This window comes from Argiope bruennichi, chromosome 10 (genome assembly GCF_947563725.1).
Source record: "Argiope bruennichi chromosome 10, qqArgBrue1.1, whole genome shotgun sequence".
NCBI classification, from domain to species: Eukaryota; Metazoa; Arthropoda; class Arachnida; order Araneae; family Araneidae; genus Argiope; species Argiope bruennichi.
In genome coordinates, this window is record NC_079160.1 from 73049282 (window position 1) to 73121370 (window position 72089).

General features: G+C 28.5%; 2 protein-coding genes across 2 annotated transcripts; one reads left to right on the forward strand and one right to left on the reverse strand.

Annotated features, from left to right (window-relative positions):
* Positions 1-6229: 6229 nt before the first annotated feature.
* Positions 6230-20270, reverse strand: LOC129987928 (dual specificity mitogen-activated protein kinase kinase 6-like). The gene is made up of 9 exons (XM_056095932.1): positions 19922-20270; positions 14820-14891; positions 14256-14421; positions 13132-13251; positions 11706-11822; positions 10169-10348; positions 9916-9993; positions 8538-8677; positions 6230-7581 (listed from the first exon to the last, which is right to left on the reverse strand). The coding sequence occupies exons 2-9, from the start codon at positions 14882-14884 to the stop codon at positions 7425-7427; spliced, it is 1023 nt and encodes a 340-aa protein (XP_055951907.1). The 5' UTR covers positions 14885-14891; positions 19922-20270; the 3' UTR covers positions 6230-7424.
* Positions 20271-20591: 321 nt separating this feature from the next.
* Positions 20592-38951, forward strand: LOC129987927 (splicing factor U2AF 50 kDa subunit-like). The gene is made up of 13 exons (XM_056095931.1): positions 20592-20740; positions 22898-22935; positions 23016-23148; positions 24429-24532; positions 28666-28799; positions 30793-30909; positions 31727-31865; positions 32132-32211; positions 34045-34167; positions 35557-35646; positions 35727-35850; positions 36547-36650; positions 38528-38951. Exons 2-13 carry the CDS (start codon positions 22920-22922, stop codon positions 38672-38674), a joined length of 1311 nt encoding a protein of 436 aa, XP_055951906.1. The 5' UTR covers positions 20592-20740; positions 22898-22919; the 3' UTR covers positions 38675-38951.
* Positions 38952-72089: the final 33138 nt, after the last annotated feature.

The following is a 72089-nucleotide window of genomic DNA, read 5'->3' on the forward strand; positions in this document are numbered from 1 at the left end:
TTCCACCACATTTGGTTAGATAGTTGGGAATCAACTGTATATGAATGCATGTTAAATAACTATCTCACTTGCAACTACACTCGAGAAAATATTAAAAACATTTTTTACACGTACTTTATCTGAATTATAATTAAAAGTTTTCTGATAATAAACCAGGAGTGACCACCAAAAAATTTTCTCGCATAATCTCTAATAAAGGTGTCATTTCAGAGAACGCCTTGTATGGCATTGGCGTATAGTGGTTATGAAATGCTAACCTTTGACGTGATTTCAGCATATTTACGGAATCTATCGTGTGATCCTTGGTGGGTGGGGATTACTCCTTCGCACGCGCTTAATAGTATCAGAAAATCGAATTTTGTTTTAGAAGAGTTTTCCCGACCGATTGAAACAAAAATTCGACATAAAATTACATTTGTAATCACAAAATAATACTAAATTTGATATATATAAATCACTACGTTTTTGAGTTATCGCTTTTATATGTTTTTGAAAGTACAGATGGTCTACCCCTCGTTGGATTCGGTTCAAAATTTGATGGGTGTCTATACTATAGATGTTAAATATATGTACCGAATTTTATCCATCTAGCTCTCTTGATTTTGTAGTTATCGTGTTAATTTATATTCAAACAGCCAGACAGACTTTCACCGAGAAAATTTTGCTCAAAATTTAATAGAAAATTACAAATTTGGAGTCAAGACCGTATACCAAATTTCATCCATATAGCTGAAAGCGTTTGTGAGTTATCTTTGTCACAGACAGACAGGCGGACATTTTTCAAAAGTATGTTTTGCGAAGTCAGGGAAGTTTTAAATTTCGAATTCGAATTTTTTCACAATTATTATATCTCCTCTATACTTCATATATACAAGAAAGTAATTATATATATATTTCAGTAATCAAACAGGCAAACATCAAATTAATAATATTTTCGATCCTTAAGATGACATAAAAATTGTATTCTTTATATAACGATATTCTTCGTAGATCATTCAAATTATAGCAATAAATCATTATTGGAAACTATTCTTTTGGATATATTCTGTATACATAACGAGAAAACAAAAAGTTCTCAGTCAAACAGATATTGTATTTCTGTATAGTTTCTGTCATAAAGTAAACAGGCAGGCTAGTACAAGTAAGCTTTATGCATGGTCGTCTATTTTGAAATTTTCCATATGAATTGTTAAACTAAGAAAAAAAGTTAGTGTATGAGACAAAGAACAACAAAATGAAACAGACATACAATGGAATACTAACATTTTTTTTATTTATTATCTTATATTAATTCCATAGGCAGCAACTGTCTTTCTTTTGTACTTTGAAGCAATAACAATAAAAGAGTGAATAACAATCACAAAGTTGTGCGGTTACTAATTCCATTATTTACATAACAATATTAAAGAGGCACTACACAACTGAATTAATGCAACATACCTTCAAAAATTGAAGCTAATTCGTCCATGTGAAAATTTACAAACCTATAAAATCTATATTAACAATGCATATAATTATTATTCATTGCACAACTGACATTACCAAAATAAGTCATACTTTGAGCATACTATATTGCCTGAACACTACTTTTTTACAGATAGTATTAAAAATAGACTAACCTCAATTGCACCACAAAAATATACATAAAATATACTTAAAAAATGCCTAACATACAACGGGCATTCGAAATTTAATTCAATGCATGCAAAATTAAATTCATTTTTTAACCCTACACTGCACTGTGATGCATTTATAAACTACCTGCATTTTTTTATTTAAACCAAATGAAACCCTGTTTAAGATGAGAATTAGATTATAATTCAACAACAAATGATTTAACATAAAAAGTGCATAATTTAAAATGATTGGCTAGTAACTGATTTCGATAATACATAGATAAATCATTTACAGCATAATGAATAAAGCATATGATTTTGAAAAATAATCAAAATTTAAAATTATTTTTCCTCTATTCTTAACAATAAACTAGGTTTGAAAATAAAAGACTGTGCAGTGTAGGGTTACTTCAACAGTTCCTTCATTCAATTATCTTAAGATAACAAACATACAAAAACAGTTTAAAATTATGGGACAAATCGTAGTTTGTCTAAAAATAAAGCTCTACATAAATCACATATAATATACACAAAAACTTATAATTCATTTATCAAATATTTAAACTAAGCTGTAAAATTCTTATCTTCATATCTTATGAGTAGAATGTCCAATAATATGAAACTCAACACAGAATTTACGATGTTATTTTTTATTAATTTATTAGATTAGAATTGACATGTACCACACAACTGTTATCTAAAACAGAACAAAAAAAAAAAAAAAAAAAAAACATTCTTTATAGAAACACTCCTAATTTTTGTAGTTTCAAAATCGAATTCTTTAAATTATAAATGCATTTGCAGTTCATAAAAAGTTTAGCCTGGACATTTTATACCTTTCTTAAATGTTCAAGCAAAATAACTTATTAGCTAAAACTGAAAAATACAAAATTTATATTTTCAAAATGGTAAAAATATTATGCAGTCCCTTCATTAACAAGATTTACAATGCAGAATCATTCATAAAATACTCAACTAGAATAATTAATTTTAAATTAAATAGAAAATAAAGATGGAAAAAGATTATTGCAGATTACATGATGAGCATGAAGAAAATTGCTTCTAATAGCCAAGCTGTTTTAAAATACATGTCCTACTTAAATTTTATTTTTAAAAAACATATACATAGCATGATGTGATTATGTCATTATTTTATATTTTATAGGTGAGTTTTATGAACTGAACTCACATCTGTTATTATAAAAGCAACAAAGCTATATATAGCGAGTTCTTGAATTCAAAGGATCTTAACTTTTGTTGACATTGCTAATGCTGGGGAAAAAATTTACACAACAAATAGAACTACTTAATAAATCTGAAATACATTTTTCAATAAAAGATAAATTTCAACAATAACCGGTTTTAATGATACGGTAATTATATGTAATTTAGGAAGAAATATGAAGATTTAATGAAATGTAATGATGATTTTAAAAAAACATAAATAAGTGCTAAAATAAAATAAATGTTTCTTCTAACATAGTTCCCAAGAATGAATTCAAAAAAAAATTGATAAAATGTTTTAACACAAACATAATCTTCAGGCAGTAAATAGAAAGACAAAAATAAAAAGCCATTAATTTAATATTAATTTAAACAATAAAAACAGGATAGCAAATTTAATAAAAATAAATCAAATATATAATTTTGAAAGTTGGTTAACACAAAAAAGAAAAAAAAATACTATCATCATTTGATGAAATTCAAGGCATCCTTTTTTCGACAAAATGAGCAATTTCCTATCTTGCAACAATAATAAAAATAAAAGAATAGGAAAGTGAAAACTATTTCAATACTAACTACAGCACAGATCAATGTCATTTTAAGGAAAAGAATATAAATCTATATAGTATTAGAGTCAATAAATTAATATATTCACTATCTTACAGTAATAGCATGTGAAATTTCCTAGACAAGATATTATCATCTCTTATTTTTTGCATCAAAGATACACTTTAAATTATATTTTGATTATTTTGGACAGTTCCTGTAAAGTTTAAGCATAACAGGAAATAACACATCACTTTCTAAACTTTGAAAATATATCAGTATGCAGCACTTGGTCCTCAATCAGATTTACTATATATTTGATTCACATAAAAAGAATGAATTTAGTTATTAACTTCTGAATACAATCATCTCATCAAAAGTTTCAATTGATTTATGATATTCTGAATGATATCAAAATGTATTGTTTGGCAGAATATCATGCATTATACAAGTTCAGTTGGTAATGACTTACGTTATTACGTCAAGATGATGAATATCCAGACTTGTAAATAGACAAGATAGTAATTTTTCCATCAAATTAAATTTTGATGATTTCCTGTTTTTCATTTTTTAGTCTGTCTAATCAGTAAAAATAATAGCAAAATGAGAAATATTGCTTAGTTAATCTAAGAGATTAATACAATAACAAACCCAATTCCTGAAACAAAGGAATAAAGACAATTTAAGAAAATCTTTTTCAATTTTGAAATGTAGATGACACCTAAGATAATCTAGCCTAACCATTACTGAATCTACTGAATTCAGTTATTGCGACTGTGTATGTAAAATATCTTTTTGAAACCAGAAATTATTCTCAAATTGTAACACAAAAAAATTGCTCATCAAAATCTTCAGTTTATCTGGATTTTCAACAGTAAAGTTACAATTGCATCAAAGAAAATCTTCAATCCAATTTTAAGAAGCTCTCTCACACATAAGACTATTATTACACAATGCTAACAAAACCCTGTTTTCTATAAGCTATAAATATCTGTATTAGAACTGCATTTTCAAAAGGCAACCAAAACTGGAACTTTTTAGTTCTGGCAATATATACATAATTCTTTAATGTAATTATTTGTAGCATTTCTGTGCATAGATGTGTTCTGGATTTCATTTATTATAGTTGAGCATTTTTTCCTTGAAAATAAATTGGAAAACCCAGTACTCCTTCAATGCGTAATTAGACAATTAAAATTGCTAATAAGGGAAGAGATAGATTTAAATTACATTGATTTTGAATTATTATCTAAATGCATTAAAGTACAGTAGAAGTAAAAATATACAAATCTCTAATTAACAAATGGATTTGTAATAACTTATGGCAATTATATATAAAAATTTTAAGTTCCCCAATACATAAAATTAAAAAAATATACCATTTAAAATTAATTGAAAGATATATTGGTCATATTAATTATAGTTTGAAAACAAAAAGTTAGGCAACATTTCAACTTATCCTAGTTAACTTAACTTTTATTTGATTAAAAATATTAAAGAAAAATAAATAGAAAGATATTGGTCCCGGATATTATTTAAAAAAATTACTAAATAATAAAAAAAATGTGAATTTGACCAATCATCTGATAATGCAAAAGCAAATTTTTAAAACCCACAAGCAAAACAGGTTATATTTCAACAATCTATCTTAAAATTCCTATGGTGTATTTTTTTAAATTATAAACCATCTATGATATTATAACAACAAAATGTCTAAACATGCAAATGATAGGTAAATTAAAAGGGAATGTTATTCAAAAGGATATTTGCGGTTTAAAAATGTCTGAATAAAAGGATAAAAACTTAATTATAAATTAGGTAATTTTTCTATACAGAGATGAAAAGGAAAAATATATATATATTCTTTGGATACACAGACTGTTGAAAAATGAGTAAGCAAACCAAGATCAAGTAAAATTATATCAAACTGTTTCAAAACTCTAAATAAAATTTCATACTTAAAAATTTCACATTAACATTAATTAAAAAATAAATGTTATATGAAAAACTGTTCACAGTAATACAAGAAAAAATTAAAATTTATAATTTTTTTGTAAATAATGTGTTTTAATTTCATATTTTATAATTACATACAATTTCAAATCTATACTGTTTGCAGAATAAAATGTAAAAACTATTAATAATTTATAAATACACTGGCATGTTTATTTATTATTTAACATAGGAAACAATAAATAATTATTTAACATAGGAAACAAGTTAGGATCTTATCCTCCAAAATATTGACATCTGAATATATATCTTTCTAACCACATAATCACTATTTTATTTAATTGTCACTAAAGAAGTAAATTTTTTCTGACATTAAATCATCTGTGTTATGTTCCTTAGCTAAACAATGAAATGAAAAATCCTCATCCAATTATCTATTAGAAACCTCAATTATTTTCAAACGAAGTTTAAACAATCCAAGATTAAGAAATGAATAGGTAATGGAAAAATGATTTACAACGCATAGAATTTTCTCATGCTTTAAAATATGAAATCTAAAATCAATTTAATTTAGTTTCCAAAATGATCAAAATTCAGGAAAGATTTTTATTTCATTTAAATATTTTAAAACACACAAAAAAGTAAGTTAGTTTTTATTTTCTAAATCTCAATTTAAATTTCAATTTGATATGAATGCTGTTTCTGAATATATTTGAAAATATATCAGTTACAACACTTCAATAAAAATTAGCATTATTTCTTAAGATACATTAATAAAAGTATTTTCTAAATTAAATACATTATAGAGCAAAGAAAAGGATACTATTGGATATATATATATATATATATATATATATATATATATATATATATATATATAATGACCGGACTATTACAATTAGCTGCTCTGATACAAGTTTTTTTTTTTAAATCTTATAATGATAAATAGAAATTCAAATTAATATGGTAAAAGATAAAAATCGGAAAGAAGGCACTTATGTCAAAATTCTATAGAATGGACAGTTTAAATTCAAGCTTATAGCTGTTTACATAACAAGAAACATAACTGGTAATACTATATACATCATGAGCAACAAAAACTTATTTTATAACAACACATACATAATTGTTAATTTCATTAATCACAATCAACATTTAACTGTATTAAAAATATATCTAAATGTTTTAAAAAGCAGAACAATTTACCTATTTTTAAAGTACAAGAATATGTAGTCGAAAATTCGAAACAATGCACAAAAAATTTAAGTAGTGTGATATGATTACAAGTGGAAACAATTTTACATCATTTCTTCAAGAATTTAATACACAAAATGCAATTATATACTAAAAAGTACACACAAAAAGAAGGGAGGGGGGCGGTTGATATGATTCAAAACTTTTAATGAGAAATTTTGATATTATTTGATATGAGTAGAAAGTATTATTAATTAAACTAAACTTTCAACTAAAAGTTACAATACCAGCACTAAAAATGTAGTAATTTCAATATATTATCTAATTAAGTCAATAATGGAAAAAAATTTAATATGTACTCTTATAATAATTCTAACTAAATTGCACTTTAAGAGTTCAGTCAATGGATATAAAAATAATTATCCTTTTCAATATCTTTTCATGCATTGCTTCTCAAAACAAAAAACACTTCAAATCTAATAAGTTTAAACCATAATAAATGAAAAAAGAAGCATACAAAAAATAAAATAAAATGATAAGCATTTCTTTTTAATAAAATGAATATCAGAATAAAATGAAGAAAGCATCCTACCTGCATTAATTACCAATTTAAATACATCAAAATTATGTTTTTCTTTAACAAAATAAATACTTTTAAAATACTACATTTACCATTAAATAAAATGAAATTGTAATGAATTTTTAAGATGTCATTTTTTAAGTAATTTAAAATGGCATTCGTTCAATTGTACAAAGTCAATATGCTATTCTTGCATGATATTTTTTAAATTTAAATCATGGAAATTTAAAAGTCAAGTAGATATGCTTTAAGCATAATAAAATAGCCTTAACACATACACACAGCTAGACGGACAAAATTTTCTGATGTACCTATGACTTCGGTGCACCTTCAGGTACTTTATCATACATGTCTAACACAAATGAAACATATCTTGAGATGTCAAAATCACGAGTGGAGTCTGATGATATAAATGGATGTTCAAGAAGTTGAGGATAATTTGGCCTTTTTGTAAAATCCTTCTGTAAACTGGAGGGAAAACAAGTAATAAAAAAAAAAAAAAAAAAAAAAAAGTCAATTCCTACTTAGGTCAACAAAGAAAAATTTTATTTTAGTTACTTTTTATTAAATAATTACCCTTTAATATTTTATATAATTTTTTTCCAGCGATCTACACACTTCACCACTGACGGTATTTATTCCTAAATTTATATCCTGCTAAAAATCTTATATAAGAGAAAATTTTTGAACTAAATAAGTTATATCAGAATTCCATAAAAAGATCATATCCAGTGATATGTCCTTCATTGATGAAAGTTTCTTTATTATTATTATTAGTTTTAAAATAATGATTTAATAATTTTTGTTGTTAAAAAATAATTTATTAGACAATATGACACTACCGTGCTGACATCTATTGGTCTATTTTTTCTCCCATATAAAACTAAATTTAATTAATGAATTAATATTTGGAAAACTGAATTAACATCAAGAGTCATCCACTACAAGTTTAAAAAAGTGTATTTGAACTTGAGTGGATGAATAAAAAGTATTTTATTAAAGATTGAAAATTTGAACAAGATATATAAATAAATATATATAGGGAGAGTGTGAAATAGTAGGAATTGAAAAAAGATAACTACTATTAAAATGAGAAAAGTGTTGAACAAATATACTGATAACTATTTTTATCAAACTATTTTTTAATACAATTAAATTGCATTATAAAAAATATATAAGAAAATTTTGATGAGCAATCATTTATTTATAAATGATTTCATTAATATCAAAAAATATATTCATCTTTATCCCATTAATTTCAATAATTAACTAGCTGCAGTAAATAAAATATTTTTGTAAAATCAATGATTTAGTTTTTTTTAAAAAATACAGTATTTTATCAAAATAAAATTTTTATAAATTTCAAAATGAAATCAATCTGATAGTGAACAATAAAAAAGCGAGAAGGTCAATCTTAGTCTTACCATTGAGATATGAAGTCTTCAAAATTATCCGAGAATTTTCCACTTGGTAAACGAGGTGGATCATCTTGAACAACTTGTTTCAATTGTTCAAATGGTGTGGTCCATGTTTTATAAGGAAATACACCCATTGATAATTCATACTAAAAAATATTATAATAAATGATTAAAAAAATTTTGGTATATACACAATTATATGTACAATATATTTGAAAATGCAAATGTTGATTAAAATCAATGAATAATCACATAAAAATCAAAGGAAATTTAATGTCAAGTCCAAAACATAGAAGGATTGAAAAAAAAAAAAACTGTAGATCTGATTAGTTTATCTTCATTCATTTTTAAAATTTACTTTTAATTATAAATCAGTAATAATGTGCACATCAAAAATTAGTTTCTTAGGTTGAAATTGTATTACGTTGTATTGCATTTACACATAAATGCAATAATTAAAATGTAAAATATGCATTTAAAAAATTCTAAATAAAAATTCTTTAGGATTAGAAAAAAAGGAAAAAAAAAAAAAAAAAAGATTGAGAAATAAAATTGCTATCTTAGAAAAGCCCATTTTTAAAATTTTAAACTGGTGTTAAAAATGGGTTTTGTGCAATTGCACGCTTCAAATTTACTGATTAAAAATTAATTTTCGATTAATCTAACTACGATTTTGCAAATCCTTTTCTTAGTAAGCATCTACCATCTAAGAAGTAACTATGTGTCAAATCTGATTTTGGTCAACGGTCTGCTTGCAGAGCAATTTAAATTGGTTTTACATTCAGTATAATGAATGCAATTTACAAATAGTATGTCAGCATATAAAAATCATCAGGTTAAAATTTATTTTATAATCTAAGAACAAATAGTAAAGAAGGATATATTAAAAACATCTTTACATTGACATTTTTTTCCTACGTAGTTCCATGAAAAGATAATTTTAAACAAAAAGTAAGAGCGAAGGAAATAATATAAATTATTATATTTTTTATACTATTTTTTCCTGCTTAATTAACATATTACTTTAAAAAATCTGTTATTATAGCAAGCACATATACTTTAATATTGTTTCATTATTTTTTGTTTTAACCAGTAAATATTATAAAAAGTTCAAAATTGGACTTCCCAATGTCATCAACAGTCTACCAACTATTCTTTGGTTTCATCAAGTTAGTGTATATATATATATATTAAATAATTCATGAACATAATAGCAGGCTGTATTTAAATAATGAATACATAAAAGGATATCAAAGACCACTGTTACAAAATAAATGCTATTTACAAAATATAAATTAAAGAAAACGTGATGTGAAATTTAATATGAAAAAATACACTTTTTTTAAAAAAATATAATTAAATATGCACAAAATATCGTTCCTACCATTGTAATACCTAAGCTCCATACATCTGAACGTATATCATATCCTCTTTGGTTAGGAGAAGGATTGATTCGCTCTGGCTAAAATGGAAAACAAAAATGCAAACTAAATTGCAAAAAATAATATCCACTCATAAATCGGTATTAAAAAAAACTAAAACTTTTGACATTGCATATTACAAAACAAATGTAATTTTAAGATCCACACAAAATAACAGGTTTTTAACAAAATAAATAAAAACTATCAATAACTTACAGCCATATAAGGCTTACAGCCAGCATCCACAGTCTTTGCTATTGAGTCTACAAGATATCCAGAAATGCCAAAGTCGCATATTTTTACAGCACCACCACGACTTATCAGAATATTGGATGGCTTTACATCACGGTGAATCACTTTTAACTTGCTATGTAAATAATGTAAAGCACTGACAACCTAAAATCATAACAAAATATCTTTTATCTTTTAGTATTTATTTTAAAACCTTAAACAAAAAAATTAATAAATAAATATTTCTAACTATATACATTCTTTTTTAACAGTTTTTGCTCGCATAATATGTTTGTATTATTGTTTGTTTGAATTTATGTATGCTTATTTCAATTAAAAAAAACCTTAAAAGATTTAATTGATACTGAACTCGTTGCAAAAGTGCAGACATCAAATTAATTCTTTTAAAATAAGTTGAAGATAAGGTAGAAAAGAAAAAGTGGCACACCCTTTATTAATACAGAACTTATTAAACTATGATTAAGTCCAATATTTATGTTTTCATTTAATAAAATGGAAAAGTTTAAAATATTTAATATTCAAAATGGATATTTTTCAACCATTTTATCTTTTTAAAAATCACTTTAATCATCTCAAATAATACTATTCGTTTCATCCCTTTCAGAAGTAGATATAAATAAAGATAACCATGCAAACTGCAAAAAAGACCAGATAAAAGAAGAGGTATGCAAAAAAAATTTTCTATCACAAAGGAATTTCAAAAATTTGCTTTTCCCTTTAACCCTTATTGTGGCAAGATTGCTTTTTTGAAGAAAAGCAAAAAAAAAAAAAAATGTATATAATATTTTTTATATTTTTTCTTATTATAGTATTTTATTATAGTATTTATTATAATATTTTTTATTATAGTATTTTTATATTATTATGGTAGTATATTTTTATAAAGTTGTATGTATGGTATACTATACAAAATGAACATAAGTATTTAATCATTGCATGAATTGTGCAATTATGTCAGCAATATAACTGAGCAGCCCAAAAAGAAACCAAACAGAAATAAAATATACATAATTTCAATGAATGTTTAATTAGAATATAAAACACATGTTACAAATTAAGCCTGAAATTCTCATCCACATAATTTCACTATAAAAGTCCAAACATAAATAATTTTTTATTCTTTCTTAAGCATTTATTAAACTCATTTTTCTAGGAAACAATGGAAAATATGAAAATCTAAAAGAGTAAGTGTTAAAAAATTATAATCTTTGATTTAAATGATTATAATTTTTGATAACATTTCTACACAGCAAGAAAAATTTGATTGACTGAAATAAATAGCATATAAGCCAATCAATTCTACTTTAATTCCAGGCCAATCTTTCATAAACAGGTAAGATTACAATTTATATTCATGATAGAATTGTAAATTATATTAAATATTTGTTAGTTAATATATTTGAAAGAGGAGGTGAAATAAAATGCAAGGGAATTAATATTTTTTAAGAAAATTCCATAGTAAAGATCAGTAAACATAAATATAACAATAAAAAAATCTTACAGCAAAAGCTATTTTTGCTAGAACTTCTTCAGGAATAGTTTGTTCAGCACTATAAACCTTTGGATAAAATTTATCCAAAGATGTGTCCATTACTTCCATGCATATCCAAACATCTCCCTGAAAAAATTAAAAAAAAAAAAAAAGCTATATATATTTATTAAAATATAAATGAAGTACAAATTTTTAAGATGAACAATAAATACATTTTTCACAGTAATTTGAATTTAGAACAAAATTTTCTTCCAATTATCAAGCAAAAGTAATTAAGGAAAAAACTATAACATATTGACTAGTTAAATTTGGCTCTGAAGGTATCAATTTTTTACCTGCTTAACTCTATTGCATACTTTGAATAATCATATTAAAATTCACTGCACATTTCAGATAAAATCAAAAATTGATTAAATGTTTTTCTTCCCTATCAAACTGTGCTTCAAAAATCTATGCACATACATTTTTGTCTCATCGATAAAATTTAATTATTTTATAAAAAGAAATTATGTAAATATTCCAGCAAATGAATAATAAAAATTTGTAAAACAAGAAAATCATTATATCTGTATCATATCATTAAAAAAATTTCTAATTTCAAAATTTTGCTAATTTCAAATGTATAGAAGTAAATCTATACATTTGAAATTAGCAAAACCAAAGCGCCAATCTTCCTGTCCTAACAACTGTACCAATTTTCATTTTATACGAAAGCCCCAATTTCCTAATAAATCAACAATGTCCCCTACCAAATTTTCTTTTTAAAGAAACTTAATGCAAAAAATTAAATTAAAATTTACTAATTGAATTTACTTACTGAATTAAATTAAAATTTTAATTAATTAAAAATTACTTTAATGCAAATTAATTTTAAAGAAAAATTCCCATTATTTCACCTTTATAGAATCCCTTAACCCCAAAAATTGATCTACTAAACCTGTTGAATCTAGCAACATCGCAATACAAAATTGAAGGTATATCAATAACGAGAAATAGGGGGGGGGGGAAATCTGCTCTAAATTCTAAAAAATCATATTTAATCCCATTCTAACAATTATCACTAAACCACTTACAATTTCATATCCCCCCAGCAAATAAATTCAACTGTCAGTGACAGAAAGTTGGCAATGAATTCATCAGAGCCATGCTATATGAATACAAACAGGCAACTAATTTTATACACAATAAAATGACACAGTGCTTGGGTTGTGGGTAACAAAGACAATGTTAGAATTGGTGCACAGCTTTCCTTTCTTTAATTACTCAAAATGTGTTTAAATATAAGTTTAAAAACTTTAGACTGTAAGACTATAATAAAATTTTAACAAGCTTTTCATAACTTCATTTATATTTATTTAAAATCCATATCAAATAAATAAATATCAAAATAATTCAACACGGCTAATCTATTAAAATTTTTATTTAAAATTATTACTTCTCTAAATAAAGCTCCATAAAATTGAACTGTGTACAAACAATCACTGCTGCGCATAGATATATCCAAATCCATCAATAATCGTTTCTGCTCTTCATTGTTCACAGTGGCTGTAATTCTCTAAACAAACAAAATAACATTTATAAGGTTTAGAATTGACAATTTTTAAATACTACTGTGAAATCTGTTTCAATATAATTACAGATGCTTTGATGCTTTTATGTGTCAAAAACATTTCAAGAGCAATATTAAAAAGACCCATTAAAATTTCAATCAAGCAAAAACCAAATTATAGTTATCAGATTTTGTATATAGAAAACTCTCAATAATAAAGCAGACACCAGAAAAAAAGTGCCACATAAAAAAAATGCTGAATAAATGGAAATTTATTTTTTAAATGTATATTAATAATAAAACTCAAGTTTATTGTGCAAAATATCAGATTTATTGTACTACATATTGTAAATATTAAAAATTATATTTCGCAATCTAAATAGTATCTTATTGTTTAAGCCACATCCAGATCACCGATATCTATATGGAATGGCCAATTCTTCCTTTAATCCTTTACACTAAAGTGTTCCACTGCATGGAACACTTAATTTCACTCACTTCTCAAATTGTTAAATACAATTACAAATGAAAAAAATAAGGTTTAAGATCTACTTTTAACATTTATTTTTTAATAATAGATGACAGTTTAAATCAAACAGATGCATAATTTTCAGCTATAATGTACTACATAAAAGCCTATTTTTTTTTCAATAATATCACAATTTTTTTCTTCACAAAATGCAAACATTTTTTTTTTTTTTTTTTAAAGTTTAAACTTTAAAGAGAAGCTCATTGCAAAGGATTATAACAAGAGCCAGATTTATTCAATGGTATATTATTGAGATTCTATTTACATATGAAATATATACAGATTTTATTACATAAAAAAACTTTTTTTCTAAAAATTAATATTTAATTTACAGAAACATATGTACACAAAATATGGTACATCAAAAAGCCTTGAAAAATTGTTTTAGCATGCATATGTGTGCATATATAAAATAGAATTTCACCATATGCAAATTCAATATTTAAGCATTAAATTATAGAGTTTCAAAGAGGCAACATACTTTTACAGCCATCTCTGTTCCACTTTGCCGATGCAACATTTTTTCAACAATGCCATAAGCACCTCGACCTAATTCGCAAATAGCTTCAAGATCATCTGCTTCAACTTCAAATACTCTATCACCAATAGTAATAGTGGTTCTAGTATCTAAATTTCTTGGAGGCAACCTGAAAAATTATTCACTTACAATGAAAAACTATTTAAATATTGAAAAAAGATATTACAATTCTATTAAAATAGAATTTTTAAGATATATACATTTCATGTCTTACAAGACATATTAGATTTGGTTCGTGTTATAAAACATTTGCCATTATCTTAAAATAGAACATTGCCACTTAGAATACTGAAATGTACAAAATTTAAAAATTCTATTGCAATAGGATGTTAATGAAAATTTCCATATTTACAAACACAAAATAAGACAAATTAATTATAGTGCAATATCATTTTAAATGAAAAGAAAGAGAGAGAGATTGTTCTTTTGCAAAAATGCTTATTACATTTGCATACCACATTAATGAAACTTGAACAAACACTTTCAATGCACTTTTCCCATACTTACACAGGTTCAGGAGGTTTTATTTCTTCAACAAATTTTAATTTTGGGGGCCTTTTTTTGCCTGCCATATTTGACCTACATTAAAAAAATAAAAAAGTGGAATATAAATTTGATGTATGGCATAATTTTTAAATATTTTTTTCATTCTAATTATCACATCTATAAATTTGACCTCAAATGCAGATAATATACATAAATTAATGCACATATAATAATATAAAACAATGTGCAACACATATATGTATATCAAAAATCTATTTCAATTGCCACTCAAAATGTTTTCTTTTGAATCTAAAAAATTTTACAATTTAAAACATCAAATTCAGTTTTAAAAAAAAGAAAATATCAAAGCTTGTAATTCTCCAGACCTGGAGAATTGTCAATCTCAGACAGACAAGTGCATTTACTGAAAAGAAAAATACAAAAATGGAAAATAAATTGCAAAGAAATACTATAGTAAATAAACTGCATTTATGTCTCCAGGCATATTAGAATATACTTATATGATAACCCAAAATGTTCAATTCCTCATATGCCTTCTACCCAAAGAACATCAATATACTAAACTGTGCTTTTCTAAATTAGAATAATTTTTCTTTAATTATATAACAAGATAGACTGAAATGACCAATGTAAATATAGATGCAAATTTAAATAATAAAGAATTAATTTATTATTTTGTCTTATAAATAAACAGAAATACAGATAAAACTTCCAAATCTTCATGCCAAAGAATTTAATATCAAACAAATTGAAAAGTGCAATTACTTTTGAGAAAATCTTTTGGAAGTGACAATATTTTTCAAAAGGAGAAAATTTATTATTCTTTTTCTTATATCAACAGATATTATTTTGCTAGGATGACAAAAATCGCCGACAGTTTAAAAATGTTGGTAATAATTTGTGTAGTATGAACTAAGAAATTGAATGTTCAGCAAATAGAATTGTACATATGACCCCCCCCCCAAAAAAAAAGTAGCATACTAAATCAAAAATTTAACTCAAAAGTACAAATTGAAGCTAAAGGTATTGTACTTCTCTTTCTGATATTAGATCTCAAATAGAATTGTAGATAATATATGCAAAACCTTAATAATAGTTAATTGAATTACATAAATTTCTTGTAAATTTGCAATATCTGATATATCATTTCAACAGACATCAGTTTTGAATGAATCAAAAATAGAAATTTTTTCTTGTTTTAGCATTTTAATCTGAGGTAGTTTTATACATTTTTTTAAATAAATGTTATATTATAGAAACAGAGAAAAAAATTAATAATGGGTGAATAACCAAAAGAAGTTCTTAGTATCAAAATTATTCACAAAATTGAACTAAATGCTGTTAAATCATTCTTGAAATGCACCAAATAGCAAGAAGATAAGTATGAGGATGGGCTTTTTTGCATTTGCTTTAGATAACTGCTAAAAGATTAAAAAAAAAAAAAAAAAAAAAAAAAACAGCATAAGTATTAGATTGTTTTAGAAGGGGAATTTTTGACAAAATCTTATGTTTAATTAAAACGGCTTAAAGAATACTGGAAGCACTGTGTTTTTAAAATTATTATGATAGATTTAGGTATTATCAATATGCTAAAGAGCTTTTCTGATTAATTAAAAATTAATTTAATAATTTAATTAAAAATTTTAATAAATCATTGTAGAAAAGACAGGAAAACTTAGATTTCCTTTTTTTTTTTTTTTCCTTCTTTTTTTTTTCTCTTTCCCTTTAAGCTGTGAATCTCTGTTTTATTTCAATAACTGCAATATTAGAATATTTTTATTTAAAACAATAAATTTTTATCTTCTCATATATAATACTTTAAAACATTTGTAACAGAATTTACTTAGATATTATTATTTTTTTTAAATATGTTCTTATGTTATGGAGGGAACTGTTGTGGAGGACATAATGGTTATTAATTCAGTAAATACAGAATATTCTAAAAATATAACATTTACTTAAATGTTATTTTTCAAAACAAAATATTTAATTACATATAATTTTAATGCACTCTGAAAAGTATTTTTTTTACACAAAACAATGGTTCTGACGTGAGATTAATGACTTGCTTATAACAAATCAGCTAATATCTTTACTGGAACAAAAAAAAATTGTACCCAACTCACTATCACATCAATCTCATATAATCTCCTTCGATAGAACTTAACTTGCATATTATCCAACAAATAAACCAATTTTATTTTGTATCCATTTAATCATGACAGCAACAAAATTTCCCACTGAAATTTTTTCATTATCTTTAATATTTTGTTACAATTTGAAGTTTGTGCTGTTTTTGAAATATTGGACCATACTTGGTTAATTTGACATAAGTTGCCTTTTTCTTTCAGTAATAAGGTAAAGGGGAATTTGCTAAAATTTTCAGTTTATCTTTATTGAATGGTTTTACAAAGCACAAAATATAAAGCACAGATTTGTCCATCTTTTCCGGACTACCTTTTAACTCCTTACGATGGTTATTATGAGCTTTTGAATAAAATTTTTTGACAATGAATTCTGGCTACTTCATAAAATGGAGCTGTGTCCTTTATAACTGCTTGATTTTATAAAGTCATGTTTACATAAAGTTTTAATTCTACTCCAACTCTTTCATGTTACATATCATCTGAAATTACGCCACAAAATTATGACTTTATTATTATATTCTCTATTACAAACAACAACAAAAATTATTTCCTTTATTATATACAATAACAGTAAAAAAATAGTTACTGTGTGTTTGCCAGGAGCATACTTCCCGCCAAAAGTCGTTGTTTACAATGGTTATTATAGAAATAGGTTTCGGTAGGGAGGATCTATTTTAAATAGATAAAATCCAACCAAAATCTGGGGATTATTTGTTTATTTTGCATCAATCTGAAGCAATAAAAAAAGCTGTTTATCATTCATCTTCACACTTTAGTCACAGTTGAAAGAGTCTTTAAATTCACTTAGCTTACTTCATTTACATTTTATTAATCTTTTCTTTGGTTAATATTAAATGAATTTCTTCCTTAATTATTTTCTTGCTTCGTTAATTCTGACATCTTTTAACCCTTATGTTCATTTTGTATAGTATACCATACATACAACTTTATAAAAATAAACTACCACAATAAAATAATTTTTAACTTAGTTTTATTAAATGATTTTTATTACACGATTTTTTTATTTATTTTTTGATGTTTTTTTATAGCGTAAAGAAGCTACCTATAAACTTTTTTTTTTGCTTTTCTTTAAAAAGCAATCTTGCCACATTAAGGGTTAAAATGCCCTTTCAATTTAAAAATCCAACCTTATCCAGAATTTGAATGTTTTGTACAATTTTATATTCATCAGCTCCATAATTTTTCAGAAACAAATATTTTTATCCAAACAATAGAAAACAATTTTTTTTAAACTACAGAAAGTTCATCATGTTTTTTTTAAACTGAAGGAATTTCCTTTGAAATAGCAGGAAGTACATCTGTTAGCATTTAATGCCCACAACATTGAAACTTGTTGCAACATTTTAAGAGAATTTCTGTGTTGCAGGCTCAGAAATCCAGAGAAAATAATATTTGAAACATTGTGTAATCAACAAAGTCAAAACCATTCCTATGGATGATTTTTAAAAACTGCAAACACATATGTAAGGGCCTGATATACCAAAAGTAACTCCCACATGCAAATTATACATATTCAAAGGTTTAAATCGTGACCTATATGGGGACATGAGCTAGAATAATTATATCATCAATACAACAACATATTTTATAGAATTATATTTATCATAAGTCAATAGAACAGGTTTTTGTACATTGGTTTGTAAGCATATAGTTCAAGAGGTGTTTCATTTGTTGTGCATAACTCATATAAATATGTAGTCTTATAGAATTTAAAGTATTGGGTCAGGGGAGGTTCTTATCATCTAACTATAATTCGAAATTACAATGTACATCATAAAATAGCCACCACATTATTCTAAATAAATGATTGGAGATTGTAAAAAATATTATTCTCTGGTTCTTAAGAAAGAAACAGCTAAAAATGATAAACATTGTTTCAGAATATAAAAATAACTAAGCTTAACAGTATGATCATTTATCACACTTAAACAACACTAAAATAGAAAGAACTAATTGTAACAAAAATTATGTAGAAAAATTTAATGCTTCATAGACAGAAACAAGAACAAAAACTGAAATGTTAACCAGGAAAAACTTAAAAAATATTAAATAAAAAAAGTTTAGTTAAAAAATACTATATTAATAAGTATAAGACTGAAAAAATCAGCATACCAATATATATATATATATTGTTCATGTTTCAACCTATATATATATATATATATATGTTTATAGGTTGCATAGTTTACTCTACCTACACTACCTAAAAAAAAATCAACTATATATTCATTTTCTTTCAGGCTTCAAATTTATATTTTCTCACGTTATATATATATGTGTGTGTATATTCTACTATTTAAAAGTAAAGAACTTCACAAAATTTAATATTCAAAATGAAATGTATAAAATAATCATGCATCGAAATGTTGATGCAGCTATTTTATGAATTTATTCAAGAAGTGCATTTTTGTAAACAGTCAAATAATAAATGTCAATAAATTTAAAACTAATTTACTAATTTTAAGTAAAGAAAGACATTTTTTATAACCAAAGCTAAATCTGCAAAACTAAAAAGATATTTATTTTAGAAATGTTTTTAAATTATTGTGTAAATATATTCTTAAATCAAAACAAGGAAATTATTCGAAATATTTATCACAATAGAATAAGTCCATTTTCAAGATGCAAACTGAGACGAAGGGTGATAATTACTTTAAAAGAAGTATAATTAAATTAAACTAATCATTATATCTGAAATAATTAACAAAGTTCGTCCTATATAGTTTTAAAATCATTTCTTAAAGTAAGGAAGCAAACTTGCATATTGCAATTCTACATAAATAAATATAAATAAACAAAACGGCTGGTGTATATATATATATAAGAAATGTAAAATCAGGTGACAGATTTATTGACTATGAAAGTTTGAAAAATGAAAATTAACTTTCCAAGACAACTTTATACATATATTTTTATCACACAATTAGTACTAACCTTACTAACTGGAAGATTTATGTTAATATTTGCAGAGGAACATTTATTTTAAGTTACAAAACAAAATTCACACTCAATTCGGTCAACAGCAAATGTATTTGCTTCTAAACAGCAGTTTACAACCCTTAACGGTATCCGTGAAGTGTCGAAAAGGAGAAAAAAGTCACTTGACCATCTGTTTCAAGAAAATATCAAATTTTTAACAAATAATTCCTATATAAAATTTTATAACTCAACTGATATGTCTAATTAAGAACTTTTTCAAACAACATATGAAAATGTTCATATTTATTTCTCCAAAAATATGAAATGAAAGAAACAGCGAAATGAGAGTTGTTTAAGTTTTGGATCTAAAGAAAGAAAGCATCCCTCTTCGTATTGGTTGGATTATAATTAATAGCGCAGTATAGTTTTATTAATATTTATTATAAATAGGATAGGTTAAGAAAAATCTGATATCTTCTTTAAAACTTTTTTCAAAGAGAGTAATGTAAAACAGCAAATTAAAATAATATTGATTTCTTTTTTCAAATTCATATCGAATATACTTTTATGTTATTTTTGAAATTATAGTACCTTTTCAAAGATGTAAAGAATAAAAATATTTTAGAAGCTTATTAGAATTTTAGAAAGCTAATTTTAATTCCAAAAAATTCTTTTATTTGATTTTGATCTTAGCTCCTCCTGTCGTCCCGTACGCGAATCACTGTTCTTAGCTACGCTATTTTTCACTACTCCATTCGCATTAAAGCCATTTGGTGGGGCCATTTATAAATTGGTATCGGAAGCGTTATTAAACGATAACTGAAATTTAATTTAGTAAGTATTTTTTTCTATCTCATATTGTTTCGTAATATATATAAAGTCTTTTTTTTTAAATGTGTCTTATGGTTTAGATGCATAACAGGCTTTGCCTTTCTTATCATCTAATTCAAAAGTGCGTGTTATATGCAACAAAATAAAATTTCATTGATCAGACTTTTAATAATGAACTTTAAAAACAGTTTTTTTTCTTCTAATGATTAGAAAAACATCCTCAACTGCTAATAACCTCTTTTCTGTGCTAAATAATAGCAATTTGCTAATTTCATATATATACAAGTTTTATAGAATTTTTAATCTTTTAAATTTTCTGTCTTGCCCAAAAGATGTTTATCACCTACTTTTTATCCTACAATTGTTATTTGCCAAGTTCTATCTATGAGATTGAACTTGGTATCTTGAACTATTTAGTAGAACTAGCCTATGAACTACTTTGTGTTTGTTCTTAGCTTATTTCCATATTGCTTATATCCTGTACACAACCAGTATGCATTATTTCAACTTTGAAATATGAAGCCACCTGCATTATTTCTAAGACAAATTATAAATGAACCTAATACTTCATAAAACTGAATGATTTGAAATACAAAGGGATTTTAATATCTTATTCATTGTATATTGGAAACTTTATTGATTTGTAAAGATATAAATTTTTATGTGATGTGTCTGATGTTGTTAAGCATAAAGTACATTTTATGTCAAAAGTAATTTGCATATTATTTTATATTTACTTAGAGAATAGTTTCTTGGAATTTAAAATATTCTGTTGCATGTTATTTTTATGAAAGTCCATTAAAGTAGGAAAAGTCTGGATTCAAATCCATAACACCTTGTAGTCATGGAGATATTATTCATTTAAGATTAGTGTACCATTTACATCTTCAAGAATGCCAATTAAATTGGTTGTCCAGGTAAACAATTGCTGTTGGTCGCTTTCTTAAAAAAATGAAAAGTTATAAAATTTATTGGTTATGATTATTTTGTTAAAGACTTCCTTTTTAATTCAGTACAAGTCGTGGTTGCTGAATCTTTAAATTCTGTATGTTTAAGCTGAAGAATTTCCTTGAAACTGCTATGTTATGGATAATAGAATAAGAATTAACAATGCCTTCGGCATCCAATGATGATATTGAGCAGACCTCCTACAGCTTCACTAGATGTAGGAATTTGGTAGCTTTGCAATCATATTAAATTAAGGATGTAGAATGTAATAGGAACAATATAAGGAAAAAAATAATTTATAGTGTCTTTGCTATTAGAAATAGATGCTTTTCTTAAGAAAACATTTCAAAAGACAATATACTTACTCGGTTCAACTAATCTTTCAATTTAAGCAGGAGACTATTTAAACATTATATAAAAGATGGTAGGACTTTTCAATAATTGGATAATGTCATGCAATGTATACTCTTTAACATATAGACATCGAATTGTCTAATGCACTATCTGTGATGGTATTTGTAATCATAATATTTTTTATTATCCCAATCATCAGACATCATTCTTAAACAAACATTGATGTATTAAATTATCATGGGAAATCTGTTAGAAAACAGCAATTTGTAAAGAATTATATTAGGAATAAAAAGGTAATATTAAAATGCAAAAATATGAAATAAAGAAGAATTTCAAAAAGCTCAAGCAGACATTTTAAATATATTTTCTGTCCTTACCAAATTTTTGAACTGATAATTTTATTCGAGATATATTAATTCTGTGAAAATTGCCGAAGAATAAATGTTATTCGTTCATTTTAAAAATAAAACTAAAATATTTTATTAGCAATAATAATACTGTCAAATATATGCATTTTTAATTCTTTGATCCATGCTAATTTATCAGTTCTTTTAAATTTTCATGGACAACAAAATAGTTATAGTATGTGTGCAACTCGACAAGTAAAAAGAGAAATTGGTATTATTGCTAGGAAAGCTATTCCACTTGTTAGTCTGGGTTGCCATATTGCCTACAAACTTGGGCATACTAAATACGATTCAGCCAATTCCTGATTTAAATTGCATTTGTTTCCATAACAGTTGCTTTTAAATTATGAAAATAAATGTTAAATTTCTTATTCTTTTGAAAGTCATTATAAAGATTTAAATATTTTATTTTTGTTTATAAAATTTTCAAATTTACTTTATTTTTTAATAGGTAGAAAAAACTATCTATATCTATGGGGGAAGACAAAGGTAAATATTCAGTTATTATTTTTATTGTTGGTTTTAATTTATTTTTTATATTTTCAAGTTAATTAATCTCATTTCTCCAGATAAGGACTGGGAACGAGATAGAAGACGAGAAAGGAGGAGAACTCGTTCAAGATCTCCTGGAAGATCTGCTCGAGCTAAACGATCCAGGTCTAGGTCTCGCGATAGAAAGCGTTCTCATTCTAGAGATCGAAGGTAGATTTTTCTTTTAGTATAACGGCATTTATAAAAGTTATTCTGTTATTAAGCATGAATAAATAAATTTTGAGTGATAATTCTTCCTTGATAGCTTTAGAAAAAAAAAAATTAATATTTTTTTAATTTCTATATTGAATTCTTTAAATACACTTATATTGATAAGAATATGGAATTGTGAAAATAACATTTTTCATATTTATTTAAAGTAATCAGTTTCATTTGAAATGCTTTTTTTGTAATTTAAAAAGCATTTTTTTTTTCTTTTAAATCCTGTATGGTTTTTTATTTTGTTTAATCTTTGGTGTTTATAATCTTGTTTTGCTATTCCATAAAATTTTTGGTAATAGAAATTATGATAAAATCAATATTAGAATAAATGATGAGTTTGGTTTTAATTCTGAAAATAGCCCAAGTGTACTCATTTCAAATTGAGCATGCTTATGCTGTAGGCATCGGGCCCAGCCATCAAGAGGGTGCGGCAGATGCTATGTACCGGGATCCCACGATTCAGAGGGGCCCATTGTGATTAAGAATTAAAATGGTGTTCTGTACAATAATAGTGATTACACAAACTTGAAACATACGAATTTGTTTCCTTGTGGCTGGCTAAGCGTCGAGCATGAGGCTGAATTCAAATGGGCTTCTAAATCATCAGATATCTACTTTTTTTTTTTTTACATTTAATGTAATTCTTTATGTGTGCATCAGTTTATGTTTGTATTAAGTGGTTCTAACAAAAAGTAAAACTAAGATAAATTAAACGATCAACTCCTAGCAATGCACATTGCATTTCTTCTTTACTGGCCACGGCCGGAATGAAAAGAATTAAGGCAGAAGTTTAAATGGAGTAGTCGACGGATTTGGAAATATACAAAGTTTTCAGTATATATTATAGTCTAGTGCAAGTGTGCAAAATATTATTAAATATTAATGCTTCTCAAAAGAATTACGGCCTCCAAGTGGCATTTCACTCTCGGGCCCCTTTATAGAGAAGGCTGGCTCTGGCAGGCATAGTTCATTTTTTCCATTCAATAGAAATCTAATAGAATCCTTAAAATTTGATTTGTTATGTGATATATTACATTTTAGCATAGTGAAATTTAGAAGGAGAATTTGTTTTTGCAATTTATGTCTTCTTTTACATGTAATTACAAAAGAAAGAAAATATTGTGAATTTTTTTAATATATAAAATTTTTTAGTCTTGATTTTTTGTGAATTTAGCTGTAATTTATTGTTGTACTGGCATTTTTATATTTCTTTCTTAAATTATTTCTAGGCGTAATGAGCGTGCTCCTCGAAGGAGGAAGAAGTCTCTGTATTGGGATGTACCTGCTCCTGGATTCGAGCATATTTCTACTCAACAGTACAAAGACATGCAAAGTAAGTCAATATTTTTGAATATTGTTGAAAATATATACTAAATTTATTATTTAATTTATTTGGCATTGAGTTTTTTTAATTCAGATTTTTTTAATATTGCATCACTCAATACATGGATGCAGCTCAAGTATTCCATGTCGCAATGATGCTAAATAAACCTCCTGTTACTTAATATAGAACTATGATTCTTCTTTTTCATGGTTAATTTTTTGGAATTGGTACATATACTTTGTGAAATTCGATTGTTATCATTTTACTGCAATTTTTTCTTTTTTTAAAGACATGCATCACTCAATACATGGATACAGTTCTAGTACTTCATGTCGCAATGGTGCTAAATAAACTTCTTTTTCATTTTTGTGGAACTATGATTCTTTTTTCATAGTTAATTTTTTTGGAATTGATACAAATATTTTGAGATTTGATAGTTATAATATTAAGTTCTTAGTCTTTTTATATCTCTAACTTTTTTTTAAAAAAAAATTGATCTCCTGATTTCCTACAAATTTTTTTCTGCTAAGCATAAATTATTATTAATATATCATTCTCACTGTCTTATTAATAAATATTTTAAGAATTTTTAAAATGTGATGTTAAGCTATTTGTTTTTATTTTGTGTTAACAAGGTATAAACGTAAATTCATTTTAAGTATTAAAAATTTAACTTGTCTTCATACTTAGCATATAGAAAGTGCAGTAGTTCAGGTAATGCATGTAAGCATCTGTTGCATGGTGGTGACAGAACTGAAAAAGAATTTTATTGATCTGGAAGATTTGTAAAAAAATATCTAGTTATCGGGGGAAATTGCTGATAGAAGTATTTTGTGCCTATTATACACACTATCAGTGATTTCATTCTGTCATTTTTACACTTTCAAAACCTAATTTCGCCAAAATGATCATAGTAACAGCAACCTGGGACAGTTTACTTTAGGATATGGTGACTCTATTTCATTATGATAAGCTGATAAATATTACTTACAGTGTCCTAATTAAAAAGATGAGTTATTCATTTTTCAAAAAACAGTGCGAGTGAAGAAATTTTGTTTGCTGTCATCGGGAAATCTTGCAATGCTGCCATATCGTTGTTAAAAGTGACAAAGATTCTTATGGCAATGGGTATATTGTGGAGGAATGAAAGAACATTAAAAAATTCTTCCAAAGAGTATTTGATATCATTCAAGCAGATAGTGGAATAAGTAGTTAACAAAAATACAACAAATTTGTAAAGAAAAAAGAAAGTGTGCCAACTCAAAGAATTAAAAACAAAAATAATAATGAATAAACTCTTGAGGCGAGTTTAAAAATTGAAGAAATTGCAAACCTCAAAATTTTGCAAAAAGAAGCTTATGGTAGAATTGATTATTTTAAACCATTCTTTTATTAATTGATATTTCAATTTTGAAACTGATTTGTAATTGTTTTTATATTTTAATTGCTCTAGGCAAGCATTTGCTACTTGAGGTACAATCTTTAGCCTTCATCTACATTTATTTGTTATAGTAAATGGTAGTAAAAAGCTTTCATTCATTTATAAAAACGTTTTTTTTATTATTTTTTTTTATTTATTTATAAGTAAGTAAAAGTTTTTTAATAATGTATATTGTACAAATACAGCGATTCTAAAAAGGGGAAAAGCCCAGAAACTAATATGACTAGCTATATTTCAAGAAATGTTGCAAGTTTAGTTAGGAAAACTTTTTTCAGTTTTTGTAGCCAACCTGTTTTATGAAATTACACATATGTCTTACACATGCTATATATCTTAACACAAAAGATTTCTTAAACAAATATAACAAATTATATGTCAGCAAATGTTTTGGGAAATTGTGAAGGAAACTTTAAACACACACACACACACACACACACAAAAAAAAAAATCTTTCATTAAAAAATATATATTTTTCTAATGAAATTTATTTATTGATGTTATTATTTTTTCAAATGGAATGTGTATTTAACTGAATTATGTGCTACATTAATATGAATTGAATATTAATGGATGTTTTCAAAGAAGAGATAATTTGTTTTACATTTAATAAACTTGTGTTTTTTGTGTTCTAATGATAATTTCTCTGCTGTTTTCTGATATGATGCAATAACTTTATCAGTGATCTTGTACCCCTAAAGTAATATGTATTAATAGTATTTATATATAATACTTTTGAAGACATTTTTTATCCTTTTAATTTTGAAGTATGAAAAGTCAGTTTTAGATTAGTTAAAAAATGATTAAAGGTTCTTCTATTGGCACTGTTAGAGCGTAGTTAGCTACATACCATATTATTATGTGTATATATTTTTTTAAAAAATCATTAGAATGGCTGCAATCTTAAAGATGCCTCCTATATATATATATATATATATAATATATATATATATATATATATATCAAATTGAAAGGTTTATTCTTTTCCTTATGATTGCACAATGAAGAGGCAGGGATTAAGAAATATACAGTTCTGAATCCCCCCTCCCTTAATAACATATTAAAATTGATTCCTGTCCTAAAAAGTATCATATATTTCATCTGTCTTAATTTGGATGAGTAACTAATACCAATTTCTCCAGAGCAAAACAAGGTATCTCATCTAGTTGAACACAAAAATAATAGAATTATTAATACCAGTTATTTTACATTTTATAAAGATTATTTAAATTTATTTTCTAGTAAAATGATAATTTTTAAATATAATGAAGCCTTTACATTCCCTTTGAATTCAATATATTAATGCCTCTTCTTTCTTAAATTGAAAGAACATTTTTAAAAAATCAAGATTTTTAAGCATTAAGAAAAATAATAAATAATGAAATGTAATAAATACTGAAAAAAAGATTAATAAAGTTAAAAAAAAACAAGCTTAGCAAGTATAAAGATGCATGCAATTATTAGAAAATGGATGATCAACAATTCCTTTACTACTTTGACACAAATAAAATATAAATTCTATGCTTTTGACAGACTTCTATTTCAAATTGGGTTTTCCTTGCTGAAACTTGTTCGAGTCGCATCCACTATAAACCTTCTTGTTGGCAAGAGTCTTCATGATGGTCAGATAGTATTTTGGATATATTTTCCTACTCATTAAAACTAGAATTTAATATAGAATTACAGTTATAGTTACAAAATTGCATATCAGATATCGTAAATTTAAAACTTTGCATTACTAAGTTATAATGCTTTCAAAATTGCACATTAGTAGATAGCTGACTCCTCAGATTTGGTTCTAAATTTGAAATGTATGTACATCATAAATGGATAAAATTTGGTCTATAGAGTTAAATTTAACATCTGTTTTTTTCTAGTTATGTTAACTTATATTCAGGCAGTTGGATGAATAGACTTCATTTAAATGGATTCATTCAAAATTTTAATTTTAAAATGTCTTCAAATTCTAGATGACTGTGTGCCGAAAAATCTTGTTCAGGGTCTCCCCCCTCCCCGATTTCTTTTTATATACTTTACATAGAATAAAGTAATAATTGAAAAAATATCTATATTTTGAAACTAAACTTTTAAGGGATATATTTATATTATATAAATTAAAGTATATCTCTTACTTGATAAAATTGACCGTATTGGACTGTATCTCATATATATTTTTATGTAGGTTGCTCAGTTTCTTATGAACTGTTTTTTTTTTTTTTTTCCAAATAAAAATAAATGTAGTTAAAAATATTTTATGTAAAATATGAGCAATAAGGAAACAATTTATGAATCTCTCATGCAATCTGTCTTTCAGTTTTGAAAAACAAATTTTTAAGATGAACAAACAATATTTTTAAAGGCGGTGGAGTGTAATTGAATTTTGTAATCTGAAAAGTATTTACTTTGAAATTTTTAAGTGAATAAAATTAAGTGGATTATATTAAATGGTAAATATTTGAAGTTGATAGTCGGAAATATAATGTGTTTTTTTCTCCCTTGTGTAATTAGATTTTAGAAATCTTCATACGTCATTTTTCATTGTTCATCATCATTTTTAGTCTGTAATTTTAAATACAAAATGATGAAATTTTAAAGTTAGGATGAGTTTTATCCAATTTTTAAACATGTCTTAAATCAGTAAAAAAGTGGTTGGTACAGAAGTGTGGGTGTATATATTTGGTTGTTATAATTATTTTCCTTTCAGGTTCTGGTCAAATTCCACCCAGCATTTATACAACTCAAGGCCCTGTTGTGGGTACTGTACCTGTTGTCGGCAGCACTGTGACCAGACAAGCCAGACGTTTGTATGTAGGCAACATTCCATTTGGCTGTTCAGAGGTATATGCATTTTTTTTTTTTTTTAAATTTGTATGCATTTTTCATTATATTGTTCATTGTTACATATATGTTTAAAAATGTTTACCTGTGATATTAATTGAAATAATTTTTGTATTGTAGTTTATGTATTTATAGTTTGTAGAGGATACAAATACTCAATGTAATGGATTAGACTATAGATATGATATATACAAATGTTTATAGTTACATGTATGTTAGGAAATGTATACCTATGATTTTAATTAATTTTAGTATAATTTATTTCTTCATTGATAGTTTATAGATGATACAAATGTTCAATGTAATGGATTGCACTATAGATGTGATTTGTGTATCCATGTGGTGTGCAAAAGTAATTTTGGGAAAATAAAGATTAAAATAGAAGAAAAAAAATTGCGATAGAATATTGATAAAGTAAAAATTACGGTAGAAATATACTATAAACTCAATGTTAGTAATAAAATATTAAATTTTTATAAGTATAAAATGTATAGATTGAAGAGATGTTTCATCTCTTCATTTGAACTTAATTTTATTATACTCATCCGTATGAAAGAAACTGAATGATTGTATAGAAATTCTTCTGCTTAAATAACTATCGTAAGTCATTAACTTTCACTGTAAGCTAAAATTAAATTATTTTAATACGGCTTTCATGTATTAGTGAATAATACTATTATAAAAAAAAATAAGGGGGAAATGTAAAATCAAAAATTCCTACATGGTATTAAATTTGTTTGTTGTTTGACTCTTAAACTGTTCGAAGTTCTGAGCATTATCAGTAAAAAGTTTTCTGTGTGGTCTTTGGGAGGTTAAGAGAAAAAAAAGGAGAAAATAAAAACTAATAACTGCTAGATCAAAATATCAAAACTTATTCTATTCAATTTGACATTTGTGTGAAGCATCATGTGCCATCCTATGTATGCATAGTTCCATTTTACCGATCTATTTTCCTACAAATATTGGTTCTTGTATAGTATTTAAAATTGCACTTAACTGTATTACTACCTCAGTTGATTTCATTTTACTACAAAATACTTCATATGCTGATATAAGTGTTTTATCTTTTAATTTTTTTAATTCTTTTTTTTTTCAAGAAGATTAAATGATATTGGTAAATAAATTATTTATAAATTTCTTTAAAATAATTTTGAACTATATCTATTGATATGTAATATCAAATTGAATTTCAGTTATTTACTATTAAAGCAGTTTCTAATTTGGATTTAAAAATATAGAAAAACATAATTTCCATTCTTGTATTCTTCCTGATCAATTATTCCTGTGAATGATAGTTGAACAATTAATCTAGTAAAATACAAATTTAGGGTAAACTTGCAATTTTTATTTGTTGATAGTGTGCCTTAATTTCTTCACTTTATAACTATTTAGTGTATGTGTCTTAAGAATTTTATCTTTTTATGCTGTTTTTGAGGTGTGGTGATTTTAACCTATAGACAGCAATGCACATATATTGATTTCTCTTTTGGCTTTGTTATTAGATTTAAAGAAATTTAATAAAAATAAGAAAAACAGTGAATATTTACTACTTGCCCTTTTTATACTGCGTCTTTCCCTAGATTAAGTCTCAAAAAGTTTACTTACCATATTGTTTGAAATAATAGCATATTGGAGCATTGATTTGTAAGTGCTCAGTTTATTGTCATTGATTCCTTTTAGTACATGAGATTGTATTCTAGATAGAATAGAAGTTCCAGTTGTTGCTTTCTCAAATTCTAAAGTTCTAGCAAATTGAAAACATGAATTTATTCATTTTAGTGTTAAATTATACTTATTTGACTTCTTAGCACTTATCTAATATTATTTTATGAAGTTCCATTTGTCTTCTTCCAACCTATTTACTTATTACTTATGCATTTCTAACTTTGGTTGTTCACTAAATTTTTTTAAATAGAATTGATCATTTGGTTGAACCCTTCTATTGATATTAATATTTTATTTATAAATCTCAAATCTTAACTTTATTTTACAGGATGAAATGATGGATTTCTTTAATGCCCAAATGCACTTGTGTGGCTTTTCTCAAGCTCAGGGAAATCCAATTTTGGCTTGTCAGATAAATCTTGATAAAAATTTTGCTTTTCTGGAGGTAAGAATATTATTTTGTGGAAATTCACATGCAATTAATTACTTCTACCCTTTTTTTTAATTGAAATGTAAGCACTTAATTGCTCTTTATTATAGTAAGTGGTCATAATATATATATTTTTTAATCTTTTGTTTAGTAATGGACTATTTATAAGTATATCTAAACTTCTTGAAAATGTAAAACTTTTAAAAAAAAAATCTTAGAAGTAGAAATAAATCTTGCATTTCAAGGTCAACCTAAAATAATATGCACAGCAAAATCAATCTGCTCATTGTTTTTTTTTTTTTTTTTGTTTTTTTTTTTTTTTTTTTGTTACTAATGAGAGATTTCTGTTTTTCAATTGTTTATGTTGTGAAAGGGAAGTTTCAATTAACCATTTGTTGGATCAATAAAATTTTTTGCTGTTGTATATTCCTGTAATTCATTATTTTAATATTCACAATACTTTATTATTAGTTTATTTTGTTAATCATTTAAATTTTAATATGGTGATGGATTTAAAAAGGTTTTTAAAAGATTTTTATCCAGATTTTAGAATTATTAATTTTATTTTGTACTTTTATTAATATTTCAAAAAATAATATATCAAATTTTAGTGTAAAATAAAAATGTTAATCATTGAAAACAAAGATGTAGATAAATTAAATCGAAATAAATTTTAAAATTGAATTTTTTGAAGTTTCTTTCAGTGCCACTTTTGTAGTTTAAGTATTGATTTTATAATTTTTTTTCCTTAATATTAATATACATAATATAAACTTTCTTGTTTTTATTAACAATTCTAGCATTTATATTTTCTTTCTTTTTAAATTTTCAGTTTAGGTCTATTGATGAAACAACCCAGGCTATGGCATTTGATGGCATCAATTTCAAAGGTCAAAGTCTTAAGATTCGCCGACCACATGATTACCAACCAGTGCCTGGGATGTCTGAAATTCCAAATTCAGCTGTACCGGGTAATTTAGAAATTCCTTGTCATTTTTGTAAACAAACTATTCAGAATTTATGTAATTGTGTCTATTTGTATAACTTGCATTCCTTCTTTGGATCTTTTTTTAATTGCAAATCTTTTACCTAAAATTTATTTTAGTTGATATTTCTTCAGTTTACTGTTATAATTTCTTTTATAATGCTGTGCTTTAATTTTACAATGTTTGTAGTGAAATTATATTTAGTATCTCAAAAATGTTCAGTTTTTATAAACTACATTTATTTGTTATAGGTGTTATTTCAACAGTTGTACAGGACTCTCCGAACAAAGTTTTCATTGGTGGACTACCTAACTTCTTGAATGAAGACCAGGTATGTAATTTCAAAAGTATTTTGTATTATCAAATTATTTGAGATGTAATTATTGTTATTTCAAAATGCTATCTTTTTGTGGACTGTTGCTTTGCTTCTATTTAAAATAAATTATTTTCTTGCAATTGGTCACAAATATAATCATTGCTTATTCTGTATTTCATACTTTTAAACATAGAGAATATAATTTAAAAAATATTTTTTATTCATATAGTGCTGGGCTTCTTAAACTAATTTTTGTTTACAATCCCTGGTTGGGTGGGGAAAAAAGTTTTGTGGCCTGATTTCTTCTTGAAAGTTTGTTTCAACTCCAAATTTGGAAAAAAGCATTTTTTTAATTATAAATCCTTACATTTTTTTTAAAGACTTTTAAATGTTGTTTATTTGATATTTTTGTTTACAAATAACAAAGAATCTGCACAACGATCCTGTGGAAAGTTGAAAATCTTCCTTGTTTAAGAAACCCTTGAATAGTCTAGTACTATTTAGCTTCCAACTGTTATATTCTATGTCAAATATCAGTTTAGTAGTTTCAATGGCTTATTTTAACATTTTAGTCTTTCCAAAAGGTTATAACATATAATCTGAACATATTGGGGCAGTATATATCAGTTGGGAGTTAAGTACTTAATAATTTAAGAGATTTATTAAAATCTTTTATAAGATCTCATTATGAAATATAATTTTAAGTTCAGTTATATGTTATTGCTATATGTTTAATGCTGAAAATTCAACTACATTATGCATGGTTATGAGGTTAATTTAAAAACCAAGTATGTGTGTTTTTATTTTTTTGCTTCCAATTTGAGATCACAAACTTACTGATTTTACTTCTCTTCCCCATCTAATTCGTAGCGTAGGTTACGAGCTTGGTAACCCGTACCTAGTTGCTAAACCAAAACATGAAACTTCGCAACTGTGACATTTTGTGGGCCAAAACAGGCAAGTTTTATATAATTTACCAATATCAAAATCTGCCTTGCAGGCTTTTAGGACAGTCATCTTGCACTTTGTGCGGCGAAACTCATCATGGTTGCAGACGGTAGCTAGAAAATGTATCCAAGATGTGTTTTCTTTTTTTTACAGGCTTCATTAGCTACCAATTCTCCATTTGAAAAATATTTTTATTCTGGAATAAAAGATTATAAAATAGTTTTATTTTATTAAAGTTATTGTAATATTTATTTTTATCAGTATTATTTGAAACAAGTTTAAATATGATTTAGTCTTCTAGCGGACTTGGTTGTACAAAACTGTCATAGTTACCAGTGAAAAGAATTTTAAAGGCTTAGTTTTCAGAGATGGGTGTATCATTTTTTTAAGAAGGGGTAAAACTATTTTCTTTTGGGAATAGTAAATTATCTGTCAGAAATGAGATTTGAATAACAGAATTCAGCATAAGACTAGGATGAATGAGGAATTAATGCTTGAGAGATAACTGAAATACAAAGATATTTGGCCAGCTACTGTAAATTCTATTTTTAATAAACATCTAGACACATATATGATTAAGTTGACAGTATTTAGCTTTCATAATAGTTTGTAATAAAGAAAATGATATTTACCTGATATATAAGTGTAAATTTAATAAAATTTATCATGCATTGGTATTACTGTGATCATTTATGCTTTTTTAAAAAATCAAATGTTTTTTATATATATCTTTGGCATTTTATTTCTGTAGAACCTATGTTAATGAGACAAAATATTATTTGCTGTTATTATTTCTAAGAGTTGTGTTTAAGAAAATGCTTTTTTTAAACATCAATATAAAAAATATTTTGTCATTTGATTGAGCATGATGTGAATTGTCTGTTGTGGTTTTCCTTCCAGGTGAAAGATTTCCTGTTATCTTTTGGTCAACTGAAAGCATTCAATTTGGTGAAAGATACTGCAACTGGACTTTCAAAAGGTTATGCCTTCTGTGAATATGTTGACACTGTTAGTACCGACCAGGTAAGATCTATATTGGCAGTTAATTGCTTCTTTAAAAATACCATGATTTCATTTTAATTCTTGAATTGGGTAAATTTTGTGTTTTTATCAAAGATATGACAAACTTTTTTCAAATTAGAAAGCTTCAACAACTTTATAAAGAATTTATTTTATAATATATATAAAGTAGAAAAAAACTTTTGGTTAGATCTCGAAGATATCATTTAAAACTGAATTGTTGAATTAATTAGTTTACAGGTTACATTAATCTTCTAAAAGTTAAAATATTTTATTCAAGGCTGTTGGATAATTTTATAAATAAATTAGCCATTTAATTGTTAAATTTTCTGTGCTATCTAGTGAGATGGAATTTTTCTTTTTGCAAATATAGTTATTAGCATTCAACCTGCATTTCACAGAATATTTTTTTCAGCAAATACCTGAAAGTGATTTTATTATACAAGTTCTAAAAACAATGGAAACTATTTATGTATGATATGTAGAAAAATCAATTGAATCATAAATAGAATAATTTAATGCTTATAAATCGTTCACTAGTTTATGCCTTAGTCAAGGAACAATACAGTGCAGATTTTAAAAGTATGTTTATTGATGTATAATATATTCATTTTGTTAAATCAATAAGCAGAATTTGTACTTAATTCATTGTAGTTGCTTTATTTTTTAATATTTGTTAAGATTTTTCCTTGTAGATCTAACATATTTATTCTAAATAGCATAATATGAATCATGGGTGATCTTAAAATGTTCTGTCAAGAGAAGATACACCTCTGTTGTACCAACAGAGGTATCATTTCTTGATTATTCCCCCCACCCCCCCATTCTAAGAAGAAATTGAAGCTATGCAACTGCGTGATTTATTTATTAAAAATTTGCCATCTTGTACATCAAAAAGGTGTTTAAAATGAGGCTATCACACCTACAGGTCAGGGTGATTATTTACTCTTGAGTTTGTAACAATTCAGTGTGATTGTTGTGGAATTATCAGTAATAATCTATCAGTATCAGGATAAGTTATCAGTAATGCAATGTACAGCAGCATGCTAATCAAAATCCACAGTGTCATTCGTGGGAAACGAATTCAGGAGGAAAGTTATCCTTTTTTAACATGTTAATTCTTGGGCCACGTGTCTATGCAATAACTGGCTGGATACCCTACAAGCTGAAGCGAGATTTGATGCAATTTCCACCGTATGGTAAAGGCATAACCCCTTCGAATTTCTGCTTTCGCAATATATAAGAAAGTTGATCTCTTTCTGGACTCTTGCATGCCACAGTTTTTCACAAGATGGATTGAAAAGTTGATAAAATGTTTTTAACAAACTGATTAAATGCTTCAAATGTTCTGACTGCTTCTGTTTTTTTAATTGTTCATCATTTCAATTCTAGGCTATTCAAGGCCTGAATGGTATGCAGTTGAGTGACAAACGTCTCATCGTACAACGTGCCAGTGTGGGAGCCAAGAATGTCCAAACCAATGTATGTTAACTTTATTTCATTATTTTAACATTTGGGTGTTGTGTTTAAGCATGTTCAAATTAATTAGGTATTTGTTTTAGGTTCCAGTGCAAGTGCAAGTACCTGGACTACAAGTAGCACAAGGGCCTGGTCCAGCAACAGAAATTTTGTGCCTAATGAACATGGTTGTTCCAGAAGAACTCATGGATGAAGAAGAATATGAAGGTATTGGTCATTAAAACTTGATCTTATTTGGTATACTCCTTTGTAAACTGTTTCATTTGGCACATAAATTAAAATATTTCTGTTTATGATTGTTATTTTGGCTTCTATTGAACATGAATAATCCTTTTTTGTTGTTTTTGTTATTTATAAAATATATATTTATATTCATTTTAACTATATCTTCTTTTTTTATTATTAATCTGCTATTTTAAATATAGTATAAATTTAGCAGAGATGACTTTCAAGTTATGGCAACAACAAAAAAAACATTGATCATTATAATTGCATTCTATTAGTACATTCTAATACAGTACAATAGAATGATCATTGATAAAGTGATCTTGCATGTGATATTTTATGGTTTATTGGCTACTTGTTTGCGAGATAACAAAAATTGTTCTTTCTGTGTGCAATTTCTTATGTAAACTTCTTATTCATTTTTTCAATTAAGAAATTAGTTAGGGCGAAAATTATTTTATCAATTTTACCTTTTTAAATCTTGCAGAATTTCCTCGTTTTTTTTTTTTTTTTTTTTTTCTCCTCCTTATTAAAAATTTTAAATATTGAAAAGATAACTGTGCATATATGTCAGTATACATAAAATGATTAATTATAATAAATTTAAGTTTGTGGTTTCTCTGTAAAGAATAAACTGCTTCGTATAGTTTACTGAAAAGCCAAAATTTTCATTTTTAGATATCCTAGAAGATATTAGAGAGGAGTGTTCTAAATATGGTACCGTGAAAAGTGTGGAAATCCCCAGACCTATTGAAGGTGTAGATGTGCCTGGATGTGGAAAAGTAAATTTTATTTTCAGTGCTGATACCTTGCAAAAGTTCTTTTTATTATTATTATTATTATTACTTTTAATTTGCAGATGTTGGAGATGTATTTGTGATTATGTTTATTTTCATATTATATAACATGTTGTTTAAAATCTGCAAATTGTATTTTATTGCACTTGATACCAATGTTTATAACAAGAAAGTTGTGTATTTTTTAATGTCATTTATGTGACCTTTTAAGGGAATAGTCAAGTTGACTTCTGCAATTGGGTTAATTTATGATCTCAGTTGTCAATCTTTTAAAAGTAAATTCAAAAAATTAATAAAAACAATTCTTATTTGAGATACCAACAAGAAATGTTTAAATAACTTATGTTACAAAATTGGGTTTCAGTGACAGTTGGTGAAGCTGCTGCATGAGATTACTGCTTATGGACCGACTGCAAAATTTTACATTTCAATTTGTGTCAAGATCAATTTTTTTTTTTTCCCCACAAAAATTATTATAAGACTTGGTTATTGATTATGATTAGTAGTTTTCGGAAATTACTTACTTATTTGGAGATACAAGCCCCTATGTGAATTATGGTTAAAGATGGCCTAACTAGAAGGAGGTGAAAGTTGGAAGGTTCTCTTCCCTACAATGCTTTCAACTTTTTAGAATTGTTAATGGATTTACGATTCGAAATTGATAGTAATTAGAATTGGAAATCCCATAATTTCAGTTTGTGGTTTTTAATGCCTTTTTAACACTTCACAATTTTTTTCTGAAATAAAAACTTTCAGAAAACATACAGAATGTCACATTGCAAAACATAAGTCTCAACTATGTATAAAATTTTGAAACTATTTTGGGTAAATTTAACATGTAATTATTAGCAAAATGAGATAATTATAAATCCTTATGGCTGTTTTAAATCAAATGTTGTGAAAGATGGATTAGTGTTCATTTAGCTCTAAAAAGTTTCCTACAAACTAATATTTAAGATGTATGAACAAAAATTGTTTTATCTCACATAATTAATCTCATTAATGATTTTGTAATGGAATTGCGTATTGTTGCCTTAATGAATATTCATATAATATCATTTTTTGTTTGAAGCGTAATAAAATGTAACATTACTTGCACAAGTAATTTTTATTTGGAACAAAAATCATTGGATTTTTTTTTATGCTGCAGTATATAACATTAAATTTAATTTTATTTGTTTATGTGCTATTAAGTGTTATGTGCTCACTTCAAAGAGTTTTTACTACTTTGAAGTGAGCATTTGGTGGAAATACCGAGCATTGAAAGGTATATTTTTGTAAACCTAAAGTTAACCTGAGAAAATTAATTTATATGTGCTTGATTAACAAGAAAAAATGGATGGTATTTTACTATAAAATAATTGCATTGTACTTGTCAAGAAGATATTCCATTATAGGGTTTAGTTTGAAAAATGAAAAGTTGCCAGATCTTTAATGTATTTTAATTTATAATTTAAAAATCTTATTGTAAACAATAAACACGATCTCACTGGCTGCTTATAAAATTAGAAGTACCCCAAAGTGTGCATTCCTTTTGCTCAGCAAGTGTTAATAACTTTCTTTAAAAATTCAAATTATTGCTTTGAAATATTAATGAAAAGAGTCAAGAATAATTTCAAGCAAAAGAAAAAAAGTTTTGTTTTGTGATTATTGCACTAATCATCCCCCCCCATTCAGTTTAAAAGCATGGTGAATGTGCACTTCATTCTTTTTATTTTATAATAAACAGTGGCAATTCTTTTGTATCAGTTTGGAAATTCTTTTCCAGAAATAAACTCTTTAATTGTTGCAATGGGTATTTGTATACTATTTTATTTATGTAATCCTTAAAATATTGGAACTTATTAAATTTGTTTTTGTAGGTTTTTGTGGAGTTCAGCTCTGTTATTGACTGTCAGAAAGCTCAACAGTCTCTGACAGGCAGAAAATTTGCTAACCGTGTAGTTGTTACTTCATACTTTGATCCAGACCGCTACCATCGTCGAGATTTTGGAATGTCTGTTTGTTAAAGATGCTGTGGAGTTTTCTTTCTTATGCTCTACACTGGCTTCATTCTTTACATGTTAACCATTGTATCATTGTTTTAGTGTCATTTTGAACTTCAAATGAACATTCATATTTGTTTTTATCACCATCCTAAGTTAAGTTGAAGAGCGAAAAACTTATTAAAGAAACAAATGTTCTATTTCAGCAACATCAACAATGAAATATATAGCCTTATGTAAAGTTTATCATATCTTGTGCTCTTACGAATTTTAATTTGGAAATAAACATACTTTCTCTCTGCTTTTGCCTCCGAGTTCCTTGAATTAAAAATAAACATAGAATATTCTGAGAAGTATTGATTTAACTCTTAACTTTTATTATTATTAAATCTGTTTTTAGTTTACAATTAGAAATTCAATTAAACAAATTCTTATAAGAAGTTAGATTCTGACATTTCTGAAATTCAACAAGTTAAAATATTATAATATGTAGAACAAACTCCAAATAAAAATGTAAACCACTTTGGAATTCCTGTTGACTGTGAGTCTGCTATTAATATTTCTGTCAGCCTTTTCTTATTAGAAATGCAATTTTATTTTTCAGCAAGCAACTTGAGTAAGAAGAGAAGATTGAATATTAAAACCATTTACAATTTTCCTTTGGCTTTAAGTAAAAATTGTTTAAGTATTGTAATTTACAAATCCTCTTAATTTTATTTTTAATTTAAAAATGACATTCTCTTCATAGGGTTTTAAATTCTTTGATGATGCTTGAAGAATTTTCATGAATGCCAAACTGCTTTAATGTGCTAAATTGTAGTTTTGATGAAACTTATTTTATTATTTAGTTACTTTTAATGCAAATTATTCCATAGACTTGCTTCACACTCCTTTTCATCCCCGTTCTTTGCTTTTAAGGGATTTAAATGTCTGTCGTTGTTTGAAGTTTATTTCCTTTTCTGTTATTTGGAAAGTGGGACTTGATTGTAATCGTTAATTTATTTTTCTGTTTTGAAACTAATCTAAAATGTAAAACTTTCACTTCATGAGAATTATTTTCTCTTCTTTATCTGCATTTATTTCAAAATCGTTGAAACCAGGATTCATCAAGCTAATAACCCAATTTTAATTGTGTGTAATATCCCATATCAGGTTTCTGGCGATGCCAATCGCCTTTTATTCGTTTTGCCTATAAATTAGTAGTTAAAAATGTGAAAGCCTTTCTACAAAAGAAAGGTTGGGTTTGTTTTTTTTGTATGTGTATGTAATAATATTATGTTTGAAATGTTTTAACTTTCAAAATCAAAATCTTGCAACTTAATTGTATCCACAAGGTGTTAATACTTTGTAATTTTGCTTTTCTTTGAAAGTGTTAAAATATCCTCATGATATTGTTTTCACCCTACGTTAAAAAGAAAAAATATTTGATATGGATCTTTTAGTACAGCCGTTTATTATGTCTCTTTGTTAGTGAATTACAGAATATATATTATTTTTTAATTTTTGTATTGGGGGTCATAATATTCATTGAAATGGAATAAAATTTGGAATACAGATATTGTAAGGTGTGTACTCAATGGGAAAAACTACAATTCAGCGTGTACAGTAACTGTAATAAAATCTCGAAATGACGATATATCCTGTATGTATAATGTATATTCATAATCTTAAGATACACTTAATATATCTGCATGATTTTTTTTAGATAATGATTGCAATATATTTTGCAAACAAAAAGATTATCCCATAGTGTTAGAAATATTCTGTGGAATATTGATAGCACTTAATGTGTCATATAGACATTCTCATTCGTTGATATTTCCATGGAGGTTTCGAGCATTGCAATTACAAGAGTTTAGCTCAACCTAGTTCTCTTTTAATGTTTTAATAGCAAAATGCTGCAGTCAAAACAATATATTTATATATATTCCAGCCTCGCATTAATTAATTAATAAAGCATGTTTATTACTTTCAAAATGAGTTATAAAACCAAGGATTCTGTATGAATGTCACCCCTTATTTATGCAAACTAAAGCAATTTCAACCAGAGAACTTTAATTACGAACGATTTAATTTTTTTTCTTCTGAAATTGTTTTTCAAAAAAAGCTATAAAAAAATTAATGTATTATAACTGGATCGATGTGGATATACTTCTAATCATGCTGTGCCATCTGGAGCTATTTTCGACTTCAGGGTAAATTCATATGCTCTTCAAATGGTACATGAAAACTCCTTGCAATGGGCCATATGAAGATAATCCTTGATGTTAAAGAAATTTTAATCAGGAATATCACCGACAGTTTTATAGACAAACCCTTGAAACTTATTCCTGTGTTCTTATAATGGCATAACTTACTTTTTGGGGGGACGGGGACAGTCTCTTTAGAGTTCTTTGTAAATTCCTTACTACGCCGATAGGCGAGCTGTAACCTGTTTCATTAAATACAGCACAGTCACTTGACTATATAGATACACGTTACTGCCCTGGTTATATGTGAAGCTGTTTTGTGTCTTAAGAGATTTAGTAATAAATACCCTGTGTATATATATATATTACTTGTATGTGTGTGTATAAAAGTTGATGTCTAATCGTGTCGCGATATTTAATTTCTAAGCTGTTAAAGATAAGGACATAGTTCCTGATGGAAAAATGTTTTAAATGAAGTAAAGAATCATTTTTTTACACTGCTTAGGTCAATAAATTAACCACTGAAAAAATTACATAGTCTTTCACAATCCTATTCATTATATTTGGCAAAATATTTTTTACACACAAACATTTTAAATTTAAAAATAAAAAATCTTTTCTTCTATCGTTAAAACGGACTAATTTATGGAGACATTATTTTAAACTTATCTACGTTATGCTCGATATGGTGATGTTCCAGGCTTATTTCTCAGGAAACGGACTTTGAACTGATCTGCAAGTATGGAAGCAACCCTAGAATTACCGTAATTTTTTCAGATGTACAATTATTAATTAAAACACCGTAAACTATAATTCTTCATTTGATTTAAAGCTTTTTTCCAGTGGAAAATAGAGGAATGCCTCTATCGGTTTAGATATTAATTACTTGTTAGGATCAAAATCTTGCATAATAAACCTACAAACAGGCAATATTCGAAGATGAATATTTTCTTAGTTTTTAAACAAAACGATATTTATCCATATCAATGCATACTCTTATGGATTTCATTGTATTCGAAATGAATTTTTATAGTTTTGGTTCAGGCATTCAGAAGTTTATAGCATTGGTTTATCTTGCATTCAGTCAGACATTGGATTTTATTTGATATCTTTCATGTGATAATTATAATAATTTTGATGTCTTAGTTTTTATGAATTATAAAGTTATCTGTATTTTAATTTAAATAATCTTCACGATTCATTTATTTAATTATGAGTGAGATTTGAAAAGGAGAAAACTCGATAAATTTTAATTCCGCTTAATACCGTTTCTTCAAGTGGCAACGAAAAATGGGTACCAGAAGTATATATTTTTATGGTAAAATCAAATCCATCCGTTGTGTGTATGGTGGAAAGTCCAATAGGTTCTCCAGTAAAGGATAATGACACTGTATTATACACGAATGCACAAAAGAAAAAATAATTCAAGAGCAACACTTGCAATAAATAGCAAATCGCTATTAAACAGCATTTGCAATGGTGCAAAGCACTTACACTCCAAAGAGAAACTTCGTTCAATTACTTGCTAGAGTTCAAATCAATTGACTCACTATTCTTTGGTTTTTACAGTTACGTGACAGAGCATCGATTATTCTAGAACAAACATCCAAATTCAATTCCTAATAAAGCTATTACCAAGATTCTCGAATATTCTGAATCTTTCATTTTCGTTGCCAAAACCGAGGGTTATTGGCATTTCATCCATTCACAATCCGTTAGAAATAACTGTAAAACTCTCTTCCTGACCAGGAAACTAATATCAGAGGGAAACAATATTACAAATACGTCACAATATTCAATTTTCCGGAATCTATGAAGTCCAGTAGCTTCCTGACAAGATAGATATGTGATTGGAAAGTTTGTAGGGAAGATTTGGTTCTCGACATCCGAGTTTTTAATCGGAAAAATTGACGGAAGAATTTTTTTTTAACTATATCAGGTTTCTTTATTAAAATTAATGTCGAAGTTTTGGGCTTTTGTTAAAAAAATTTCTAAAGGTATTTTTAGTTTCTAGAAATCTTGTAGGAAGATACAAAAAAAACTTTTAAATAAGTTCTTGAGCGACAAAGATGACATTTTCGAGTAATATATTTTGGTTCATTTTTTAATAAACAGGAATGGAATTTTTTACTTTGAGTTTGATATTATTTCCAAATTTCTGCATTACAGGAAAATAAAAATTAGAATAAATAAATTTTGGAGCTAAAGGATTAAGAAAGTTTTTGTAACTACGATATTTTTATTTATTTATTTATTGGTATTTCAGGTATGGGATTTCTGTTATAAAAAAAAAAATCACCAGATATATCGAAATCGTCGAAGATTATGTTATTTATTAGATTATTATAATTGAAGGCATTGAAAAGGGTTTTTAATTTAGATTCCTAATTTCTGAATCGCAACCATCCGCTTTGAGATCTTATTACATTATTGGAAATATTTCTGCGAAAAAATTATGGATTGAAGACAAATTTACTTTTTTCAGAATATTTCGAATGACCCGAATGGATTTCATGCGATCAACTGGTGGTTTAAAAATCCAATCTTCAACAATCAAAGTTTGTATTTCAAAATATAAATATTCTCCCATGTTATCTTAAAATCTGCAATATTATTTTCTTTATCTTTCCTTTTTATTTATTTATTTTCTTTTTACTTAAACACGTATTGTACTCATAATGTTTCCGATCTGATACTTTCCTCCTTTGCAGCCTCCATCTCTTCCCTGTTTAGATACAATTAACTGATATGGTGCTCACTAGATGGCGCTTATATTTCATTCGAATTTTAAAAAATATTGTCTTTAGTTGGCGACGGTATTTAATATTTTGAGGGATTTGTATATAATTTTTTCCCCCCATATCTGCATTTTATGCTTTATTATTCGATCGATCATAAAAGATACAGAAATTAAGGAAGCTCAATAGAAATATGAACTAATATCTAATCTCGAAAGAGCCGCATATAAATTGGGAAGTTAGCAGAGAAAATAAAAGTATGAAAAAGTTTCTCCCAAGTTAGCACGACTGTAATTTTTTTTTTTTTAATTCTTTTGCTAGCTTTTTAATTTTTTCCTTCCCAATACATTCAGCTTGTAAGATCTGCAGTTCTCGTATTGCAAAACTGCAAATTGTAACTGCAAAGTTCTCGTATTGCAAAGCAAATTGCTATATAAAGCGAATAGAAACATATTAGAATTTTCATTTTATTATTTTTATTGAATTCTCTTATTATTATTATTAAATTATTTTGAATTTACTTAATTTTTATATTTATTTTTAAATTTAGGACGTAGCAAGGCAAATTTCTTTTTCTGAAATTTAAATCTAGAAAGATTTTTTTCTCTCGTGCTTATAGAGGATTTCCGGTCTTATGATTTTGAATCAGATGTAGCTAAGACGCGGTATATATGAAAAGCGATAGAGTTAAAAGTCTTAGATTGACCGTTAGTTTTTATTATTAATATTATTGAGTAAGATATGATTAAAATGCATGTTACATAAGCTCAATTTCGTTTCTCAATATATTGTTACGAATCTGCGATACTGCTTCCCACCATAGTTGGTTCCATCATCAGAAAGACTGTTTTACAGTCATCTGTATTGGACGGAGTCCGGGTGTCCCGTCGGAGGTCCCAGAGCTTGGCGACGATTTTGGCGCCAAAATAGATTATACCCGAAACATCAAGAATTTTCCCGATCCGTCCATTAGGAACCGAGATACGCCTCGAAAGTTCCTAATTGGTTGAGAGGCTTCTAGCCTCGCCTCCTGAGACTTATAAAAGGAGGCAGTCTGCAGCTGCCGAGAGTAGTCGGAATCGACGGTGAAGAACGAGTCTTCCAGAGATTAGCAGAGCAGCGACGGAGTCATGCTAGTGCTGAACTGAGCTGTGCGCTACTGTCTGCAGTAGAGTCTTGTTGTGTGCACGTCTCGGCTGAAGATAATTGTCTTCTCTATGCTGTCTATAGTTGTCGTCCTTGTGCTGTCCTGTGTGTCTTCGTGTAAATAAACGTCGTTGTTTTATTTTCTACTGCCGCCTGCTGATTGAGCGTTCTCCACACCATATAACTTCCACTATCCAAACGAACCCGGAAATTTCGTAACAATATGAATTAATTTTTGCAGAGATTTGAATAGTTGTTTTTTAATTCTAATTTTTGTATTTGAAAATACTTGGTTTGAAATTTATTTAAAAAAAATTTACGATATAATTTTTTTATATAATAAAAAATAGTTCTTACTTTTATTTTCAAACTTTTAGCCTACAAATTCTTAAAAACCTCTTAACAACTTAGACTCTAATGGCCTTAATAAAGTTTGCAAGTTAATAGCCTTGTTACCTTTATTAACAAATTCTCAATAGCCAACGGTTCATTAAGAGTTTGTGAATACACTGTACGCTTTAAAAATCTATTACAAGAAAAAAAAATGAAAGCATAAAAATACTATATACGTTTCAAGATTGGCCCTCGTATATTCTTGTGGAGATACCTGCTATATTAAAAAAAAAAAACATTTTCAAACCTGATACTGTACAAACGGCATACAACAGAATTATTGCAGACGGCTGCTTGCAACGTTTCGGTAAAGGGTATTTTTCGTCCTTTCATAACTGCTGTTTTTTTTTCTTTTTCCGTTACTTGATTGAACAAACTAGAGAATTATGAGCCGGTAATCAATAGTTTACTCGATTTAAGAATCTTATGTCATCAGTGAACGTTTGCACCACGTCAGTCATCAAAAGCACATTTTTTCATTTAAGCTACTTCGATCACTGGCGACTGACACTATAATTACACTGACACTAACGTCAGTCATTGGTGACTGACAGTCACTGTTGACTTATAATATGTTAAATCTGTGCTCCAAACTTTATCTATCTAGCTCTCTTAGTTTTGTAATCATCATGTTAACATATATTCGAACAACCAGACGGCCGGACTTCCTCAGAACAGTTTACTCAAAATTTGATTAAAAAATCTGCAAATTTGGTGTAAAGACCGAATACTAAATTTCAACCGTCTAGATCGAAGCGTGTTTTAGTTATCTTTGTCACAGACAAACAAATAAACATTTTCTAAAAATGTATTTTTCGAACTCAGTGAAGTCTTAAAATGTGGAGATGCGTCAAATTCTCGAATTCGAATTTTTTCGACGATTACTATATTTTCTCTGTATACTATACTTCTAGGTATACCAATTTTTTTTTTTTTTTTTTTTTCATTAATGGGGTTTTACAGGGTGGCCATGAAAAAACATTCCCTGCATGGATGCATCTACATCTAAAATTAATGAATAGAATTAAATCCTATTTAATGTACAGACTGGGGAAAATGCTGAAAGATGAATAGCCGCAGAACAATTTTAGCAGCAAAGGTCATTAATAGGAGATAAGATAGGATGCATTTAGCAGCAAAGGTCAATCCTGGTACTATCGGAGTTGAAAGAGGGACAATAATTACAATGAATGCATGTACGATGTATTACACAAATTTGCATTAATGTAAAGTGATAGAATGCGATACAAAAATGAACGATATGAAGTATGAAATTCAAAAAAGGTAATCTTTTTATTAAGTAATTCTAGGGTCGTTCGAGTTTCCGTACAAAATTTTCAATCTCCTGATTTATTATTTATTATTATAACTTTATATTATAAGGTATTATAACTTTTTTTTTTTTTTGCCAAAATTCGTAACCACCTACTAAGCGCTTTTGTAAATCAGCTGGCTAGCTATAAATTCTGGTTATGTTTACTTTCAAATAAATCCTTTAAAGTATGTGACTACTTCCGGGATGAATTTTTTGAAAAAAGTTCGAAAATAGTTTTAATTTTGAATATTTGCATAAACATCTGTGAAACCAAAATGTACCTATTAAGTGACAAAAACTTCCGACATGGTGATTGGTTCTCGCCAGCCGAATGGATACAGAAATGGTTAGGGGGTCGGCTACCTCCGTCCGATGATGGACTGTACTTTTCAAGGAGGAAGGGGGGGGGTAGTACCGTGGCCAGTGATGGTCCTCAGGACTCATAAATAATAGAAAAAATTCAGCATGAACTATTGATAGAAACGATAAACAAGGTTTGAGTTTCACTTCAACATGAACTATATTGCTGTAAAATGCAGTTAAAATGTATTTTTTTTTGAAAATTAATTACAAATTGAACAAAAGAAATATTACCATTGAAATCATTGTCAATGCAATATCGAAGAGATTTTTCTTTAATTTTAAGTTCATGAAAATATTTTCCAATATTTAGTTATATAGTTCCAATATTTTTGGAAATAATCATGGAAATATGCCAAAATTTCTCCTAATTTCTAATTAATTAAAATTTGAAAAAAATACCTCTAAAATTTTCTAAGACATACATATGCCAAATTTGGTAGCTGTAGGTCCAATGGTCTATCTTGTAGAGTGTTAGTCCATCCACATTCATCTTCATTACTAGTAAGCATTGTGAAATTTAAATATCATTTCCTTTCATTTTTTTTTTCTAATTTCATTACTCGTCAAATATTTTCAAAAATAAATAATTGAAGCAGCTTAATTTATTTATTTTTAATTTCAAGCCTAACGTGGAATTATATTTACAGTGAATATTATTCATAATCTATTATCAAAACTTACTAACAGAAAAGATTCCTCTCAGAAAAAAAATATCTAAGGTCTTTGACTCCAAAATAATTTGAATACTCGAATGCTTTAAAAAAAGATAATTTCTCAAGTTGATATCGAGATATTTAATTTATATTCCGAAAGTCGAATATTTTTTTCTGAATATCTAATGAATATTTATGTTAAGCTTTCCTTCTATCTAGTGAACATAGCCTTCGAACTCATAATTTCTTTCCTTCATTATTTTATGTTCGGTGAATAACCGAAAGTACATCTTTATAAATTCAGCTCATTAATCTTTTTAATTACGTTTGAAATAAAATATTTCTAACATAATCAAGATGATTAATCAAAATTCAAACTTGTTTCTCATTATGTTTTATAGCTTAACTATATCGCTATGGCTATCTGCCGGTTCACTGGGAATATTGGTTATATTTAATTTTAGTTTAATTTTTAAATATAACTTCATGTCCGTGATTCAAACAGATTGGCAGGGCTGTGATGACCTGGTGGTAGGGTCTCGGCTTCGGATGTGGAGGATTTCAGGTTCGAGACCTGATTCCACCGAAGAACTGTCATGTAAGCGGGTCTGGTGCCGTCTGAATCCGGCGGGGTCACACGTTCTCCCGCTGGCATGGTGTGGACATTTGGAGTGGGGGTGCTAGTTCAGGTGGTATCCCCTCCGTCTTTTTCTAACTTTTTTTTTTTTTTTTTTTTTTTTTTGCGTAACTTCCTAACTTTTACGATATTGTAATTTCTCTTTTTTTATTGATCTTTCAAAATACACAGATAATTAATTTAACTTTCGACAATGAAAGAAAGTCATGCGATTCAATATTTGACAAAAAATTGAAAACGGTTTAAGTTTCGGAACAAAACTGTAATCTACTGTTGAAAAGTAAGCAAAAAAAAAAAAAAAAAATTGAAAAAAATTGCCAAAATTCAGAAACATTTTGCACAGATATTTAATTAGTATCATTGAAAAGTTTTCTTTCCGAAGTATATGTGCCACGTTTGTTAGCTCTAGGTCAAACGGTCTGACCTGTAGAGCATTAATATACACACACAAAGACAATCATTTTTGTTATTAGTAGAGATAAAGATGTCTGTTTATGAATGTCTGCTGTCGCTCTACAGCCATATGATTTGGCTTAGACTAATCAAATATGCTTTGGAGAATGGAAATTTGTTATTCAAAGCTTTTTTTTTTTTTTTTAATTTTAGAAATTTAACTGTTTAAAAGTAGGCAAGATTTTAGGTTTTCTCACAAATATATTAATGCTCACATCTGATTATTATTCCAAACTGAACTTTTTAAAATACTGCTTACTTTGTGATATTAATTTATTTGCTTTGCAAATTCTTCTAAATTTTAATAATTTTTAAAAACCACATATTTTTGAATAGTTTTCAACGATAGATTTTTTTTCTTCGTACACAGTTTTTAATAACACTATTATGGAACTCGGGTTCAGAAAAGTTCATGCACATAATAGATAGAACATGTGTAAGGCTATTAAAATAATAATTAATTTAATAATAATAGGAATAATAAACAATAATTACGAAATATTGACTTTTGGCTTGAATTTAGCATTTTACTGATCCCTGGCGATCTTTTTGGCGATTAATCCACGGCACATGGCTAATAACCCCCGAAAATCGAATTTGTGTTTAGATGCTTTTTCTAACCGATTAAATCGAAAATTTGACTCAGAACTATAATTGTAGTCAGAAAATCACGTACCAAATTTTATATATTTAAATTGTTGTGTTTTTGAGTTATAACATTTACATGCTTGTGAAAGTAATGACCGACAGAAAGTTAACCTCTTGATGGATTTGGTTCCAAATTTACTAGGTATTTACACTTTAGATTAGATAGTAAATCTGAGAACCAAATTTTATCCATCTAGCTTTCTTTGTTTTGTAAATATCGTTTAACTTATATCCGGGCATCCAGTATCACTCTTAATTGATTTTTAAGAAATCTACAAATTTGTATTTAATCTAGCGGGAAACTGTATTTATTTAATTAAAAAACTGTATTTAATCTAGCGGGAGTGATCGCCCCCAAACTTTCTCGCATACTCTTTAATAAGCTTGTCATGTCAGAGAATGCTTTACATGGCATTGGAGTATAACTTTTGGCTTGAATTTAGCATTTCTACTGAATCCATCAAGTGAACCTTGGCGATTAATCCCAGATAGGCGGTTAGTAGCATCCGAAAATCGAATTTGTGTTTTTGACGCCTTTTCTCAATCAATTGAAACCAAAATTTAGCAATGATCTGCAATCGTAATTACAAAATCACTCACTCAATATTTAAGTCTTTCCGTTTTTAATTTATCGCGTTTACGTGCTTGTGAAAGCACAGGCTGGCAGACAATCAATCCATGGTTGGATTTGGCTCAAAATTTGACAAGTGCCTTAAACTATAGATGGACAAATTTCCTCTGAGCATATTTTACACCAAATTTGATAGAAATCTGCAAATTTCGTGTGAAGACCGCATACCAAATTTCATCCGTCTAGCTTAAACAGTTTTTGAGTCATCTGTGTCACAGACAGATGAACGGACGAACATTTTCCAAAAATGTGTCTTTCGAACTCAGGGAGAACTAAAACATGAAGATTCGTCAAAATATCGAGTTTGAACTTTTTGACGATTACAATACTTTCGCTATATTACGTATATAAAAAAGTAAAAAAAAAAAAAAAAAAAAAAATTCTCAAGGAAGTTTTCAGTATGCATAAATTTGAAACACCTTCTCCAATGATTTTTTTTATTATTATTATTTGAATTTCATTAGATGTAAGCCTTTGGTCTTGACATCATGATCTGTATCTTATCGCAATCAAACCTTGATCCTTTCTTCAAATCAAATTTGTTTCTTTTATTTATTTCTTTAATATATCTTTCAATGTTTAAAAGAGGAATTCCAAAGATGAAAATAAAAGTTTTTCTTTTTTCTCGTTTTCATTTTCATTGACTTTTTTTTTAAACTAAAAATATACACTAAGCACTCCGACTGCGTTTATTTGTTGTGCTTGTTTATAAGAAAGCGCAAAAAAAAAAAACATATTGTTTTATTTCTAACAATTCTAGAATTTTTATATTCCTTATGAGTTCCTTAAGAATTTTCAGGACCTTTAATTATAATTAACAATAATTATAGTTAACAATTAATTGCTATTCGACAGTTTTGGATTAAATGATAATTTTAGTTCCGTCATTTAATTCATAATAATGGAATAAAAACTAATAAACTTATCAAATAATATAAAATCTTAAATAGTGAACTTAAGCTAAACCAGAGGAAGTGGTATTTTCCATCACGTTCTCCGACTAAAAAAGTTCGTCTAATAAAAGTCATATAACCCTTCCGCCGAATAAAATTGCAGACCTTGGATAAAAGCCGCAAGTGCCTTCCTTGCAAGGATCTAATTACGAAATATAGATCCTTGGCATGAAGCTAGCATTTTTACTGAATCCATTACGAGAATATGCATTTTGAATGCTTTTTTGCCTGCCGATTGACACCAAAATTTAACACAAACCTACAAATGTAGTCACAAGATAACATATTTAATTTCATTGAATTTAAGCATTGTGTTATTTATGAGTTATTTCGCTTATATGTATGCAAAAGTATAGACCGATAAACGATCAACAACTTGATAAATTTGATTCAAAGTTTGATTTAAATGTTAAATCTATGTGTTTTTATCTATGCACATCATCTAATCTATGTAACATCTACATTTTAGATGCTGAATCTATACATCAAATTTTATTTACTTAGTTCTGTGTGCTTAGTAATTATCGAGTACATGAGCAACCGGATAGACATAATTCCTGTGAATGGACTTCTTTCAAAATCTGATAAATGTCTACAAATTTACTCTCAATTCCATTTAACAAATTTGAGTTGTCTAACTCGATTCAACTATTTATCTTGTTCACAGAGAGACAGATGGACACACAGACATACATAACACTAAAATGCATTTTTCAGACTCAGAGAGATTTGAAACGTGGAGATTTGTGTCGCAATATCCAATTCAAATTTTTTCATGATTATAATGGCTCCTCTATATTTCGTACACGAGAAAATAAAAACAGTAAAAAGAAGATAGATGATATGCTAACTGGATGCATAAATTTTTTTTAAATATTAACATATGAGATAAAATTTGAACAAACAGTTAAGAAAGACTGCGCGAATTTTAAAAGGCATTTTTTAATTGCGACACGTTCATATTAAAAGTTTTTATTTATTTTTTCCTACGTAATTTTTGTAAAAAATATTTGTAAAAAACAAATTGACATTAAAATTCGTAGAAGCGCGCGAATTATATATAAGAGATTAAGCAGTAAAATATATTTAATATTTCAACAAAAAAAATGAAACTGATAAAAAAATTTTTTAAATACTTTTGGAAAAAGATGTAAAATCAGACAAAAATAATACGACAATGATATTGTGATACTACTATCAATGTGTTTTTTTTTTAATTTTAAGATAATATAAAAGTAATTTTTGTAAAATAATTTGTTCAAAAGTTTATGCCGAGAAACATATAATTCTTCAAATAAAATTTCTGGCTGTAGAAAATTTTTAAAGGGGCAGTTAATCTTTCTGTCTATTAAGGAACTTGTGTGTCAGATTTATTTCAAATCTCCATAGAATCTTTATAAGGTTCAAATAAACATCATATGCACGTGTATTTGGAGACAATTTTCATTTTGATGAATTATCCTTAGCATATTTCTAATTGAATAGTTTTATTTTTTCATGAATGCGTGATTTAGCGAAACACTCTGCAATGGGACATGACAATTACTTCGTTTGTCTCCATTCTGGATTTAATTATTTTTCTCATTTCAGTGTACTATTTTTGCTAAGTTAAAATGGTTTCATTTTCGAACAGTGAAAAACTGTTCCCCATTTCTGTTATTGTTTCCTATCTATTAATCCAAATCTTATTTTAAAATAATTTAAAGTAAATAATATAAAATAAAATAATATAAATGTGTTAAATTGGTCTTGACTTTTCACCTGCTCTTTTACCATCATCAAAATAATCACGTGATTGTCACATGACTGTTTTTTCGGCTCGTTTTTTCCCCCAACATTTTTAAGCAGGTGGTCTATCTACAAAAAACGCGAAAAAGACATGTCTATGATAATACTGCGGTACTAAGTTCAAACATTTCGAATTCGAATTCGTGGCATGGATTAGGTCACAAAAACTAATGCAGCATGAAATCTGTTCTGATGCTGCCATGGAAACTGCAATTTAACCCATTTTCTGTTGGACACTGAAAAATTTATTGAATATTGACGTGCTTCGGGATAAATAAAAAGAAATCACAGCAACTATGTCAAATTTACTTTGGTCTACTCTATGTCTCGATTTTAAAACATTTCTCGAAATCTAAGCGCCGTTTTGAGTGTTATTCCTTGTCTACCTTGTAAGAAAATATAACCTTTGAAGAAATGATAAATCAGGTAATTTGTTTAATAATTAATACTTTTGTTAAATCATCTTGATAATTAACGTGTTGTTTAAGAAAAGATATTGAATTAAGAATTTGATAGTTAAAGTATTTTATGTGTGTAAAGATGGAAATGAGTTGTTTTTCTTTTTTAAATCTCAATCCATTGGAAATTAAAATCCTTAATTAAAGACCGTTACATTTCACTTTCTATCCTAAACCAACGGCATTTCTTCATTCTGCCTTTCTTTCTTTTTTTTGCCTTATTTAATAAAGTTAATATATATCACCAAATTTTTTAATAGTTTTCAAGTGACATATATCATCCATTACTCAGATTTTGAAGAAAGGTGTAGTTATTCTGAAATTCTTATTTAGCCCTTTGTTTAATTTTTCCGGTAAAGAAATAATATTAATTTTATGAAAGCAATGTTTTTTTTTTAATATTTTACCATATTTTAAAATGCTTTATGTTTAACCATAAAAAAGCATTGAACTGATTTTCTATGAACTGTTCCATTTGTCTTAATCCAGGAGTTTTTACCATGATTTAAAACAACAATTAATTTTATTGAAATTTTCTTTTTAAATTGATTTCGTCACTGAAGTTTAAAAAATAAAAAAAAAATTATCAAGCCGTTCCTTAAAAAATACATTAACGATAAAAATAATTCATTAACGACTTCTGTTTTTTCCTGTTATAACAGCAAATAACATATAACAGAAAAATATTTCAAAAAATCACATTCATTCACTCCTCGATTTGTAAGACAGGTCGTTTTTTTTTAAAAAAAAATATCTTGTTAAGTTTAATAATTTATTAACATCCAAATCTACTGTTTAAACTTAGAATGAATGCATAGTAAATTTAACAAATCAATAAGAAATAGTGTTATTGACTTTTCAAAATAAATTTTTTTAAACATCAAATATTTATTAATTCAAGAAAAAAATGTAGACATAAAAGTACTAATTAAAAAGGGAAAAATGAATCATAGAAAGCAGAAATAAGAAACAATATCCTATATTCAGCAGTTTATGTTATTCATTTTACACTGAAATTTCGGGAAAACCATAAAACCCTTAAGTGAAATCTGGAATTCTTGATTTTTAGGGTTCTCGGGCTATCATGACTTTCTCACATTATTAGATAATCAGTAAATTGATTATAATCTGCATTTTTTTAATAATATTAAACTGCAATTTAAGAAAGAGTGTTTTACAAATCGAAAATTAAGCGTAAACAAATGGAGAAACTGCATGAGTATGAGGCTCCTGAAATTTGCTTAGATATATAATTTTAACCCCTCAGTTTAGCATGAACTTTTAGATAGTGAGATGCGTTTTAAGTATTGTGGAAGGCCGCGGTGGCCTGGTGGTGAGGTCTCGGCTAGTGAGCCGTAGGGTTTCAGGTTCGAGACCCCATTCCACCGAAGAACCGTAGTGTAAGGGGGTCTGTTGCACGTTAAATCCGTCATGCCAAACGTCTTCCCGCTGGTGTTGTGTGGAGAGGGGGGAGCCAGCTCAGGTGTCGTCCTCATCATCTGACCGTGGTTCAAAATTACGAGGACCGTCACAAAAATAGCCCTAGTGTTGCTTTACAACGGGACGTTAATATAACTAAACTAAACTTAAGTATAGTACAATACTAAAAATTGTTTTAGGAATTTCTTTCTTAATCTCGTTTATACTCGGAGTTCTTTCTCTGGCCTTCTACAACAAATCAAGAAGGTTTGGTGGTGGCTGTGGGGTTGAAGGGACCTAGGCTGGAAACCAGCTTATTGAATGCCTATAATCAATTTATGTTGACAATCTACAACGTAGTTTCAAGGAAGAAGTATTGTTAAAGCATAAAATTTGCTTGCTTCTGTAGTGAATTGCTTATAAGCTAGTTAACAGCTACGCTACCCGAGCAATTGCTTTTGTATTGTGTTCATGTTACTGGACTGAGAACCACAAGGTCCCAGGTTCTATCCTCGCTCATTCCAATCGGCTATATTAGTGACTTCGGACGTGATCCTTCAACCTTCGTGCAGCTGTTGTGGCGCCATCTACCCACAGCAAACCAAAGTCGTCAGATTCACTTGACGCAGCAACACAAAAACGCCGCAGCAACCGAAAGTCGTCAGACTCACTTGATGCAGCAACAGCATCAGCAACCACTCACCCACACACGCTCGCTATAGCGCTTGGCGCTACTCAAATGGGCACAGACGCATTAGAATCAACAGCTAATACATCACCTCTCAACAGCCATATCGTTCGTCTCACCTCCGACTCACTGGGGGGAGAGTCTGTAGTGAATTGCTTATAAGCTAGTTAACAACTACGCTACCCGAGCAATTGCTTTTGTATCATGGTCATGTTTCCGGGACTGCGAACCATAAGGTCCCAGGTTCTATCCTTCGCTCATATCAAACTTCCGCACTTCTATCCTTGGAAATTTCTATGTGAATCTATTGTAGGTCTCTTGTATTTAATTTTTTTTCTTGTATACTAAATATAGTAAAAAAAGGCATTGTTCGCGTAAAGAAATTCGACAATAAGAGGATTGATGAATGTATACTCCTCTGATCCCTCAAAATCCATTTTTGGAATTATATCTGTCCGTCTTTGAACATGATAATTCAAAACCCTAAAGAGCTAGACGAATAATATTCTATGCTTGGAGTTACACCAAAATTTTATAAGTTTTCAATTAAATTATGAACGAAAATCATTAGCGTAAATTCTGCCTATCCATGTACATGTTAATATAATTACTCAAAAAAAAAAAAAAAAAAGAACTCTCAACAAGCAAAATGGCAGAAAGTTGCTCGCTTTTGGTTTCTGCTCAGTTTTATCATCATAATTGTAGAAGTGCAAGCTGAATCCAGAAAAACGTTAATTGTCTGTCGGTCTGTCTATTTGAGGATATTGAACGCGACATCTCAAAAAACTTAACGAAGTTGAGGAGAGAACATTCTCGTTGGTTTACGTTAAAAAAAAATTAAATATCAAATTAGTTTTATAAAATCTCTTTATAATCATAAACCAGTACTAACTAGTTTTAATTGCATGATATACTAAATTATCGCGTTAAAAATCAAATTAGTTTTTTATAAAACCTCTTTATAATCATAAACCAGTACTAACTAGTTTTAATTACCCGATTACTATGCAAATGCAGTCATTAAACTTTCACTTGTCTGAATGCATTATTATTTCCTACTGTATTAAGTCCTTGTATTGAATCCACTTGAGATACAGATTTAAATTTATACAGCTTGTAGTACCAGGAAGAAAAAATGTAAATACATGCGAACTGTCCTTAAGTAAAGGTCAACCCTTTCGTCAACACTTGAGTGTAAAAAAAATATCAAGAAAGATCTATGACATAATATGTCCTGAAGAAAAAATAGACATGAAAAGATGTAGCTTGGATTAAAAAAGATAAGATCTGTTACGGTAAACCCTTTCGATTTCTTTCTTAATTCAAGCATTTATTTTGTCCTTAAAAGGACATAGGGACGATGGAATCAAAAATTCGTACACTTAAGCGTTATCAATTAATATTTTTTTTTTTTTTTTTACTTTCTGGTATACTTAGTATAAAGAAAGTACAGTAATCGTCAAAAAATTGAACTCGAGATTTTGATAAATTTCTAAGTTTTAGACCACCTTGAGTTCGAAAAACACAATTTAGGAAAATGTCCGTCACTCTGTGACAAAGATAACCAACAGCGATTTGATCTAGGCGGTTGAAATTTTTTATACGGTTTTAACACGAAATTTTCTAATTTTTATCAAATTTTGAGAAAAATCTATTCAGAAATTCGTTTGTTCGAATATAAATTAATATGATAATTGCAAAAAGAATAGAGCTAGATAGATAAAGTTCAGTACACAGATTTAACATCTACAGTGCAGACTGTCCGTCAAAATTTGAGCCAAATTCAACAACGAGTTGACTGTCTTTCTGTCTGCACTTTCAGAAATAAATAAACGCGGTTATTCAAAAACGCAATGACTTAAATATATCAAATTTAGTATGAAAATTTATGACTACAAGTGCATTTTTGTGTCAAACTTTTGTTTCAGTCGGTTGAGAAAAACATGTCTAAAACAAAAATTCCATTTTTGGATATTATTAATGTATTTCAAGGATTAATCGCCAAATAACTCGCCAAGTATCACACGATAGATTCAATAAAAATGCTAAGTTCATGCCAAAGGTTCATTATTATACTTTATTAGGTTTTCATTAGCATGACAAACTTATTGAGAGTATGAGAAAAGTTTGGGGAGAACCACTTCGGCTGGTTTTTAATATTCATATCAATTTAATTTCAAAATCATTAACTTTATATATTTCAAATTTTGATTATAAATTTCCTTTCTGTTCATTCCAATGCTATTTAAAGATTATAACAGATATGCATATTTTTAAATACCATTCTCGTATGTAAGCAATACAATAAAATAATACAAAAATTAAATTAGAATCCTTTTTAATTTCAGCAACTTTTATTGGTAATGTATTGTATGATTTTAAAGATATTTAATTTTATGTAATAGGTTATCTCATTAAATGAGTTTCACTTTTATGTAATTTATTTTTACTCATGGTCATTTATTAAATCCCAATATTCTGTTTAGACTTTGAATAATCTATACATCAAATAGTTATATAAGAAATTCGATATCAAGTAATGAAATCAAAAATTAGATATCAGGTAGGTAGGACTTAAGCTTATAATCAAATCGCCAAAGTTGAATATTTTTGAATGATGTTTCGCCACATGTAATTCTAACAATTTTTTTTTTTATTGAAGTCTTAAAATATCGCTTTTTGTAGCAGTCCAAAATGGCTGATTTTTGGCCAGGATCTGGAGAGTTTTTGCGATCTTGTCGTGTTTGGCGGGAATCTGCACATGAAATTTTTACCATTAAATGTTTTTTAATATTTAAAGCAAGCTCGGATTATAAATAAATTAATTAAAGATTTAAATATGCATAATTATTTCACTTTATCAAAGTTTCGTTTATTTTTGCGGATAATTTACAGAGTAATATGCTGTTTGTTTCATTAATTTCTGTTGATTTCATTCGCAAAAGAGAAAATATTATTGTAAAATGTAATTAAAATTATTTTAAAAAGTTTGTTAAATAAAGAATGCAGAATTTTACAGCAATCAAATTAGCATCCTTAAGAAAATAATTTTTACGGCTTTAAAAATGATGTAAAAATAATTTTTATTCATGAATATTTTCAGAAGTATCACAAAAAAAAAGAAGAATACTGCCTTCAAAAGTTATCCTAAAAAATGCTAAAAACTTGCTTGATTCTTAATTTTTTAAAAATCTCTTTGATATTCTCATGCTCAAAGTATATGTGTTCCAAATTTGATAGATAGTCAAACGAAATTGTTTGTAAATAGCAAACACACACACACACACACACACACTTAAGTGTAACGGTAGATACGCAAAGTCAAATATAAATGCGGGTGAACCGGAGTTTAACCCATTTCTTCGCCAATTTGCAATAACGTGTCAAAGCAGGCAACCTCCAGACTGGAAAACCTATTATCTTTTGCCTTTATTATGCGCTATGATTGGACATCTGCTCCCTCGCTTTTGAACATTTCTCAAAACACAGCGCAAGACCGTTGTTGTCGAGTTGGCGGTTTTTGAAAATTGCGCCAAATAGGGGGTTAAACTTCGGTAGTACCTATAAATGCTCTTATATAGATTAAATAATATATGAATTAAAAAAATTGATCAGAGTTTAATAGAGAACCTCTTTCCAAATAATAATATCGATAGACGATATCATCAGTTTGAAACTGATGTAAGTGTTAGGAAGAGAAAGACCAAACTATTTAAGCATCAAATAAAGCTGTGTTATTTTAAAAGCCTTGTATGCTTGTAATAAAATTACTTCTAAACGCAAACGCAAACGCAATTCGAATTCTTGTTTTACTCAAACTTAAAACCGCAACAACAACATTTCCAAAACTTCAAAAATCAAGAGTTGAGTTGTTCCAGCTATACACAGAAAGTTGAGTTGTTACAAAATATAGTGTGAGTATCTCATATAAGCAATAACTGTTTAATGTCACAACTGAATTATCTTTTACATGCGTTCTATATAGTGAGTACAAGGACCTTGTTGAAGAAGTCGAATTTCATGACATCATAGTACCGTTATTCAAGGTAATGTGATTTATTTCATTGATTCTTCATTTAAATTATATAGATAATTGGAAAAATCCTTATTTCTTAGCTTTCAAACGTGGAAAGATAATAAATATTTAATGAAATATAAAATGCGCGGTTTGTATTTTATTATAACAATAAAATAGATCGTTGAAAAATTATGCAAAAAGGTTTTTAGAAAATTGTCAGAATTAAAAAAAAAACAATTTCAGGGAAATTAAACTGATTTAGTTGCAAACACAATTTTAAAAATTTTATAATAGTGCGACGATTTTTTTTAATAATATTTATAACATTTAACACACATACACATTCTGATTTATCATTAATACAAATATTTTGCCTATTTCTATTCGAATACATGATATGCATAGAATAAAATTTTATTTATCTGACATTTGATTCAAGGCAATTTTGATTTAGACCCAGTTTACAATGTACATTGATCATTTATCTAGCATTTGATTCAAGGCACGTTTGCTAAGGCCAAGTTTACAATATGGATTATTTATTTAGCATTTGATTCAAGGCCAGTTTGGTTAAGCCAAATTTACAGAATGGATTATTTATCTACCATTTGATTAAAGGCCAGTTTGGTTAAGCCAAGTTTACAGAATGGATCATTTATCTAGCATTTGACTCAAGTACAATTTGGTTAGGCCAAGTTTACAGAGTGGATTATTTATTTAGCATTTCATTCAAGGTCAATTTGGCAAGGCCAAATTTACAGAATGGATTATTTATCTAGCATTTGATTCAAGGCCAGTTTGGTTAAGCCAAGTTTACAGAATGGATTATTTATCTAGTATTTGATTTAAGGCCAGTTTGGCTAGGTCAAGGTTACAATGTGATTATTTATCTAGCATTTGATTCAAAGTAAATCTGGTTAGGCCAAATTTACAGAGTGGATTATTTATCAAGTATTTGATTCAAGGTCAATTTGGTTAGGCCAAATTTACTAAGTGGATTATTTATCCAGCATTTGATTCAAGGCCAAGTTTACAGAGTGGATTATTTGTCTAGCATTTCATTCAAAGTCAATTTGGTTAGGCCAAATTTACAGAGTGGATTATTTATCTAATCTAGCATTTAATTCAAAGCAAGTTTGGTTAGACCAAGTTTACAGAGTGGATTATTTATCTAGCATTTGATTCAAGGTCAATTTGGTTAGGTCAAGTTTTCAGAGTGGATTATATATCTGGTATCTGATTCAAAGCAGATTTGGTTAGGCCAATTTTACAGATTGGATTATTTATCTAATCTAGTATTTGATTCAAGACAAGTTTGGTTAGACTAAGTTTGCAATGTTGATTATTCATCTAGCATTTGATTCAAGGCACGTTTGGTAAGGCCAAGTTTACAGAAAGTATTATTTATCTAGCATTTGATTTAAGGCAGGTTTGTTTAGACTAAGTTTACAAAGTGAATTATTTATCTGGCATTTGAATCACAGCAAGTTTTATTAGGACAATTTTACAGAGGTAATTAAAATGTATATTTATGTGTTTATAAGCACATGGTTTAAAATAAAGTTTATTATTGATTATTATTGTGATGATGCTGCGATTGAAAATTCGAAGTTCATCCCTAAAATCGGTCAATCTTAAATTAAAGTAGGGTAATTCTACAGATATAGAAAAATTATCCTCTTAAATCCAGAGTACATCTATTGGCTGATAGTATTTGAACTTTCTTTATATTCTAAATAACTCATTTCCGTAGCAACAAAGAGTAACGGACTGTTTTGCCTCGACTGTTAAGTTTCTATCAGTAAACTTTCATCTCTGATAAGAAAATCCGTTTATTAAAACGGAAATTGAAGGTCGCCTTGATTGTTTTTGAAACAAAATTAGGTTTGCGCTCAAGAAAACAGCTTATTTAGCATTTCAAAATAAAAACTGATGTAAACATTGCTGAACGATTACGCATGAAAATTCCTCATGTGAATTTGGAAAATGTTTATTTCTTTCATTTTAGAAGAGTTTCTCACGTGTAGCAGTATTTATTTTCAATCATGTTCTTTCTTTCTGTTGATATGTTCAAAATAAATTTCATCTTCTTTAATTCTGTTCTATTTTAGGCAATTTGCTTGTTTCATCGGAGCATTTCGAAATACCGTAGAATTTATATCTAAAACTTTCTGAAGATGCATAAAATAATCTTATCAGATACAAAATATTCCTACATTTTGCTCCTTTTCTGTGATTAAACCAAATGAAGTTTTCTATGAAAACCAATGAATCGTGGTCAATAGCAAATCCGTTCTTTCATGTTCCCGCATATGAGCGTTTTATACTTTGTAGCATAATAATAATAAAAAAAAAACTGAGTATGCATTTTTGATTGACTGAAACCAAAATTCGACATTGGGTTACATTTTTAATGGGAAAATCACGTACAAAGTTTCATTTAACTTTGTTGCTGTTTTCTGGGTTAACGCGTTTACAAACTGGCAGATGAGGAACCTCTTGACGGATTTGTTTGAAAATTTGATACACATGTACATTTTAAGTGCCAGAACTGTATACAAAATTTGATTCTTCTGGTTCTTCGCGTTTTATAATTATCGTGTTCACTTGTATTAGGACAGATAGAAAAACATCCTGTATCTGGATTCGACAAAATTCGATAGAAATCTATAAATTTGGGTGTAAAAATACACACCAATTTTTATCCATCAAATTCAAAGCGGTTTTGATCTATTATATTCACAGACTGATAGATATAATTCCAAAAATGTGAGGATATTCAACGTGAGGAAACCAAAATTTCGATGTCGATTTTTTTATTCGAATTTTCTTTAAATTACACTTTTCTTACGAGAAAGTAAATTATACTTAAATGAAATTTCTTGAAGGCCATACTAACAAAAAGAAATCACGTCCGGGTCACCAATTTAGCGGTATGCGATGCGCGAGGATAGAACCTGGGACGTTGTGGTTAGCAGTCCAGTAACTTAACAATTATACCAAAACGATCACTCGAGTAGAAGAGTTGTTAACTGTCTTATATGCTATTCACCACAATCTTTTGATTAAAAATTTGCCGCTTGCATGTTTGTTTTATATTTGGTAAAAATACATATCATTGTAAAATGATATGTATTTTTTTAATGAAATTTAATCATTTGAGCATATTAAAATCATGGCATTTTAATGTTTATAAATCTTACTTTTGAGACCTTAAAGAAAATTACCAAAGCCTTTTATAAAATTAAATCATCTTTTGAATAGGATGTAATAAAAGCATAAAAAAACCACATAGTTATGAATGTGATGGCTTAGTGACCGAATTGAATTACAGAACTAGAAGTCGATGCAGGTTTTATAGAAAGTTAAAGAAGCTTTACCATTGTTTATTATTTTCATAAATAGTTGAGAAACTTATTTTTGAATTCTTCCGATGTAACAAATAAGGCGTTGATGTATCCGCCTCTTTACTCTTTAAAGTGCACCAATCGTTAAATACTGAACATTAATCTTTATGAACAATGAATCACCGGCCTCATTTTTAATTTTTTTGAAACAGCGGGTATATGGTCCAAACTTTAATTCCGTCCGAACTTTGGATTATATATCAGAACTGACGACTAACGGCGGTCAGTCAGCCCAGAAAGAAGCGTGCTGAAAGATATGTTGTAAGAGTTGAAATCGCACGTACGCACGCACACGTACACACGTAATCATGAGATAATCTGCTAACCAATAAACATTATAATAATGTTGTTTCTTGAAAAAATTTATGATTAACATCATAATATTATTAAATCACAGTATACTATTTGAAGCTTAAAGTAGATCACATTCTTTAACATTTTGGAGACATTTTACATATTTTATTGGCTAAATAGCCACTTTTGGTGACTAGTTATTAGCTGGGATAATTGTTCTAAAAATTAAATTGTTTTCTCAGCAAAATATTTTTACTTAATTTTATCACAAATAAAAGCAGCAACATTTTATAATGGAAGCATGAAAATAATTTATTCTTAAATATACTGTTGAAATTTTTTCACCATTGTGTGATTCTGAAATTAAAACCTTGATTTTAAGCACAACAAAGCATAAAAAATTTATTAAGAGCATTCCTTATACTGAAACCTATTCAACAGGAAAAAGTAAGGGGAATTTTCATATCTTGACTAATACAATGGAAAGAATATCAGTATAAAATATTAGTATAACAATGTGAAAGATTTGAATGTCTCTTCAAAAATAAAATATACTGTTGAATAATATACTTAAAAATATTTTTAAAAAGTAATTAAAAATGGAACGAAAATTTATATTGCACAATAATTTGTTATTTATAAAAAGATTTTTTTAAATTTTAAGATGTCGTAAAAAATTATTTTTTTATTATAATATTTTCGGAATTATGACAAGGCACCTGAATTTCATTTAATATTTAATTAATTAAAATTCTTATTATAATTTCAAAAAAATTGCTCCGAACTGCACATTTTCATTCACCTAAGTATATGTGTTTCAAGCGTGGTAGCTTTAAATCAAACGGTGTGAAGAACGCAAACACACACGCACGCGCGAGCATGCACACACACTTTCATTTTTATTATTAGTTGCTTCTAGCGATCAGCAGGCTTGCCAGGAATATATTTTTATATTTTTTATTTCAAATAAATCTTTTAGAAGTAACTTCAGTCTGTTATTCTGTCAAATTGGCAGACATTAAAATCGTGTTTTTTTAATCGTCTTACTTCTGTTTATTGTGTTCATGAACCATTCTAACGCAGAGCAGTCACGTGGTCAAATCGTAGTGCTATTAAAATCGAAAATATATGGTTCATTTATCTTATAAATTTCGTTATATTGTCACTTCACTTTATTATTCGTCTTGTAAGCTACGCAGATACTAAACAAAATCCTTCTTTCTTAGTTTTCAACAACGGAAGAAAACCGCGCTTCATGAAACAGTGAAAATGTTTTAAATTTCTAGGAAACAATGCATTCTATATTTGGAAATTAGGTAAAAAGATATTTTTAAAAATTTGCCAACATTTAGAAAAATTTCCATGACTATTTAATTGGTGCCATTACAAAGATATTTTTTAAATTTTGAAATGGTTTAAAATTAAATTTTTGACAATTATGTATTCAGCAGTTATAGTGGGAAAATGTCAAAATCCAGAATTTTAATTAATTGGCATTCTAATTAAGACTTTAAAAAATCGTTCGGAGCTGCAAATTCACACCTTTCAAGCTATACATGTGTGTCAAATGTCAAGCAGACCGTTTGATCTACGAGTTGTAGATCAATCGGTCTGGCGTGTAGAGGGCTAACATCTTTATTATTAGTGGAGACAACAACACTTTGGGTAATGGCAGAGTTGTGCTCTTCATCTGTTTATGAAAAAGAAATAGAGGAATATAAAATAAAATTAAATTTGATATTATTTGTGCATTCGTTGTTATAAATAATAGTAAAAATTAGAGGTAAAATGTCGAAATATGTGTCATGATGGTTATAAACAGTTGTGAAAAACAGAATCGTACGATTTCTCAGAAGTTGAATCTTGGAGTGAAAAACAGCTTTCAACAATATAATCATCCGAAATCTTGGAAAGAAATATTTTCATTTATCAATCAGTTAAGATTCTCAATAAGATAACAAGAATTTGCTGTTTTTCGCGCTCTTTCATATAGTTGGTTTAGAAAATACTAGTAAAAGAATAAAAAAAGTAGGAAAACAGTTAATCTAAAAATTAAATGATATCTTCCAGTGTCCGAGAATCCAAATACCTTATGTAATATCTGTAAATGAACGCTAATATCAAGAAAGTCAATAAAAGAGGCTTATAAAAAAAGAGATCTCCTCAGTTTTCATAGAAATGTAAATTACTTTCGAAAATATAGCCTAAAAATGATGAATGCCAACTTAAAGTTAATTTTTTTTCTGATGACATTTCTTCTCTTTTATCACTCTTCCTACATCGAGCGATAATTTGTCTTCTCTTTCATCACTCTTCCTACATCGAGCGATAATTTGTCTTCTCTTTCATCACTCTTCCTACATCGAGCGATAATTTGCTTTCTCTTTCATCACTCTTCCTACAACGAGCGATAATTTGCTTTCTCTTTCATCACTCTTCCTACATCGAGCGATAATTTGCTTTCTCTTTCATCACTCTTCCTACATCGAGCGATAATTTGTCTTCTCTTTCATCACTCTTCCTACATCGAGCGATAATTTGCTTTCTCTTTCATCACTCTTCCTACAACGAGCGATAATTTGCTTTCTCTTTCATCACTCTTCCTACAACGAGCGATAATTTGCTTTCTCTTTCATCACTCTTCCTACATCGAGCGATAATTTGCTTTCTCTTTCATCACTCTTCCTACATCTAGCGATAATTTGTCTTCTTCTTCATCACTTTTCCTACATCGAGCGATAATTTGTCTTCTCTTTCATCACTCTTCCTACATCGAGCGATAATTGTCTTCTTTTTCATCAATTTTCCTACATCGAGCGATAAATTGTCTTCACTTTCATCACTCTTCCTACATCGAGCGATAATTTGTCTTCTTTTTCATCACTTTTCCTACATACAGCGATAATTTGTCTTCTTTTTCATCACTCTTCTTACATCGAGCGATAATTTGTCTTCTCTTTCATCACTCTTCTTACATCGAGCGATAATTTGTCTTCTCTTTCATCACTCTTCCGACATCGAGCGATAATTTGTCTTCTTTTTCATCACTCTTCCTACATCGAGCGATAATTTGTCTTCTCTTTCATCACTCTTCCGACATCGAGCGATAATTTGTCTTCTCTTTCATCACTCTTCCGACATCGAGCGATAATTTGTCTTCTCTTTCATCACTCTTCCTACATCGAGCGATAATTTGTCTTCTTTTTCATCACTCTTCTTACATCGAGCGATAATTTGTCTTCTTTTTCATCACTCTTCCTACATCGAGCGATAATTTGTCTTCTCTTTCATCACTCTTCTTACATCGAGCGATAATTTGTCTTCTCTTTCATCACTCTTCTTACATCGAGCGATAATTTGTCTTCTTTTTCATCACTCTTCCTACATCGAGCGATAATTTGTCTTCTCTTTCATCACTCTTCTTACATCGAGCGATAATTTGTCTTCTTTTTCATCACTCTTCTTACATCGAGCGATAATTTGTCTTCTCTTTCATCACTCTTCCGACATCGAGCGATAATTTGTCTTCTCTTTCATCACTCTTCCGACATCGAGCGATAATTTGTCTTCTCTTTCATCACTCTTCCGACATCGAGCGATAATTTGTCTTCTCTTTCATCACTCTTCCGACATCGAGCGATAATTTGTCTTCTCTTTCATCACTCTTCCGACATCGAGCGATAATTTGTCTTCTCTTTCATCACTCTTCCGACATCGAGCGATAATTTGTCTTCTCTTTCATCACTCTTCCGACATCGAGCGATAATTTGTCTTCTCTTTCATCACTCTTCCGACATCGAGCGATAATTTGTCTTCTCTTTCATCACTCTTCCGACATCGAGCGATAATTTGTCTTCTCTTTCATCACTCTTCCTACATCGAGCGATAATTTGTCTTCTCTTTCATCACTCTTCTTACATCGAGCGATAATTTGTCTTCTCTTTCATCACTCTTCCGACATCGAGCGATAATTTGTCTTCTCTTTCATCACTCTTCCGACATCGAGCGATAATCTGTCTTCTTTTTCATCACTCTTCCGACATCGAGCGATAATTTGTCTTCTCTTTCATCACTCTTCCGACATCGAGCGATAATCTGTCTTCTCTTTCATCACTCTTCCTACATCGAGCGATAATCTGTCTTCTTTTTCATCACTCTTCTTACATCGAGCGATAATTTGTCTTCTCTTTCATCACTCTTCCGACATCGAGCGATAATTTGTCTTCTCTTTCATCACTCTTCCGACATCGAGCGATAATTTGTCTTCTCTTTCATCACTCTTCCGACATCGAGCGATAATTTGTCTTCTCTTTCATCACTCTTCCGACATCGAGCGATAATTTGTCTTCTCTTTCATCACTCTTCCGACATCGAGCGATAATTTGTCTTCTCTTTCATCACTCTTCCGACATCGAGCGATAATTTGTCTTCTCTTTCATCACTCTTCCGACATCGAGCGATAATTTGTCTTCTCTTTCATCACTCTTCCGACATCGAGCGATAATTTGTCTTCTCTTTCATCACTCTTCCGACATCGAGCGATAATTTGTCTTCTCTTTCATCACTCTTCTGACATCGAGCGATAATTTGTCTTCTCTTTCATCACTCTTCTGACATCGAGCGATAATTTGTCTTCTCTTTCATCACTCTTCCGACATCGAGCGATAATTTGTCTTCTCTTTCATCACTCTTCCGACATCGAGCGATAATTTGTCTTCTCTTTCATCATTCTTCCGACATCGAGCGATAATTTGTCTTCTCTTTCATCACTCTTCCTACATCGAGCGATAATTTGTCTTCTCTTTCATCACTCTTCTTACATCGAGCGATAATTTGTCTTCTTTTTCATCACTCTTCTTACATCGAGCGATAATTTGTCTTCTTTTTCATCACTCTTCCTACATCGAGCGATAATTTGTCTTCTCTTTCATCACTCTTCTTACATCGAGCGATAATTGGTCTTCTTTTTCATCACTCTTCCTACATCGAGCGATAATTTGTCTTCTCTTTCATCACTCTTCCTACATCGAGCGATAATTTGTCTTCTCTTTCATCACTCTTCCGACATCGAGCGATAATTTGTCTTCTCTTTCATCACTCTTCCGACATCGAGCGATAATTTGTCTTCTCTTTCATCACTCTTCCGACATCGAGCGATAATTTGTCTTCTCTTTCATCACTCTTCCGACATCGAGCGATAATCTGTCTTCTCTTTCATCACTCTTCCGACATCGAGCGATAATTTGTCTTCTCTTTCATCACTCTTCCGACATCGAGCGATAATTTGTCTTCTCTTTCATCACTCTTCCGACATCGAGCGATAATTTGTCTTCTCTTTCATCACTCTTCCGACATCGAGCGATAATTTGTCTTCTCTTTCATCACTCTTCCTACATCGAGCGATAATCTGTCTTCTTTTTCATCACTCTTCCGACATCGAGCGATAATTTGTCTTCTCTTTCATCACTCTTCCGACATCGAGCGATAATTTGTCTTCTCTTTCATCACTCTTCCGACATCGAGCGATAATTTGTCTTCTTTTTCATCACTCTTCCTACATCGAGCGATAATTTGTCTTCTCTTTCATCACTCTTCCGACATCGAGCGATAATTTGTCTTCTCTTTCATCACTCTTCCTACATCGAGCGATAATTTGTCTTCTTTTTCATCACTCTTCTTACATCGAGCGATAATTTGTCTTCTTTTTCATCACTCTTCCTACATCGAGCGATAATTTGTCTTCTCTTTCATCACTCTTCTTACATCGAGCGATAATTTGTCTTCTTTTTCATCACTCTTCTTACATCGAGCGATAATTTGTCTTCTTTTTCATCACTCTTCCTACATCGAGCGATAATTTGTCTTCTCTTTCATCACTCTTCTTACATCGAGCGATAATTTGTCTTCTTTTTCATCACTCTTCTTACATCGAGCGATAATTTGTCTTCTTTTTCATCACTCTTCCTACATCGAGCGATAATTTGTCTTCTCTTTCATCACTCTTCCGACATCGAGCGATAATTTGTCTTCTTTTTCATCACTCTTCCGACATCGAGCGATAATTTGTCTTCTCTTTCATCACTCTTCCGACATCGAGCGATAATTTGTCTTCTCTTTCATCACTCTTCCGACATCGAGCGATAATTTGTCTTCTCTTTCATCACTCTTCCGACATCGAGCGATAATTTGTCTTCTTTTTCATCACTCTTCCGACATCGAGCGATAATTTGTCTTCTCTTTCATCACTCTTCCGACATCGAGCGATAATTTGTCTTCTCTTTCATCACTCTTCCGACATCGAGCGATAATTTGTCTTCTCTTTCATCACTCTTCCTACATCGAGCGATAATCTGTCTTCTTTTTCATCACTCTTCCGACATCGAGCGATAATTTGTCTTCTCTTTCATCACTCTTCCGACATCGAGCGATAATTTGTCTTCTCTTTCATCACTCTTCCGACATCGAGCGATAATTTGTCTTCTCTTTCATCACTCTTCCGACATCGAGCGATAATTTGTCTTCTCTTTCATCACTCTTCCGACATCGAGCGATAATTTGTCTTCTCTTTCATCACTCTTCCGACATCGAGCGATAATTTGTCTTCTTTTTCATCACTCTTCCGACATCGAGCGATAATTTGTCTTCTCTTTCATCACTCTTCCGACATCGAGCGATAATTTGTCTTCTCTTTCATCACTCTTCCTACATCGAGCGATAATTTGTCTTCTTTTTCATCACTTTTCCGACATCGGGTGATAATTTGTCTTCTGTTTTACGACTCTTCCTACGTCGAGTGATAATTTGTCTGCTGTAATTGACACCAAAATTGATCCAAGCTAATTGTAATTTCGAATTTAACAAAGGATTTCAATAGTTCCTCAAAAACTAATGCTAAACTACATTTTTTCCCACAACAAAGGTTAATATCGTGTTACCGGTCCTTCACAATATACAAAATATAATTGATTTAAATTTTACTGGTAGCTATTTAGAATTACTTTGAAAAACATTTTTGTGGCCTTAATTTTGGACATGAGTGTAAATATATGTAGCGGTAATAATTAAATAATGTAACAAATAGGGGGTGTCAGCCACCATTTTCATGTCGGTCATGCTCACTTACTTTTTTTCTCCTCTGAAGCATAATGATCACAGCAGTTGTAAGAATGAGATGGAAAATATAGCCTTAAACTAGAAAAAAATAAGGCCGGGATACCCTGGTTGGTAGGGCGTTGTATTCGCTTAACTGGGTGTGTGAGTTTGAGCCCGGCCGACCCAAGACTCTCCGTATATGTGGTGGCTGGTGCGCGCATAAATCAACCGTAGAAAGTTTTTCAAGTCGAAACAATATCACTAGGGATACTGGATCAGACGTAATCGTTCTCTGATTCAGATCTAAATTATGATCTATGAATGAAATGTATGAATGAAGTTCGCCCCGTGAAAAGGGCTGTGATTCATGAGTAGCCAAGACGTATTCTTGCCGCTAGCTGGCGCTACTGAAACAAACCCTAAATCTCGGCTTAAAATCGTTGACTTCGTCAGCGGGATTGTATATGACAAGTGCCATAAGCAACAACACTAGAAAAAATATAAGCATTCGCTGCGTGCAAAAAATACTTTTTTATATGTAATTTAAAAAAAATATTCTTTGTTGTCATGAAATTCAAAAGTAAGTATTTAATTAAATATTTAATCGAATTGTGTTCCTCCATTGTTGATAGCTAAACATTGTGCTATTTCTGTGTAGTTTATATGAGAAATCAAGAACTAAAATTGCATTGCAATAAATAAACTAGCGTCCTTGATTTCGCCGAAACTTTCTTTCTCGCATATTCACCAATCAAGGTCTTCCCCCCCTTCATCTGCTTAACTTTATGGATCTTGGTAAAGACGCGAAAGTATTGCATGGACTTGGTGAATGATAATTACGGTATATTGATCTTTCTAGCATTTCTACTGAAAAAATAGTAGAAATATGTACCTTGGACACTTTTTTGCCTCCTCATTGATGAAAAAATTTGACACGATTCAGTTGTAAATAAAAGATAATATAAATTTCATTGACTCTGTGTTTACACGCATGCGAAAGTACAAAAAGGTAGATGGTTAACCGTTTGATAAATTAAATTCAAAGATTTCAAGCATTTGATGATTTTAATTTAAAACTTAATAAATATCCATATAATATATTTATATCTATATGATGTATTTAGACGTTAAACCTGCGTTTTCAAATTTTATTTTCCTAGATCGATTCGTTTTGTAGTTATACGGTTCACTTATACTCGACCAGCCTGATAGACAGATTTCGTGCGAGTGAATTTTGTTCAAAACATCACTCAAATTCTGAGCAGCAACCCGAGGTTTTCGTAATGTCAAAGTCATAATTCCTGTATAAAATGATTTATTTTTCTTCTACCAATCACTCTGCTTAAAATGCTGGGATATATGAATAGCCGCATTGGCGCAATGCCGTGATATTGAGAATCTAAGAAAATTTCATGACAAGCTCATCTTTTACAGTCTGGTACCATTGACATTAGGTTTAATATTAATTTCAATAAACTCAGCCTGATTTTCCATAATTTTTTTCTTGCTGTCAAATTAAATGACCCAGTCCAATAATAAATAAGACTGCAATTAATAATGTTGATAACTGTTATTGAATTTGACCGAGATAGCCGGGTTGGTAGACGTTTGCATCCCTTGGGTTGTGAATTCAAACTCCGCCGACCGAAGACTCTGGAGTATTTGGTGATTTATGCCCATATAAATCTCTTGTAGCCCCAGAGTCCTCCAAGTCGAGACTATAGTACTGGATCAGAGATAATCGTTCACTGATTCATGTCTAAATTACAATCTGTGGGTGAGTGCATGAAATGTATAAATTATATTCGCCCCGTGAAAAGAGCTGAGACACTTGAGTAGCTAAGACATACTCTTGGTCCTAGATGGCGCTACTAAAACACCAGACGCTAAAACTCAACTTAAAATCGCTGACTTCGTCTATAACAAGTGCCATAATCAACAATAACAAGACTAAATGGTTTTATCTCGGCCATGGTTGCATATGTTGTCCATGTGGCTCATGAATTTCAAATTGCCCTTTCAATAATTTATTCTTAAAAATTACTTGAAATTATATACATTATGTACAGTACATTGGTTTGGGAGTGAATTATTAGATCTTCCATGGTTCCTTTGGTTTGCGGAGTAGGGTTCCTTTGCTTGCCACACAAGTTAAG

What these genes read in the sequence shown, in the direction of transcription:
- LOC129987928 (XM_056095932.1), bottom strand. Translation starts at nt 14,884, where the DNA reads ATGGCAGGCAAAAAAAGGCCCCCAAAATTAAAATTTGTTGAAGAAATA. An exon ending in GGAGCTTAGGTATTACAATG is followed by an intron (nt 8,678 to 9,915) that starts GTAGGAACGATA and finishes AATATTTTTTAG; the next exon opens with TATGAATTATCAATGGGTGT. An exon ending in GAAGACTTCATATCTCAATG is followed by an intron (nt 7,582 to 8,537) that starts GTAAGACTAAGA and finishes TTTTCCCTCCAG; the next exon opens with TTTACAGAAGGATTTTACAA.
- LOC129987927 (XM_056095931.1), top strand. An exon ending in ACTTCTTGAATGAAGACCAG is followed by an intron (nt 32,212 to 34,044) that starts GTATGTAATTTC and finishes TTTTCCTTCCAG; the next exon opens with GTGAAAGATTTCCTGTTATC. An exon ending in ACACTGTTAGTACCGACCAG is followed by an intron (nt 34,168 to 35,556) that starts GTAAGATCTATA and finishes TTTCAATTCTAG; the next exon opens with GCTATTCAAGGCCTGAATGG.